The sequence below is a fragment of the Numida meleagris genome, chromosome 6, assembly GCF_002078875.1.
Source record: "Numida meleagris isolate 19003 breed g44 Domestic line chromosome 6, NumMel1.0, whole genome shotgun sequence".
Lineage (NCBI taxonomy): Eukaryota > Metazoa > Chordata > Aves > Galliformes > Numididae > Numida > Numida meleagris.
Window position 1 is genome coordinate 58,212,591 of NC_034414.1, and position 72,089 is coordinate 58,284,679.

At 45.4% G+C, this 72,089-nt stretch overlaps 1 protein-coding gene and 2 long non-coding RNA genes across 4 annotated transcripts in view; all 3 read right to left on the reverse strand.

Moving 5' to 3' along the window:
- Nucleotides 281-6,007, reverse strand: LOC110402162. 2 transcript variants are annotated; one of them, XR_002440947.1, is made up of 4 exons: nucleotides 5,926-6,007; nucleotides 4,881-4,980; nucleotides 4,131-4,237; nucleotides 281-2,697 (listed from the first exon to the last, which is right to left on the reverse strand). It is a non-coding gene; the product is annotated as an uncharacterized LOC110402162 (long non-coding RNA). The 2 variants fall into 2 exon arrangements; XR_002440946.1 differs by having other exon boundaries at nucleotides 281-4,237.
- On the reverse strand, nucleotides 9,843-28,474 carry LOC110401737. Its single transcript, XR_002440566.1, has 3 exons — nucleotides 28,389-28,474; nucleotides 12,108-12,226; nucleotides 9,843-10,179 (listed from the first exon to the last, which is right to left on the reverse strand). It is a non-coding gene; the product is annotated as an uncharacterized LOC110401737 (long non-coding RNA).
- MDGA2 (MAM domain containing glycosylphosphatidylinositol anchor 2) overlaps nucleotides 41,068-72,089 on the reverse strand; it is a 209,742-nt gene continuing 178,720 nt past the window's right edge. The window contains exons 11-17 of the mRNA XM_021403380.1: nucleotides 65,137-65,314; nucleotides 57,957-57,977; nucleotides 52,252-52,407; nucleotides 51,030-51,188; nucleotides 45,697-45,827; nucleotides 43,338-43,443; nucleotides 41,068-42,936 (exon numbers count right to left, since the gene is read on the reverse strand). Coding sequence (XP_021259055.1) covers nucleotides 42,848-42,936; nucleotides 43,338-43,443; nucleotides 45,697-45,827; nucleotides 51,030-51,188; nucleotides 52,252-52,407; nucleotides 57,957-57,977; nucleotides 65,137-65,314 — 840 coding nt within the window. The 3' untranslated portion in view covers nucleotides 41,068-42,847. The remainder of the gene's footprint in view (nucleotides 42,937-43,337; nucleotides 43,444-45,696; nucleotides 45,828-51,029; nucleotides 51,189-52,251; nucleotides 52,408-57,956; nucleotides 57,978-65,136; nucleotides 65,315-72,089) is intronic.

Genomic DNA, 72,089 nt, shown 5'->3' on the forward strand with positions numbered 1-72,089 from the left:
TAGAATCATACAATCACAGAATGGCTTGGGTTGGAAGGGACCCCAAGGATCATCAAGTTCCAACCCCCCTGCTGCAGGCAGGGCCACCAGCCTCCACATCTAATACCAGACCAGGCTGCCCAGGGCCCCATCCCACCTGGCCTTGAACACCTCCAGGGATGAAGCATCCTCAGCCTCTCTGGGCAGCCTGTGCCAGCACCTCAGCACTCTCTCTGTGAAGAACTTCCCCCTGACATCCAAACTAAACCTTCCTTCCTTGAGCTTAAAACCATTCCCCCTTGTCCTATCCCTGTCTACCTGAATAAAATTACATTCTTCTTTTCCTGAAGATATTTCCAGATTAAGATCTGTGCTAGGACATTGATTGGCAATCGTGGTTTCTCTAAATTCTGTCTACATCTCCATGCTTTATTTCCCTGACAGTTTTTAGTGTTCTTTCTGAATTCTAAATAGCACTGTCTGTCTTTGGGATAGAAACATCATTGATGGGAGGGGAAAATCTGGGTGACCAAGCACTCACACAGGTTGCCAGGAGGGTAACGAAATCTGCTTCTTGGTTGGACATAAGTGGTATCTGCAGTGGGAAACTGATAGGGAGGGGACAACAAGGTCAGAGCAAGAGAAGCGCTCCATGGCAGAGCAGGTGTGTGCCCAGAAGGACTGTGGTCCATAGATAACCCACCTAATAGCAGAAGTGAAAAAAATAAGGACAGGCAGTGGAAGAAGAGTGAGAAGAGTTTTACAGAGAAAATGCTATGCAGCTTTCCTTAATTTTCAAGGAACGATGATTTGAAAACTTCTCATAGTTATCCAGTTACACCTCTGAGTAAAGTTGTTATTAATAGCAAAAAATACCTCTGTGGTTTGGAGACAAGGGATAAGTATTACCTGTGCTTTTTTTTTTTTTTTCCTCTGAAATGGAAGGCATCTCTATCTGTACTAGGAATGGTTCGCTTGCCATTACAGAAACATGATAGATCAATGCCATCTCCACTTATCAACCAGGTTGATGCTCCAAGTTAACATGAAATAGAGAAAATCGCATTTGTTACAGACAAATTGTAAAGGTAAATAATGTGAAGAGCTGTCTAAAGATTATAGGAGCATATTTTTTTTTTCCCTATGAAGATCTGTAAATTCACTATGGTCGGCATCTTTTAGCTTGAGAAAACCACAGTAATCAGTGACCTACAGGGGGGAAGTTTTTTGTCTCTGTGTTCCAGGAGAGTTTGTATCTTCTTTCCTAAATTACCAGCTGCATTAAATGCACTGTGAGAAAAAAATACAATAATTTCTCCTGCTGCAGAGCATGATAAATTTCACTTAACGGTAACAAAGCCAAATCTTAGGTATCAATTCCCATTTTCTGTTCTGGACGATCCATCATATTCAGGAAAGGACAATCTTACTCACTCAAAAAAAGGAAAAATTTCCTATTCTTCGCACTGCCAAAGCTTTCAGATCCATTACACTGGCATTTTAATAGATGAATGCCTCCAGGGTGTGAATCAGATTCATCCTTTGACTGTTCAAACATAGAAAACAAGGTGTATTATACATAATAACTCTTCCAACTTCTCCTGAGCGTTAAAATGTAGAGAAGATTTATGCAAAAAATGTCACTGCTGATATTACTGGAACTGCTATGGAACAGTCAAATTCTTGGTTAAATTATATATTAATGTCATACAGTTTTAATACAAGAGACATGAAAACTCTCTCCTAAGTCTTAGGAGGTGTGAATTTTAAAATCTGGCAATGGAAAGAGTATGTAATGGAACTTTGGTCACTTTGAGGCCTTCGTACGAATTTCAGGTATGTTTGGATGGAGAGTTTTTTACATTCAAATAAAAATGCGTGTTGAACAGTGCTGGTAGCCAGATTTGTGCTAGCTGAAAAGCATCTGCCTCTGGAATTCAGTCCGGATGAGGCTGTAAGAAGCCAAATGAGGTTCTGAGGCCAAATTCAATGAATATATGGAATGGAGCAATGATATCCTAAGGAAATGTTTTCTATTGGATTGGTATAATGAAGTTATTTATTTTAATTAATTAATCCAGGAAAGAAAAGAGAGAAAGAGGGAAAAACAAATGCTAAGAACATTGTACAAAATCCTTTTCATTTAGAGGATTTACACAATCTTGCTATGTAAAATGTCCTGAGGAAATGAAGAAAATGAAACAAAAGTCTCTGTTTAATTTGCCAGTCAAATGACAGTTTCTTGACAAATTGGGCAAAGAGAATATCAGCAAGGAGTTTGATTTCAGTGCCCAGGAAAAACATAATTGCTACACCCAGGTCCCTGTTCTGAAGGAGCCTGCTCCCATGTGAAGGCTGATCCTGCCCTAGGTATGTCCTCTGGGAGAAGGTGGAGATGGATGCCCATGCTGAGTGAGACGTAGAACCATGCAATTATTCATGTTGGGAAAGCTATCTAAGATCCCCAGGCCCAACCCCAGCCCCAGCCCATCCCCACCATGCCCACTGCCCACGTCCCTCAGTGCCACATCTCCACAGCTCTGGAACACCCCCAGGAACGGTGACCCCACCACCTCCGTTAAGAGTTAGAGCTGTACTTACAACTTCTGCACTCCTAGAGACAGGCGGGTCCCTGGCCACGCTCTGAGCTCTGACTTCTCTGCACTTCAGGAGGTCTGGAAAATGTGCGGCTGTGCAAGCAGTCATCCAGCACCTCTCCTCCCCAGGGCAAGAAGAAAGCAATGGAAGAAAAACAAAAGGTGAAGAAATGGGAGGGATAAGGATCAAAACTAATTATAGCTGGAAGGAACACAAGAGAAAGTAGCGGTAAGACGCTAAGAATAATGACAGAAAAATGTAGTTTTGTTATTTCATGGGGAAGAAGAAAAAAACGAGAAGCCTTGAATGCTTGAAAGAGCTTTTTTCTCAGTCTTCATAGAAAAAAATACAAATGCTAGTAAGTTGTTCCTGAGAATTAATGTAGCAATCAGTTTCACCATTCAGGATTGGTGCAGCAATATTTATCTCAGTTCTATTTATTCAACTCCTCAAGACCCGGTGAAATCCACCTGAGTGCTTGGGGAATTGAAGATACCAATTTCAGAGCCATTAATGCCTACCATGGAAAGCTCAGGCAGGGAAGGTGAGGTCCCCAAAGTACAGAAAGGAACAAACACGCAACCTCTCTCTGAAAAGACAACAGATAAGGAGAGAGAACTGTAGACTTAGCTGCATAACCTCTGCAAAGAAGGACACTGAAACATTGTTTGGATATCTATTTATAAGTGCTAGGTGAAGAGCGAGATGATAGAACAGCCAGTGTGCTTTTCTCAGAGTGTCAAGCCAACACGTTTTCTGATATCAAAAGAGTAATTGGAGAGAGAAGGAATCACTGCTTTGGCTCTAGCAGCTCTTTTTACATACTCGCACCTGATATCCCCGTGAATGAAATCTGATGAATAAATGAATATTCATCAGACTATTGAAGGGCCTTCAGCTCACGCACTCAGAGACTGGTTATCAGCGGGCGTATGAAATGTGTCTCGCAAAGGACTGCCCAGGATTTAGTATTGTTAAATATTTTTCTTATCATACGGACAGTGAAACAATCTGAAGCGTTCTAATGTGTGGCTGTGAAATCATTTTTAGTGGTGGTACTAAAGAAGGAATTTCTTTATGTTTGACAAAAGTATCCTTAGGAGCTTTTGATCGTGTCTCAGAGCAGGGAGGTGGAAAAACGGACCTCCCTCCCGATGTCCTATGGAGATTCATTTTCCAATGACTGTAGCATTCTTACGCTATGATAATGTAGTAAAGCAGCTGGAAAAAAGTGTCTTATCATTACATTGATGGGGATTATCTGCTTTTGGGAAGTTTGTGTTTATAGAAATGATGATGTTAAGGAGACAGATACATTCCAATAGCCATGTTGCTCTGAGGTGGGAGCAGGATTATAAATACAGAGCCACCAGTTTGTGTGATTACCCTGATAGATGTGATAAGTAATGTACCACAAACCAGAAATTATTGCCTATTAAATGCAAGGGAGTGCGAATCACGGCAATACAGAACTGTTAAAATCAAAATTGAGTGGTTCTAAGAAGGAAACATCCACATTGCTTAAAGTCTCTCTGTTACGAATATTAACTTACCTGCTTTCTCATGCCACTTGTTAGTCAAATGGAAAGAGTTTCTTACTTCATTGTGAGCTGTCAGTGACTGCTCATGCTGTTGCTGTCTGGCTGTAGTAGAGCAGACACTATGGATATGAAGAAGTGGTCATAACAGAGGGGAAGCACAGCACCGCACTGCCCATGGGTGAGCTTTTTGGGATGACCGATGGATGGGAACACACACCCATGAGAGCACCAGCTCCCTCTGCTCCACTGCATTGGTGAGCCTGGGTCCATAAAACCACAGAATGGCTTGAGCTGGAAGAGACTCTTAAAGGCCATCTGGTCCCACTCCCCGCAATGCACAGGGACACCCACAGCTCCACCAGGTGCTCATAGCCCATCCCCTCAGACCTCAGGTGTCTGCAGGGATGGAGCACCACCACCTCTCTGGGCAGCCTGTGCAGTGCCTCACTGCCCTTAGTACAACAACTTCTTCCTTAGTAGCCCAGAGTATCCCTGGCTCCCAGTCAGCACTGCAAGAAAAGCCTGGGGAAGAGAAAAGACAGAGGGAGACAGGTGGGAAAAGTACTGGCAGGACAGAGGGAGAAGTGCTGCCTCTCATAGGTATCCGAGGGGTGAGGAGGCTGTGATTTACAGGTGAATAAAGGAACAAACTCCTTGACAGCCTCTCCTAGGGAACTCCTTCAGTCTTTCAATTACTTTCCTTCCTCCCATACCCCAAAGCTTTTCTCACTTGAGAAAGGGATGACAGACAGAATAGCTCACCTCGCTTTTGTTTTATTCAAGAGACACCTTCTCACAGGCAAATTTTAGTCCAAGCTTGTCACATCGAGGCACGAGGAGCTGGCTGCCTCGGCTAAGGCACCTGCCAAATGGCAATAAGAAGTATGAACATTAGGTATGCAAACAGTTGCGATGTTGTAACATCATCTTTGGGCTTGCTTTATCATCTTTTTTATTTTTTTTAAACGTATACACAAAGCATTTGGTGTCAATGGAGTAATTTACCAGGGACTAATAGGGTTCAGAGCCTTTTTATAAGTTAACTTTATGGAATATTACCTACTTCTTCCAGTTCTCAAACAGCAATCCTGATGATTTATGACACTTAATGACACTGGATGGCATAACACACTTATTTATTCTAAAATCTCTGCCATGCAAAGCACTGCACAATGAAAAATGTCATGTTTTCACAGTACCTAAGAGATTCAGAAAGAAAATGCAGAAAACCGAACTCTATTTCCATTCTAGCAGTCACATTCATTAAAGAAATTAAATTAAATTGAAATTAACTTCAGAAGATCCTCCACATGCTTAAAACAGCGTATCTCCCCACAGTCTTTCGTTGTTACTATTCTTTCGACTTTTCTGCCTGATCAGTTAAGAAATGACAATTAATGTCACTTAAGAAATGAGCTCGGTGTCTCTGAATGTGGGAGCCAGTTCCTTTCTGAAAATATTGGAACACTGAGCACGGGTATTGATTCTGTTCTACGATGCAGTGCACCTCACACCCGTTCCCATTCATTGCATTTGCAGCTTTGATGCTGTGATAAATACAATCCCTTTCCCATCGAGACTGTGCTATACCAGGGAGGTCAGTGGATCTCTTCACATTATTAAAGCATACTGAGGAAAACCAGGAGCGTTTGCACTCCACTCTTGCATCAGACCCGATAATGCAGCTCCAATGTAGTACTGCTCAGTGTCTGAGCAAAGTGGAAATCCCTATGTACACCGCATAGCCTCAGCACTGCCCTCTATGAGTCAAGAACGTTTACTGAGAAAACGTTGTTCTTTTGCTCACCGAAGGGCTGAAAAATGAACAGTTGTCAATGCATAACGTTCTGGAGTCACGGAAGTCAGTGGCGGAACACCTTCTGCCACCTGTGCAACACAGAGCACGGATTTAAACACCAAGGCGAGCGCCAATGAAAGTGAGCATGAGCAGCAAGAGGGTCCTCATGAGCCCTTTGGTTGCTGAAGTATTTTTGGTATGTGAGACAAATACTATCAGCATTTAAAGTAATGAAAGGGGACGGTAACAGCTGGCTAGATTTTAACAGTTCTCTCAGTACAAATATTAATTAAAGGCAGGATACTAATTTCCTTTTTTATTGCAAGCGGCTGCAGATTGCAGTTGTAGTTACACGAGCCTTCTGTGTGGCCATAAAGATGACGGTGTGCAAAGGTTCCAGGCACAGTGCTGTGTACCAGGGAGGAATGTTTGTGGATGAAAGAGCTGTCAGGCTGTTCACCACCAATCCAGAAGCAACAGAAAGGTGTCAAACATACACTGATAGTTCATCTCTGGTAAGTGTAGGAGTGTTTAAGTGTTGCTCCTCAGTGAGGGTATCTCTAAGATGGCTTTAACCTGGGAACGGGGAAGGCAGTTCTGGTTTGTGGTATGAAGGGCCAGGAGTGGGCAGAGGTTTCCACAGGGCTCTGCATGAATACAATTGCTATTAATTATTGCACAACCCGACCCGTTAGGGTGAACGGCCCGCTTCCAAAAGCCAGGTTTGGAAGTCAAGCAGAAGAAAGGTACGAGCTGCCTTTACCCTCTGTCAAAGCAATGGCCCATGCTTCCCTCCTGCACGTTTCCAAAGCAACAGTAAATAGTACCCCTGTTGAGACAACAGCATATTGCACTCCTGCTGAGAGGAATTTGCATTTCATTTGCAGATTATTATACCCCAGGCTTAGTCTAAACTGCTTTCAAATTTCCTTTGTTGCTATTGGGTATTCATGTTGGCGTCTAGATGGAATTTCGAACTTGAAATTATTCTCACTTCATGTACGTGACCATATGTTTCTCTATAACAAGTTTCAAATAAGAAATGTCTATCATTTTGCCCAGATAGCTAATGTAAAGTGGGCAGATTAATAAACCCTGCATCTCTTTCATCTACAGGAATATGCTTCCCACGGACCAAAACGAAGCTGCAGAATGTAACAAGCTACCAGATTTAAAAGCTGCGCAGGATAAACCCACTAACGTTTCTGGAAAAACAAAGTTTAGAGAATCATTACTGAAACATAAAATAGAAGCACTGAGTCTGGAGGCAGCTCTGGAGACCGTCTGGTCCAAACAGAGCAGGGCTGGCTGGAGCTGGAGCAAGTTGCCCAGTGCTTCCAACCTGGCGTTGGCCATCTCTGTGCAACTGCTCCCATGTTCAAACAAGGTGGTAATTTAGAAAAGGGTTTTCTTATGTTTAAATGGAAGTTCCTGATTGATCTTGCTTGTTTGTTTGTTGCAGGATTTTTTGGTCTCTTTTGTTTTATTTTCATCTTTGTCCATTGCCTCCTGTCCTCTTGCCCCATTGGGGCAACACTGAGAAGAGCCTGGCTCCATCTTACTGTATCAATACCCATCAGGTATTGATACATGTGGGTGGGATCCCCCTGAGCCTTCTCCAGGCTGAGCAGTGCGAGCTGCACTCAGCCTGTCCTTCTATGAGAGATCAAAGAATCACAGAATCATTCAGGTTGGAAAAGACCTCCGAGATCCCCAAGTCCAACCCCAGCCCACCATGCCCACTGCCCACGTCCCTCAGTGCCACATCCCATGGTTCTGGAACACCTCCAGGGACTGTGACCCCCCCCCCACACTCCTTGGGCAGCCTGTACCAGTGCATTACCAGCGCATTAGATGCCCCAATCCTTTCACAATCTTTGTGACAATGATGTATACCTATATATGCATACAAACTCTACGTATATCAGTAGAGGAAACGTGCTGGTTGTGTGTCACAGCAGGTCCCTCCAAGGCACGCAGGCATGGCCATGGTGCTGCTCCTCCAGCCTTCCCACAAATGAACTCGTGCTGCAGTTTTCTCTTTTCCCTAAGCTACGAACTGTTTGGACAGCGACATTAATAGCGGTCGTGTTATAAAACTGCAGCAGATTTAGCTGCAGGCTTTTTTCAAATTGAGAGCAGTCGGGGCTTTGCACAGAGGAGCTGTTGTCCCGTTAGCCTTGTATTCCTTAGGGGAAACAACCATGGTGGTATTTGCTCCTTAGGATGCCCAGGACTTACAGCAGGTTCAGTGACCAAATTACTTTCATGATGTTTCTAATTACCCTTTGGCCCTCAGCTCTGTACATTGGACGTGCACGCTGCTGTCCCTTGACACCACCCTCCTGGGAGCGAGGGACACCTGAGGAAGCAGAAAACATTTTTCTACCACGTGACCTATTTCACCTGTTTCACGATAACTACCATTTCTGGTCTGTTTTCTTTTTTCAACGCAGCTAAGAGCAAGCCTCTACTCTGAGAGGAGACACAGATTCACCGCTGTCATGTTTCTGAAACAGAAGGCTGCTCTGCGCTATCCAATTAAGGACCTTAATTTAAATTAAAACCACAACAAAATAAAATGCTGCTTACCTTCAAAATAACACGGAAGTTTGATAATTGCTGTATATTGGCTATTAGCCCTGGACATAGCTTGAATCATTTACTGAGGCAACCGGTCTCTTGGGTAAATTTAAGCAGGTTTTTGGCACAGCTTCTGTGAAAGGAACAACCAGTGCTCCTACGTTTTTCCAGAGCAGTCTGAGTGCTGGTGGTCATGGTAGGCCCTCCTGCCTCCCCCTGAAGTAGCAGTAAAGGCAGAGAGATGTCCCCACTGACCATGCGCAGGCGATCGTGTCTGGGGACCATTGGTGTGCTCTGAGTGTGGCAATCATAGAATCACAGAATCCTTCTGGTTGGAAAAGACCTCCAAGATCCCCAGCCCGCCCCCACCATGCCCACTGCCCATGTCCCTCAGTGCCACATCTCCACGGCTCTGGAACAGCTCCAGGGATGTTGACCAGTGCATCCCTGCTCTTTCAGAGAAGAAATGTTTCCTAATATCCAATCTGAACTCTGCTAGGGGACAGCAGGAGGGACCACAGCTTCTCCCTCCCAACCCCCATTTTTATCTTTTTCCCTTGCTTAAAGCTGGTCCTTGCCACCCCCCTCAGGAGAACCAGAGCTGCTGGACTCCAATCCAAGCTCAGAGCAGAGCTCTTGCACCACCACATTACAGCACGTGTACACATATTCAGCATGTAGGTACAGGCTGTGACTCGTGTCCTGGCTTCCCCTGTGCCCCCCATGCTCCCGGTGCCCATCTCACCTGCCCATGTCCTGTGGGATGCTGGTATAGCAGACGGATGCAGAGGGAACCCTGACCCTCCCAGCCTGGAGAAGAGCTGCAGCACGGGGGGGAAGTCCTGCAATAAATAAGTAGGGAATATAATAAGAAAGATATATCTTCTCATTCCTTTCCATCAGCTGTTGACTTTTTACCTAAGGAAGGTGGATTTAATTTCATCCTCAAAGTAACTGTAGACTGTATAAGCCCATTAGATCATTGAAGGACCATTGAAAATCTTTCAAAGGAAATACAGATATCTAAATAAATTTGGAAGCGCATTATTCTAGCGTCCTTCAGACTTGTGTCAAATACTCTGCCTTACTGCCTATTACATTATGGAGCCATTAAACATGTATTATCTTTTGAAGGAAAAGCAGAGATTAATGACCCGAACCAACATGATAAATACACTGTGCAGGATGAGCCAGACTTCCGCAGCAACCCAGCAAGCAGAGGGGAGAAACAATAAAACTAGATAAATAATGGAACAAGAAGGTCAAAGAAGGAGAAATTAAGAGGCCGTGATTGAAAATTATTTGAACTCCATTCTCTGCACTTCGGAAAAAAAAAAAAAAATTAACCAGCTACAAATATATTTATATTTTCTTCCCGCTGCCTTTCTGCTACCAGGAAACATCTCCCCAGCGCAGCATTATGTCGCAGTTACAAAGACCTATTGTGAAGTACAAACAGTGACTGCGTTTTGGATGAGACTAGGGAACGGAGCAGTTCTCCTATGGAACCTTCCAGTGGCTGAGGCCGTGCTGCTTCAGGCGTGTCAGGATCATCCAGTCCAGCATCGGTCCCACTGCTGTCCCAGTGGGAAATGCGGCAGAGTGGCTGCTGCTGAAAAGCCACACTTTGTTTTTCGTGCTTAATCATCTTCTTTGTATGCTGCGCAGGAATTACCATAGCTGAAATTGAAATTTGTTTCATAAAGGATATTAATGTGGTTAATAAGACAAGCAATCGCCCACCGGTGGCCCTAGACATATCCAATAAGATTTTAATGATTTTTTTATTGTTACGATTTGCTACTATGAAACCACTAGGCCAATTTATGTCTGTTTCATCTTGAACAGGAGAATTTCTGATGTGAGTAGCTTTAAATACGAGCACTTTCTTCCACCATTTGGCCGTGCTCTTTCCTCCGGCAGCACCGACCAGTCGCGGGGTCAGCTTGCCCCGGGAACCCATTTGCATTTATGGTGAGCAGTGAGCACTGGGTGGGCAGGAAGGCCACCAGGTGCACAAAGCCAAAGCAGTTAGCTCAGCTTCACATCAGAGCAGCAGCACCGGAGTGGCTCCTGCTGCAGGAACATGTGTTGCTTCAGGACAAATCACAGAGTCACAGAACCACAGCGCGGATGGGTGAGAAGGGACCTCACAGCCCCCAGCCCCACCCCTGCCATGAGCTGGGTGCCCCCCCCAGCTCAGGCTGCCCAGGGCCCATCCATGGCCTTGGGCATCTCCAGGGATGGGGCACCCACAGCTCTGGGCAGTGCCAAGGCCTCACTGCCTCTGGGTAGAGAGCTTCCTGCTCACATCCAAACAAAAGCAAGAGAGTTGCCTTTGCCCTGGCGCTGGTGGTTCACACAGCACAGAACACGTCACCGCTGGTTTTATCTCTTCAGCTCAAGGGTACAGTTTGCAGTAGAGAAAAGGAAAACATGATTTCTTTTCCCTATCAGCAATCCGTGCTGGGGACTGCATTGAGGAAGAACACACATCGCTATACAAACATCAGGAGAATGAAACGAAAGGGGTATAAACAAGGCATTTGTCAGTGCTGTGATGGAGAAAGGAACAAAAAGTCGCAGGGGATCGGAGGGGGTTACGGAAACAGGCACTGCTGCAGAAGGCTGCTGCTGTCCTATGGCTTTGAGAAGGGATCCCAGCACGAGAAGCCTTCAGGGCAGAGCAGCTGGAGCCCATGTGGAGAGCAAAGAGAACAGTGCTCGGCGCGCTCCCAGAAAGCAAAGCGATGGTTCAGGAGGAGAGAGGCAGCACTCAGCATGGATGCTGGTGGAGGCTGAACCCTCTGTATAAAGAAACTGAACAGAAAAATACCACTGCAAATCCAAAGGGAAAGTACATTCTGAAGGTCAGAGTGCTACGCACATGAATAATGCTAATTGACTGAGCTGCAGCAGCGTTCCTGGTGCTGCTTTTGGGGTATTTAAACTGTAAACTGGTTTTGTAAACCCACACTATTTGCAGGTGAGCTAGGCTGTGACATCCCAATCTTCCGGGCAGCATTTAGACATGCTAGTCTGTAAGAAGTGCACTTCTTCATTCCTCGAGAGCAATGCACTGTAGGAGCACACAGTGCCCTCTGTCACCTTCCCTCACCTTGCTCTGAGCCACCTCCCCTTAAGAGCACCCTCAAGATGCCCAGAAATGGACCTAAGGCTGTGGGTGCATTGGGGCATCCCATCCTCACAGCACCCAGCAGCTCCTGGCAGGTTGCTGCCTGCAGCACTGTGCATGCCAGGTTGTGCATGCAAGGGAGACAGAGATCCCAACACCGAGTGCAGCAAGGCAGAATACAGCACAGAGCAGTAGGGCTACAAACGTGGGACTTCTATCAAAGAAGAAAGCGTGACTGCAATTTCTGTGCTCATCCTTTGTGGGTGAAAAGACTATTTTGCTGCCTGCTGGGAATTAGGACATCTTCTGCTCAGCATGCGCTGCGCTGCGTACAGACACTGTGTGGTTTTAGAAGAGCTACTGTAAAATAGCATCAAAATGTGTAAAACTAGCAGTCTCTGAGGCCTTGAGCTACTGACACCGACCGTGATTTAAGCTCACACACAACACTGTGCAAACAAAAGATACGTACTGCAGAAAGTCCTTCAGAGCACCTCTGTGAGCCTCATGTTGTAGCTGAAAGGCTTGGCTTGAATGGCCACTTGTAGCAGAGTCGTGTTAACGGTGTTCATTCCTGGGGCTCCCCTCATCCTGTCAGACAAAATGGCAAAGTGATGGGACCTTGTTCTGCTTCTCCTCTCATCCGTAACTGTAACGCTCCCTCCTCTCTTCCTGATGTTTCTCCTCTATCTTCCCTCACGGTTCCTTCCACATCCATCCTCATCCCCTCACATCTCCTTACTCCCTTATCTCTCACCCTCCTCTGGCTATTTGTTTGCATGACTAAAGTATGCTTCAGTCATTCACTTCCTAAGGAAAACTGAAGGCTCTACTGATCTTTTCCACGCTAAACTCAAAGAACAGTTTTGTCCTTGTAAGCTTCCTTAACAACCACCCACAGTACAGTGTAAACCTTTTGGCTGTTGCATCCTCACTTGTCTCTGCTCTCAGTGGTCTTTCCCCATGGTCCTCATTCACAGCTCTCCCACTTTTCTGCATCGGTACAGCAGGACTGCAGGGCTCCTCTCCACCTTAACCACGATGATGTCCACTTCAAGCCTAAGTTTAACTGCTTCCAAGAACTGTTCAGATCGCAGTCCGTGTGTCCTTGTCCCAAATAAATCAGTGATCATCTCAGATCTTCTTGGCTGCTGAGCCATCAGCTCAAGTTCCATCTGACTTTGGTCCTGCCCAGGACAGCAAGTAAAGACACATCTGACAAAGAAGTGAATACATTCTTCACAGAAGTGAAGAAGTGACTACATCTCTTCAAATCTGTATCTGAGCAGGCTTTGGTCAGGGGAAGCTCACAGCATACTCCCCTCTGCCCCATAACTCCTGGGTTAAAGGTTCCCCAGCTGGCACTAACATTTCATCTTTCCTAACTCTCTCTTTAGCTGGAGGCAGATGCTTTCAGCACAGCAGATAGCATCAAAGAGCCTGGCAAGATTTTATGAATGGGCAGTGTGGACGCCTTTCAAATGAGTAATGACTGAGCATAGCTCACAGAATGGAAATAAGAAAAATCTGTTCATCTGAGAATCCACTCTCAGCTATGGCTCCAAACAGTTTTTGTTTGTTTGTTTTTTACCTTGGTTAAATTTTTGGCTTCAGTAAATCCAATCAGATAGTGATTTATTACAGCTTTCTATTTGGTGTCATTTCCTCTTCAATAATAATATTCAATGATTCATTTTCTTGTTGAGAAAGAAAGTCACTATTGCAGATCCATCTGACTTTCACTCAGCTCCTCTCAGACCTTCCATAGTCTAACGGACGTCATGCTTTCCCTGGTGTTCACACTACAGCTCCCTTTCATGGAACCATTCTGGTTAGAAATGACCTCTGAGACCCCCAAGTCCAACCCATCCCACCATGCCCAGTGCCCATGTCCCCCAGTACCACATCTCCATGGCTCTGGAACACCTCCATGGACAGTGATCTCACCACCTGAGTCCAGTGACATACAAAGTATTCAGCTACCTATGTTGCCTAACGTTCACAGCAGGCTCACTGCAGATGAGTATCTAGTTTGCTCTTTCCAGGTCTTTCACTCCAAATCTCTCCTTTAATCTCCTCAGCTGAACAAGTCAAGCTCAACACCTTATCATCTCTGATACAATTTCACTGGCTTGTATTCAGGAGAGAAAACTCACTGTATCTTTGTTTCCCTTCCCTCAATATTATTATTTTTTTTTTATGCCTGTTGTTTCTGACCTTTCCAATGCTAAAAACGGTCATCTTTGATGCCCACTGCAAAATCATTAATCTAAGTGGGCCCTGGAAACAAGAGAGAGACAGGCATCAGAGTCTCAGTGCTTACAAGTTTCTGATTGCATCTCTGAATCCTCCAGGAGACATGGAGATAGATATGCTTAAAGATGCTTACAGATGGTGCTAAATCTAGTGCCAAAATTCCAGTTCTTATACAGATAACCTCAGAGCTTGCCCTCACTCTCTTCCCTATCTTTATAGGCATTTACGGTAAAAAAAATCTTTCAGATTCCAGATTCTCTCCCTCTATGGATTTAAGAAGGTTGATAATGCTTTGATAATATTATTCTTTCTTACAAAATCATTAATTTCTGAATTTAGCCAGCCACATAACGCAGTTCATGCCATACCCAAATACCATCTCGTACTGACGGCTTGTTCCAAGCAGAAAGATTTCATAACCTTTAAATGCAGGGATCACAAGTGCAAATTAAGGACAATTGTTAAATACATGCTGATAGGAATATATTTTTCAGATACGGCAGCAACAATAACTATTTTTTCTCTGCTCTAACGAGCAGTCTGCTTCTTCAGGCTGCCCATGTATTGGGCAGGTTATCCTTCTGATGCTGATGAAACTAAGAGGAGCTGCAGGAAATGCAGTGCCCCATGGCTGCAGCTGCTGAGGTCTGCCCTGGGAGGCTGCTATCAGCACCATCCTGTGCAAGGCTGGGACATAAGTGCCTACAGTGGAAAAAAAATGTATGCCACAGGATAAGGAAAGGGCCAACTGAAAATGTGTACAGGACAGTTCAGTGCAAGTAAGGGAATCTTTCTGATACAGAAGTCTCAGACTTTATATAAGATACGTAAGTCTCAGGAGACATATCTGTTATAGCAGATATCTCTCCTTGGGATGAGCACCTGGTAAAGACCATAGTGAAGTGTACCCTGCACTCCTGATGAAGGTTACAAAGAGCAGGGAGCGGAAAGGGCGAAGCAGTGACGGCTGCACTGGGACTGTCAGGCAACAAGACAAGCTGTGCTGATGAACCGATGGCTCCTGCAGCAGTTTATCTCCTCAGAGCAGTTACTTTGATGACTTCTTTCAGCCCGTGACAAGATCTTCATCTTGAAGGAGCTGCCTGATAAAGACACGGATGCAGTGATTGCACCGGGGCTCTCCACAATATGTGCTTGAGCACTCACGCAGAAGAGTTCTCTCTGGTTAACAGAGGTGTGCTTGCACAGACTGCCCATCACGGGCAGAGCTGCTGCCAAAGAGACGAAGCAGAGGAGGTGGGTGCTCACAGCTCCTCCATGGAGCACAGCCTCCACACAACCAGCAGTCTGCATACAGCAGCCTCATGGCGATGAAGGCACAGCCCTCACCTGGGAACTGAAGGCTCTACATGCCCCGGAACAAAGGCCACATTAAGAGTCAAAATGGCATTTGAGAGCAAGTGGAGCACATCGGTTTTTATATGAACTCTTCCCGTCTCAGGTCTGCCGCTGCGGATCGTGCAGAACGCTATTAGTTCATTTATTCTCTGAATCGTTACTACCAACTGTGCTAACTAACATAAAAAAGACTAATGGATTCCTTGAGGGAAAATTTATGTGCAGGGTCAACTTTTTTTTTTTTTTTTAAAGAGAGGCAGGCAATTACCACTACTTTTATTTAATGATGCCTTCTCTGAATATACATCATATTTCTTGGAATTAAAGACTACAAACGCGAGCGCTTGCTCGAAATAGAATTATTGATTCATCCAGCATCAAATCTACTGTCTGATAATTACAGACAATGAAAAGCTCCTCTCTCTAACAGAGTCAAGCTGTTAATGCCAATCAGAAATGCTGAAGAGCATAGTAAAAATTGAGCGATGCAAGACAAGCGCCGAGCCTTTCTCTTCAGCCCAGTCCCACGAGAGCTGGATGTCGTCAGGGCACGTGGCAAAATGTCAGCGTTATTGCCTTGTAACGCGTAAAGAAGAATAGCACAGTTGTTGTGCTGTAAGATTAGCAGATATTTCGAGTATAATTACAGCGTAGACGATGTATTTCGAGCTAGCATGACAATTTCAGCCAAAGGATTTCTTGTAAGACACTTCTGAATGAGAATGTTCTACACCACGTGGCTTTAAGAAATTGCACAAAGTTTTCATTTCATTTAAAACGCCCTGTTTTGCACTGAAACGCACAAAAAAACCCTACAGATTTTGTAGCTTACCTTTAAAAATAATAGATTTGATTTTCTTGTTGGCTCAGAGGAAGACCTGGGACAGGCCACGCTTCCCTCTGAAGCATCAGTGATGGCGCAAGGCAACTATTGGGAACAGCTCACCTCTCTTGACTCACATCTCCCTAGGTCAACGTGACACAAGGCATGTGCCCCACAGGAGGATCAGGATTAAAGATGCAAGACTTGTTTGGTTTTTTTTTAAACTCTTGTGATACTTGAAGGAAGAGCAGATCTGCTAGAAGCTACGTATTGTGGGGTTGGTGGTGGTGGATTGACAGCTAGATGATCTTAGAGTCATTCAGGCTGGAGAATCCACCTACATAGCTGGGCACTCAAGGAATTACTATGCCTCACAGAGGGGTTAAACCCATGGATTCTCTCCGTGGTAGCAGGAATAACTCTGCTTCTCTGGAAACAGTGCACAGTTTTAAGACATGAGCCCTTGGTTTCACCCAAAACATTGGCAGTGAAGCGTGAAAAACCATGCAAAAAAACACAAGGACTCAAAGAAAGTTGTTTTGCCTGAGCAACCACTCATTACAGAAACAAAACCACCTTCTTCTGGATTAGCATTACTTATCTCTCCGAGCTCCAGCTGGTGTGACTGGTGTGGCAATGTGCAAGGTGATGGCCAGGTGCCCAGTTTCAAGCTGTCCCTTCTGAAGAGCTCATTCTTTGGAGACAAAATTGGAGCACACAGCTCAGGTACGAGGATGCTGAGGCACACAGCTTGCAGGAGAGGGCAGCAAGGAGCTCCAGCAGAGGATGGGAGAGCCCATCCCTCCTGAGCACGTACCCTCACCTAAAGCACCGAGTGCTTTCCTCTGTGCATTAACTTTCTGCATGCTTTTCACCATACAAACACAGCAGCGAGCCCAGCACCGCTATGCTCCCTGGCTGCGTAGAGTCCAAGCATCAAACTGCATTCCTCAAAAGGACGATGAGACCTGGAGAACCAGGTGATAGTTTGGGGCAGATATAGCCATCAATGAGTGTTTGTGTGAAGTTAAGAGTACGCTTAAGATTTGGGAACTTATCATTCAAGAAAAGAGTCCATCAGAACAGCAGGGACCCAGGAAGGGGCTTTGAGGCTGGCAGTTGTCACATCTCTCCTGTGCCAGGGTGCTGCAGCTAGCACCCGGAGGCAACAAGAAGCTGTACAGCCCTGCAAGGCTCCCAGTACAAACTGGAGCGTGACCTCCCACTTCCAGGCAGCATTTCCCACCCTCTTGATCACTGCTCAGGGGAAGACCGTAATGAGGACCTATGATCACCATTGACACCCAGCTTCAGCAGCTCTAGCTTGTACCCAGCCACACATCCTTTACCTCCACCCTCAGTCCTGCTGCTGTTTTCAGGAGCTCTGTTCCAACCCAGCCCCTGGCTCCTGCACTCAGCAGGGCTATTCCAGAGGGACTTTGATGCGTGGGTTGGAGGTTCCAGCCCATTCCACCCAGGATCTATATGACTCATAGTAAACTCCAACATAACCACAATCTCTCTCCGAGTGATTTTCAGCCGGTTTGTATTTTTTCCCCATGTGATGGATTGCTCATTTCCCTCCCTCCCCTGTAAAATCATCTATTGACTTTCAAGTAAGCTGCCCAGGCCCATGGAAATGGTCTGTGCTATTTGATCATAAAGTGAGTTCCAGGTTGTTGAGATCCGTTAATCACACATTCCCCCATGCTTTGCAGTGCTCTGTTACACCTTGCTTTGCAGCAGCATCCAGTAGCTCAGCCTTTTGCTTGCTGAATTACGTGATGTTGTGGGACGATTTTGCCTGTGCCAGCTTTCTTTGAAGTCCAGTGCTTATTGTGACAGGCACATTTTGGGATGAGTACACTGTAGGTTATTCCTAATATGCAGCTATTCATTTGTTTCCCATTAGTTGGAAAGAAATGAGGCACATCTACCTACCTGCTGGTCCCCAGAGAGAATACAGGAAGACTCCAAATTATGTGGGCATGTATAAATGCTAACTTGTAAGCACAAGAGGTTGAAGGAATGAAATTAAATGAAGGAAAGAGAAATAACTGCCAATCTGAAGGAGTTTATGGGGAAACATTTTTACCTCTACTCCTGCAGAGTTTGTCTCAAGCCTCCAAAGCAAAATGAAGTACAGAAGGAAATTGCTGCAAAAAGGAATAAGTGCATTGTGGATAGGACTGTCAGAAAAGCATTAAATACTGTTTTTCTCTGCACTCTCCAGAATACAAATTAAAACTCCCATTACCACTGTTAAGCACAAGCTACTAACCTCAGTACAAATAAACCATACATTGACTGCTCAGGGGTGATGTACACCCATGGGTGCCCAGGCAGGAGCTAGGAGCTACCTCTCCTACATCCCCCTCCTGCAGCACATCACCAGATCACTTGCCTAAGAGCATAGCTTGGCCCAGGGAACACCACAGCCCTCAGGAATTACTCAGAGCCTCAAGAGGCAATCAGGGCCCTGCATGAAGGCCCTAGACAGGCTGAGCAGTGGGCCCAGGAGAACCTCATGAGGTTCAACAAATCCAAGTGCGAGATCTTGCACCTGGGTCACAGCAACCCACACTGCCAATACAAGCTGGAGGAGGTTAGGATAGAAACACACCTGATGCCCATACCCCACTGTCATGTTGCTTTGAAGCCAGCTAGACATTTGATGGTATCATAAGGCACAGAGGAGTTTAGGGGCTGCTGCCTGAGGCAGAGTACTTCTTTAGGAGCTCAGATTAAAATACATTTATTGCATTAGAGAAAGCACAATTGCGCAACAGCCACCAGACTTCTGTTCCAAGGTAAACTGCTTTCTCAAGACTTCAGATTCAGTGCCTTTTTAAACACTAAGTATTATGCACTCACACTTCAAGAAACTCAGATATACAAGTACGTAGCATGGTACACACACAAGTTCTAGATGACAGCTACCTGGGTGTCACGGCCACCTGGGAGAAAAAGAAGCAAACAGCCCTGCTTCTCAAGGATGTGATCTTCAGGGGCTGAGTGCGCCTTACAGCCACCAAAGTGGTACACAGCAGTGGAGGACAGGAGGGAGAAGCAGCCATGGTTGTGCATTAGGATGGGGTGCCAGCAACCCATGGGGATGGGCTGTCCAGTTGTTAGTGGCTGGAGGCTGGGCTGCTGAAGTGTGACCAGCGATAGGAATAGTAACAAAAGACCTAACTACAATGAGGGTGACGTTCTCACTGCAGGACTCGTTGCTTTAACAAGGAAAATGAGCCCAAACACTGAAGTAAGAAAGGGGAGAAAGCAGAGTCTTTGCTCATTCAGCTGGTAAGAGATTGGTAGCTGGGTCACGAGAGACTACAACAGCCATTTGCTGAACGGTCTATAAATTACATCCATGAAGTTAGCATTGCACAAATATTTGTAAAACCTGTGACATAGAATGCTTCAGGTAATTAACGTAACACCAAAGCAAATTGATTCCCCCCCCTTCCCCATCTTTTTCAGTTTGGAAGGAAGAGAAGAGGAATAAGTTATGCACTTACTGTGCATGGGAAGGTGAAGAAAGCAGCAGGTGACCCGATAAAACAGGTAAGACAAGAATGTGAGTGCCAACCACATGACTGTGGGACAAACAGACTCGAAGCTGGGCAATGGGAAACCATCACCCACATTAAACAGTGGGTGTGCGATCACAAAAAGACTTTCCAATCCAAGAAGCTCAAAAAGAAGAACAAACACTGACAACACTGGGAAGAGACCTGGGCGTGGAAATGGTGAAAAGCTGCTTTGATGGAGCCAGAGGCAGCTCTGATGCAACCACCACCTCTCCAATCTCATGAAGAGCAGCCTTCCTGTTGGATGCCATGCGTGGGGTGCACTCGTACACATGCTGTGTGTACAGTTAAAACTTGCTCAGAGTGTACGTGTTGAGAAGTTCATAGTTTTATCACCATTTTGTGAGCTTCTTGCACTGTGGCTTTCCTGTAGCGTTGCTGATATTGATCTTGAATGTGCAGCTCACCGATTGCCAGTTAATTAAGTGTTGTTAATAAGTCAATAAACCACTTGAGCCCTGATTTGGTTTAAGCTAGGTGAGCCATGAAGATTTTTCCCTGCAGCAGATGGGGAGTGGCAGCAATTCCCCTGCAGGGAGCCAGTCATTTCAAGTGAGTACAGAAGTGGGTACTGAGGTGAAGCTGGGCTGCCTGCTGACATCTGCACTTGCTGGCCTATGAAGCCTCAGTTTAGCCAAATAATTATTCCGGTTGGAAAAGATGTCCAAGATCCCCAAGTCCAACCGCAGCCCAACCCCACCATGCCCACTGCCCATATCCCTCAGTGCCACATCTCCACGGCTCTGGAACACCCCCAGGGATGGTGACCCCTCGAACCCCTGGGCAGCCTTTGCCAGTGCCTGACCACTCTTTCTGAGAAGACAGTTTTCTTAATACCCAACCTGAAATCTGCTGGGGAACTGCAGGGATCCCCCTCTCAACTGTAGCTGTGACAGGGACTCCCAGGCTGCCCATTTTTCTTACTGCATAAGCAGAGCCAGGAAAGCGGTTGAACTTCCTACAGATTTCAGCATGGATGGGACCTTCCCCTTCTCCAGCCCTCATGGTGGTCCTGTGGGGGATGCTTTGTCCCCCAGCCCCAGCAGGGGACAGCCCTGCCTTCACCCTGGGGAGCTGCTCTGTGTCCCAGACACTTCTGGGACAGTCTGCTTATCAAACAAAGGATTAAAAAGCTGATGATAAACAATAGTGAATCCAAGCTAATATAAGGAGCATTATGTTACGAGAATGTCACAGAGTTATACATAAAAAAAATAAAATTATAAACCTGACCATGCTCTTTCCAATCACTTCATTGTTGCCATTTGTTTCTGTTTAAATGCACGTTTCTGCAAATCAGTTACATAAGCAGCACCTTCACTTCTGTCTTACTGCTTCTCTTTCTGATGTGACCCTATGATGTGGCTGGTGCCACACATGCCCATCACAGCCTGAACAGAAAGGGATTGGTGCAGCACACACGGAGAGCACATGGGGGTCCCTGGGAGACTGGGATCAGAAACCCAAGTGTTGTCCTATGCCATGTAGAAAGCTGCTACGTCTAACAATAGGGGCATTAACTAACCTTTTTTCCCCCCTCTCTTTTCTTTTGGAGGATGGAATGATGGGGAGTGAATCTAAGAGTTGGGCAAAGACACAGAGATGAGGATGGGCACAGGAGTGGAGATGAGGAAGGAGTTAGGGATGGAGATGATGGGAACTGGGAGTGGTCCATCCCATCTCCCTTCTGGCCCTGTGGCACAAGGTGCACATCAGGCAGCTGTCATAAGAAGCCACTGGTACCTACACATGGTGGAGGCCATCCATTAGTCTCACAAAGCTTGGAGAAAGCCTGGGAAATGCTCTGTGTAGTTTGCCCCTGGACACCTCTTACAACCCCTGCTTAATGCAAGGAGGCAGCTGGCGTGGGTGTGAGCAGGGGGAAGTCTGCAAATGGACCGACTGTTTCTTCCAGGAGGGAGGAGGAATGAGAGGGGGTGAAAAAAAAAATCCAAAACAAAGTAGAAAGCAGACGTTACCATAGCAACTAGCAGCACTTTTGCCAGAAAAAGTGAGGAAAGAATCAACGATAAGAAAGAAGTAATCAAACCAGCTTAAAGAACGTAAAAAATAGAAATTGTTTATGAAATATATATAAGTCTGCTAAAAAAAAACCTTATGAATCAATTTGAAATTAAATAGATATGTTGAATGAATTTAAAGAAAAGGAAAAGACGCCATTTGCATGCTAACACTGGGCAATAAATTATGGATCTTTTTGCTTGGAACTGCTGCTTTGCTTGGGAAACAACTCAGCAAGGCAAGGGAAATTGATGAAAATCCGAATATTGAAACATAACTCAGACTCCATGATGGAGCTGTCTCATTCCTTACAAGAGCAGAAGGTGAGCGACCACCAGATGCATAGTTATTCTAAGAACCTCATTGTAAAAAGGGACTTAGTGGAAAAAAATATATATACACGCACACGTGGATATGGTTGGAAAGAACAAGATTTCAGGCTGCAAGAACAAAGGCATGATCTGAGCACTACACTACAAAAGTTTGCAAGGCTTATGAAGTCATGCCAGCTATAGAAAGAACACTGAAATCCATAGTGAGCATAGGAAACAAAGTTGATTAACTGCATACCTAACTTCTCCTCGCACGTTCCTCCTCAGCGAGTGCTGTCACTGCCAGCAAGAGGACCAAGGAATCAGAACTGGGGGGCTAACAGGGCTGTGTTTTCAGATGAAGGTGTTTTTTGCTTGCTTTTCCTTCAGGAGCAAGTCCTGCCTGAGGGCAGTTCTTAAAAAGCAACTGCATGGAGAAGGTGGCTTATTAATACACATATTTATGTAGGTGCCACTTGCAGCAAGGACATATGGTTTTTAATACGTATATGACCAGTCAGTGCCAAACAGGAGAAGGGAGCAAACCCTGGTGCACAGAAGGCTTCAAAACCCACTGGTGGAGATGTGCAGGAGAATGGCAGAATCATAGAATGGATTGGGTTGACATGGACCTTAAAGCCCACCCAGTCCACCCCCCAGCCACGGGCAGGGACCCCTCTCACTAGATGCAATTGCTCTGAGCCCCAGTCTCCTCATCAGTCAATGGAAGCTCAGCAGCAGCAACAAGAGACATCTGCTCACATGGTTTTACCCTGCTGGCATGAAGAGTCCCACTGCACTTCAGCCATCTGAGCTCAGTGCAAGTGAATCCCATTACAGCAGGTTGGGCGCAGGCTTCTCCCATCCATGTTTCCTCTGTATTCTCATCATGAGCAACTACAAGAACAAGGACGAAGTTCCTCACATCCATATATGTTAGGAAACTTGGGCATGGAAAGGTATAGGCAGATCTGCCAGCATCCACAGAAGCTGGAGCTTTGTTTCATTAGGAATACTACAGAAATCATAGAATGGCCTGGGTTGAAAAGGACCTCAAAGATCATCCAGTTTCAACCCCACTGCTGTGTGCAGGGTTGCCAACGACTAGACCAGGCTGCCCAGAGCCACATCCAGCCTGGCCTTGCACCCAGTAAGGCCCTGAAGGCATTCAAGGGCTTGATCCAGTTGGATCTCCAAGTCTCAGTAAGCAGTAATGAAGGGAGATACTTTCCTGCCTATTGCAGACCCCTCATGCATCCTGAGACAGCACCTGTCTTTGAAATGAGGTGTTGGGGACTGAAAATAGAGACTGACATAAACAGACATGAGATGCCCAAGTACTCCATAAAACCTATTTCTGTGTTCCACAGTCTCTTTCAAAAACGTAGGCTTATATTACTGAAGATTATATTGTTTTATACTACATTACATTGATCTATGTTGCAGGCTCATAAGAAACATATGCATTACTAGCTATATTGATATCAACCCTATAAAGTATATTAGAACATAGCAAGTATACAGTGTGCTCAGATAAGTGTGAAACTTTTATAAATAGCAAAAGCATCCAGATGTGGAACACTCTTAGCAGAAATAAACCGTTGGAGAGAGCTGATATTTGGTGTTCCCTAGTTATGTACATTTTGTTACGAGTCTGTATTAGGTCTTCCCTAAACCTGTGAGACATGAACAGGTTTGTGCCCATCACATCCCAGTGCTGTCGCACTGCTGTTCTCACACATTGTATGAATTTATGCTTAACCTGAATAATTTAAAACAAAAAAAAACACCACGCATTTTCCACTGAGGTCAGCCACTGGGTAGATGCCCCCTTGATAAATATCAAAATATAAGCCTCTGTTCCAGAGATTTTCTTCCATGTATTGGAGAGCATGTGAGCAATGCTGCCACTCATGCAGTCTGTGAGACAAACCTCAACCCCCAGATTTCAGTCTGTGGATTGGGATGATGCAAGTGTTACTGTCCGGCTGGGAGGCACGTGGGAAGAGCTGGTAAAAGGTAGCAGCTTGCATCGTGCTGTTAAAATAGGATTTTGTTTAGATCATCAAGATGCAGAAGAGGAAAAGAAGCAAAAATCAAATCCATCTCCATCACTTTTATAAATACGAGATTTTGAGTCACAAAAATCCATTTTTTTTTTCTTAACTGGTCTGCTAAGATTCAAGTTGATTGAAGAACAGTCAGCTAATTAAATTGCCTAGTTGACTGAAAGCTCACATGGAAACAAGGTAAATACTTTTCCATTCACAAAGCAGAGGCAGTCGGGTCCTGAGCACTGAGAAGAATGGCTTTGAGCATAGGCTCAAAAATCCAAACACACGCAGAGGAAGATGGAATGCATCAGTCACTTCTGGTTAGGTCACAAAAGGGATAACCTTTTGGGGACATTTAACCCCATTTAATCTCAGATCAGTCCCATCTTTCTGTGGTTTCAATTCAGATGGAGCCCATTTTGCTATCACCTTGTCTACCTGTGCAGACTCACATGCACACCTTCATTTCAGGCCCACTTTCATCCGCCTCCATGGCAAAGGAGGAGGGAAGAATGCATAAAGAAAGTCACAAAGAAGATTTAGAGTATGAAGTCTTTCATATGAGGATGAATTAAACAGCCTCAACTCAGCCTGGAAGGAAGGGCATGACAGAAGCTTATATAATCAAGGATGCCCTGAAGATACTGTGCAGGGAATAATTGTTGCCACCACTTCCAACACAGCAGCAAAGCCGTGTCAGACAGGAGACAGCACAGCCAGCACAAGGGATTCTTCTTTGCACACCGTGTATGTAAACCGCGAAATCCATTCCCTGTAGATGCTAATAGTGACACGGGCTCAAAAGGCAATTGCATAGATGTATGAAAGAGCACTGAGAGCTGCAGTGCAGAGAGATACCTGACTCAAAGCTTCTTAGTGGCAGCTCTCCAGGGACTGCTGTAAGGCAGTAGGAGTACGTGTGATCCCTGTTTTCATTTCTTTCTTTGTTATTTCCTACTGACGCTGCCGGGGACAAGATGTTAGGCCCCCAAAAAAACTTTATTGTGGTCTTGTAAAGCAGTTCTCGTGGTTTTAGGTTTGAGGATCTGCTGCTGAGGGAACCTTTTTCTTCCCACAAAATCTATTAGGCGATGAGAATACGTATTTTCCCCTTGCTCATAATTTTCTGCCTTCTGCAGTCAAAGCAGAGCTGCTGCCTCTGAATGTCCCTGTGTCCCACTGCTGTACCCACAGGACACAGCAGCTGCTTTTCCACTGCCTGCCAAGAGGGCAAGACCAGAGAGACAACACTAAGCAGGAAAAGCATCCCTCTTGCTTCCGTGTATGAGCCAGGCTCTATTGAAAGTGACACTGGCCAAACCAACACAGCCACACCAGCAGGAGCCACCATGGACGCCAGTTCTTCCTGGAGGTGCTCTCTTCTGCACCACCAAAGTGCTCCTGTAACATCTCTGAAGGCACCACCAGCAACAAGAGAGGATGGCCTTCCTTAGGCTACCTGTGACAAACCCACAGGACAGATTTACTGCCCATTTGCTACTCCATCCCACAGAACAGAGAGGAGTTTAGAGAACAGTTTAACTCTGGAAGTCTCTGGCTGCCGGGAAGGGTAAAGCAGCTGTGACAAGCAAGAAATTAAAATCTGTTTAGTTCACGGCCAGTGTAAAGGTGTGTGCATGAAGCTAGTTCTTGGTTTAGTCATTTCCACTCACTCTTTTTCCTGCTCCTTTGCTGCAGATTATTAAATACATTACAAGGGAAGCAATTTGTACCCATTATTACAATATGAGTTCTCCAGCTGGCTCTTAAAAAGGAAAACAAAGCCATAAAAAGCAGAAGAGGAGACACAGATGTGATTCTGCCCTTGCACTGAGCAGTGGCTTGGAAACGGAGCTTCAGCCACTAACGTGGCATTACTTCAGATCTGCAGCAGTGCAGAGCTAAGCCTGAAGGTTTTTGTACAGCAGCATCTTGAAACTCCAGCTTCAAAACAAACTTTTACGCTCAGTGAACCTAATTCATGGCTAGAATGAATTGGTTCCCATGAATAAAGTTCTGCCTCTGAGCCGTGATGCCTGAATGCAAAATTTGTTGTCCCAGAGATGTGGCAAACAATCCCAGGATCCCGTTATTTCGGTACAGGAAAGCTCCATGTTGCGCAAAGGGTGGGTGTTGGAGAACACAGCCACCTCAAAGCACATCACTCGGGGGTTTCGCTTTGTTCTCATTCATTTAACGTTAGTTTTGCACCTTTCACATAGAGTCACTTCATTTCAAAGATACGTGGGGGGGGAGGAAGATTCCTCAAGTACACATCACGCTCCATAATGCCTTTGCAGGAAGGCTTGTTGCACTTCCACAAAGCCCCCAAAGCCCAGTAGACCCATGCACTCCCCTTTTTAAAGGATGCCAACAAAGATTAAAAACCCACAAAAACTGCTCTTTGTTCAACACAGCTATACATAAGGACTGCATCTAGGTCCAGCAGTCATGTGGGACATCATTTAATAGCAGAGAGGGAATTCAAAGTCCAGGGCAGGAGCAGGGCTGTGGTTTCCTGGTAAGCTGTTCCTAGGAAATATTACAGAATACCTAGATACTTCAAAAGCATTAATCCAACTTGCCAGGAAGACTGTCCATGACGACGTGATTTCAATCCAGAGCAATTTAAAGTAGTTATTTATAAATGACACATCCACCTTCCTGATTCAACCCATACTGAAAAGCAAGTAGGAAAACTGTTCATACAGCCACATAATTGGAAATTACAAGGAAGGATAACTTGACCTCTTCCAGTCAGGATGTTGCACCAACTGATCTCGTTCTTCCTGTTATCTATGCTTTAATTCTCCAACTGGGCTTTTCAAAGAAATACAGATTACTTTATTTTTAAACATACTTTGAACAGTGAAACATTCAGGTGCTGGGCAGACCATTCTCACAGGCACCAGTTTTATAACTTCACTGAGGTGTTAGTTCAATTTTAAAAAGTAAATGAAGTTAACTCAGTCTACACATATGATTTAGGCAGAAGGAGATAAAAATGTAAGTCATCACCTCTCCAAATCTGGAGAGTACTAGGCTACTAATTTCAAGCTCAATTCTTTTTTAGGTCAGCTTCACCTTGGATAGAAAGAAAAAAAAAACCAGATATCTTCTGTTCTTAAGCAATGCACCAGGAAACCTAGAACTAGGTACATTATTGAGGAGGAAACATCTGTGTAATAATTAGTTGTAACACCCAACTGCTTGTAAGTAAAGCAGAAGTTAGTGGCACACACTGAGTGCTCATGCAGATTTGCAAGAGATGGCCATGAACATTGGCTGTCACACCCCAGGGACAATCCAAAGCATCTCTACCACATTTCCAGCACTGTGCAAGGGAACAAGGAGCTCTCTGTCCTAAGGCACTTTTGGAGAATTGACCCTGTCACTCAAATGGATAGAAGAGACACATTTAAATGTTCTCAGTCCTGTGAGTTACTCTGACAAGCCTGTTTGTGCCACAGATGGAACCCACATCCACAGCACAATTTGAAAGAAAAAAAAAACAATCCAAGACTCACAAACATACAGATTCTCACTGGAGGAGCAGTAATTACATGGGGCCAGGTGCCTCAAAAATTTAAATGTGCAGCAGCACAGAGCTGGGATACAGCTGGGATGGCTGCCCCTGATTACAGACATACCATAGCTTCTACTTGCAGAGCTCAGAAAGAAGACAATGGGAACCATCCCAGATTATGTTTCTAAACACAGAATTGTGAATAATTTACATTCCTCTCATTCATAATACAGACAGGTAGAACTGCACTGGCTCTACCTGTAAGCAGATAGAGGTGGATAAACAACCTGCCTTGCTGGGAGGCAGCACACAAAGCTGTAAGCCCATTCTTTACTTATTCCTCAATATTTTATCACCACCAAATTATTTGCCTGCTTGGAGACCAGAAGAATTCCTCATTGTACCAAAGCTGCCTTAAAGTGATAGATTTAAGCATTATGGCTTACACGGTTTGTCCAGTAAATAAATTCATCTTGATATGGAAGAGACTCAAGTACAGTAAATGAGTAAAGAACAGTAATGAGCTTTTTAACATAACAGAGAAAAAAAGACAGAGAAATATTCCTTCCTGAACATAACAAAATAGAACCAGAATAAATCAGAATATTTTAATGGTCATAGTTGTTAACTCTAAAGATCAACTACCAAGGAAAATGTTTGTTATTAATCCCTTAAAACTTCCAAAACTAAATGCCCTTCTGAAAGATGTATCTTAATTAAGCATAAATTAGAAGGCAGACCCCAAAGGTAATGAGTCCTCTAATACACCCGTTAACCAAATTAGATTGCTTTGAATTTCTGCTTACCTTATTTCTTGATAGAAAGTATGCTTTGTTAAAGGATCACGCTCAGCGTACTTGCTCTTCATGAAACTCAACCCCAGTGAAACTGAAGCACACCCCCCGGGGAAGGCTGCCCTTATTTGCTGCTTAAATTAAAGCCAGGTGGTTCGAGACCAGATTTGGAACAGCTGGAAGCAATCAAAGGTCAGCTGAAGGAAATGGTAGCCCAGGAGTGGCTGCTCAGAGTATGGGGGGGTGTGAGCCAGGTTTCTAGGGAAAGAGACAAATTATGGAGGAACAAAAGGAAGAGCAGATCTTCAAGTTCTGTAAATAACTGTTGTTCAGCTGCTGGCTGGCTCCCAGTGTCTTTAGAACAGCACAAACATCGGGATGCCTTTTGTGAGGGGCTATGCTTACTTGACTCACTGAGTGGCTTACTGGCCCTGGGAACTTGTCCTACTGCTCCTTATTTGAATCTCAGAGATTTTTTTCATACAAGCAATAGATACATCGATATACCCTGCAGACTAAAAGTTTCCATTCACAGACCATTTATCCTCTAGCATACAGCCATTGAACTCTTCATTAAAAATCTGCACATCTGAAGATGTGTAACAAAACCTCCTAAAGAGCTCTAAGCTCTGGAAACAAGCACAGCAAAATCCACACAAAGGACCAGGGTGGGGAACCCAGATGGGCTACTTCATTAAGAACAATGGACGCTGGTACAGCCCAAGGAATGAGTCAGTGCTATTTACCAGCATTTCCCAACAACGTTCTCATAACTTCCCATCTCAATAGAAGGCTCCTAATTACATCTCGTGGTTCCAAAACCCTTTGGGAACAGTCCCACACCTCACTGTGCTAACACCAGCTAACATTCCCCCTGGGGTGGAGTGACTCGAGTTGCACGGCCCACACAGCAGCTCTTGTGCTGGTGCACAGCAAATTGGACTATGCCAGGTCTTATCTGCTCCTCCACAGAGGCGGTATCCTGTGGATTTTATCATCACAGCTGGGAATGGTTTCATGAAACACAGCTTCCCCTCTGGTGCTCACCTTAGCCCCACTGCCAGATGCTAACCCACCAGTTCAGACAGAGAAACTCAGGCTCATGGGAAGCACGAGCTAACCTCTGTTCTCTGGGGACCACAGATCACGATTACTGGGATCACCGTTCTCATCTGTGGTTCACACCAATGTCTGAGGATACCTCCTTATCAAAATCTTATCACATCTGTATTCTCTCCTCCAAGCAAGACAAAGCCAATTCTCACATCTTTCCAATGGAGAAAGGCCAACTTGATCAAAGACCTTTTCATTCTTGGCAGTGCCCTATAGGGTATCCAGATTGTAATGTCCTAAACTGGACACAATTTTCCAGGCTGCTGTTAACCAGTGCTCAGCAGCCCGCAGTAATTACATCCCTGGCCTTACGCACCGTACACTGATTCATCCATCTTGTGTTGACACCGCATTTCCTAACAATCCCAGAGCAGTTTTAGGAGATAAATCATGGTCTGTTTGTGCACTAACAAAGCCGATGCATTCTGTGCTGCTCTGCTTGGTTGGAAATATCATATTTTACTGTTAAGTGGAACAAGCACCTCTTCCTCTCCCAATTCCAGCGTCCCTTCTTACACCTCCAGCTCAGCAAAGGGCAACGTGGTGGTGGAGGCTGTACTGACTTCTCTCCTCTGAATCAAACCCACTGGTTTGGGGTTCTTTTTTATGGTCTTTGATTGATTGATGTTCCAAAGGAGAAGGGAATACATGAATTTTCAGTTAGATGCTGAGGCACAGCCTAAATCCAGCATGGCAGTCCAGGAATTCTGCTCACTGGAGTATTTGGAATGCTACCATTCCCCTCGTTGGGCTGCATCTTGCATGAGGAACTCCAGCTTGTAATGACTGTGGGGTTGGAGCCAGGTGTGATTTCCACTTAGAGCTGATCTTACTATTTCTTATGTGGGACATGAAAATCTCAGCTCTCAATTCTCAGCTCTCTATTATAATCCAGTTGAATGAATTTGTAAGTAACCAGGAAGAATTTTAAATAACTTTTGCCTTTATGAAAAGGAACATACAGTAACTTTGGACTTAAAGAGAGGGAAAAAAAGCCCACAACAAAGTGAAGCTGACCACTGGTCCCAAATATATGGAAAAGGAAAGCCAAGAAGATAGTGGATAGCCCATAGCATGGCTCGTGTTGTCTTTGGAAAAGGCAACGTAGCCAGGGCAGGCAGTCGTTACGGTATCTCTGGCAGGGGCTGATAGATGGAGATACCCCTAAGCTCTCATGTCCTAAAGATTGAGGAATGTGAGTTTTATGAACATGATCAGTTCCAGGGATTTATTCGCTTGGGCCAACCTGAGCATGTGCACGAATTGGTCAGGATTAGGAATAGTTGTATTTTTAAAGCTGGTTCAGAGCGGAGCACGCTGGGTGTAGCGAGACGCGGGAGATGGTTCAAATCTGGAATAGTCAGCACTGACATGATTAAAGGAACCAAGATGAAGAGAAGCCTGAACAGTACAGGTGAAACAAGGAGCTGAGCCCACAAAACTGGATATCATACACCAAAACAATACAGTTTCCAGAGGCGGTTACTTATGAGGTCTTGTCTCCTTTGAGGTTAATCAAAAGAACCAATAAATCTAATACATTCTCACTAATGTCTAAAATTCAAAGGGAAATGCAGGATTTAGTCTGGCTCTCAGTACAATCATGTTCCTTAAGGGACTGAAATTAAAGTTCATTAGAAAAATAAATATGACATTTAAAAAGTGAAATGGAACATGTACTCTTAGCAATGAAATTGAATTTCAATACTTACAGCAACTGTAGAAGCAGGAGGATCCGCTGTTCAATTAATTTTTCATCTTAAATAATAAAAAAAAAATCCATATAATAGAAGAAAACCATTTCACACGGTAGCTGGGCATATCATACACACCCCAGATGTGAGGAGGTTTTCATTAGTAATGGCAAAGCTGGAAAATACGGTCTTCTGCACGTCAGCAAAGGGAGGATTTGATTCAATTAATAAGTTGCTTCAAGGCCGACCAGTAGGGGTGAGAGCAGTGCTGGGGCAATGGGAGAGAAACAGAGCTCTTGCAAGGGGAAGAGCAGGAGGAGCACAGTGGTGGGGCTGGGGCCAACACAGCTGACAACCCCTGCCACGGTTATGAGGAATGCTAACACGTTTGGCTCAGACCATGCTGTGATTAGACACACAGATCATTCGATGACAGCAGCTCCTGGAAGCGGATGCATTTGCAATCGCAAATTTTCCACGCGAGAGCACTTCAGTGTTGTTATCTACAGAGACCAATCCTGCCAACTGCTCTGCAAACACCTGTCCTGTGTGCCTGTCCGTTCCCAGAGCACGGCGATGGATGTGTGAGATTTGCATTAGATACACAGGGAAGTTGTAAGTCAGTCCTCATTTCCCGTGTCTGCAGAAGGCAGGCTTCTGCCGGGAAGGGAGCACGCGTTCCCTGACATCCTTTCTGCCTTGGACCACATAACAAATGTAAAATCCTGCCTGATTACTCCTTTGGAGAACTGTATCTCTGCTGGTCTCTCCACGAAGAAAAAATTCATAAGCTTTTAAGAGCTTATTATATTCTTAGATCACCTGGATCGTAACCTGAATGTCACAGACCATTAAGCTGCATGGAAAGCCCCGACATCCACTCTCCTGGGAGAAAGTAAATGGAAATCTTTAGAAAATGGAAATCTTGCCCCTTAGCAGAGGGCAAGTTGTTCAGTGCCACAGGACACCGACGCACTGTGGATGCCTGGGCAGGGAATGGAATGGATGAAGGAGGAAGGCAGGAGATACTGAAACAATCTCTGTTAGTTCCACCTGGTCAAATACTCTGGCATGACCTGCAGCTGTGTCAGCTTATCCCATGCATGTGAACAAGATCTGGCCAGCCTCCAGACAGAGTGCTCACAGCCAACAGGACACACAGCCACCCTTTCTGTCCCATCTCCAGTTGTCCTGAGTCTCTATTGCTTTGAGTGAAAGCAAGAAAACACCGCTTGAATGAGCGTGAGAGGCTCTGTCTAGTGGTGAATTCCTTCCTGGCACCTGCAGGCAATTGCCTGAAGCCACAAGGCATGAGGATTGATTGCAGTCACAGTCTTAGTGTGTGGCGAGCACGTGCTGGGCGATGCAGGCTCTTCTCCTTCCTTTATGCCCCATGAAGGCTGTGTGGGTGGGAGGCAATGGTTGCAGACATCAGCGCCTGCCTTGTCTGGCTGCGATGGGCACACGTTGTGGGAAGGTCCCTCTCCCCTGGAACACCCCCACAGCAATGCTCCAACAGCATCCGTGTATTTGGGATGGTGTAAAAGAGCTGTAGCCAGAGGTTTGTGCATCCAGTGGCTGCCAAACTCTACTTTGCTTCCTGAGAACTCTCGTGAAGGAAGCCGGTCCCACTGCTGTCATGCACTTTTCCTCTTCTTACATTGAAAATAAATTGAATCCATTTCTTGTAACTTAGAAAAAAACCCATAAGAACTTCTGGAATATGTTCTCTTTTCTGCCAGAGGCAGTGTGACCTCGTAGGAGCTCGGGAGCTGCTGGATGTCCTGTGAAACATCTTAATTTCCTGATGAAATAGTAAGACTGTAGGATCGATCACTCGTATCAGTTTAATTTTAACAAGAGCTACATTAAGATAATATATGATTTCTTCTTGTTCTCCCCTTTTCTTCCTTAAGTCCCGTGAGCCTGAGCAGGAACATGGGCCACCTCTTTTATAGACACTGAATCCATGTATCCTAAACTTGGCACATCTCTATTTGTTTTGTATGGGTAAAGCTGACCCCATGAAGTCATAGAGTCAGAGAATTGTTTGTGAGTTGGAAGGGACCTCTAAAGCTCTTCTTGTCCAGCTCCCCTCAAGCTGGTCTGAATTTCCTCAAACTGGTCTGAATGAACTCATTATTCATGCACACACTTCCCAAATCAGGTCTCCATTGACACAAGACATCACCAAATTCTGACATGATGCAGGAGACAAAGATAGCCTGGGAACTGGCCCGTAAAGCAGAACATGGTGGAGTCACTGTCCCTGGGGGTGTCCCAGAACTGTGGGGATGTGGCACTGAGGGACGTGGGCAGTGGACATGGTGGGCTGGGCTGGGTTGGGCTTGGAGATCTCAGAGGTCTTTTCCAACCTGGTGGCTGAATGATTCTATGACTCGGTGGCAGGTAAAAATGACAATGCCTTCCTATTTTCCTTCCTTTTGTGAAAAGTGATTAAGGGCTTGTAGTCCAGAGACAATCCTAATGCAGACAGCAGCTGCCTCACCCCCTGACGGCTCCTGTGCCCCATAGAGCATCACTATCGTTGTTACAATGGTGCTGCTCCTGGTAGCAGTAACATCAGCTTCTCATCCAGAGCTCCTACCAGGCAGCCTCATTATACCCATATCATGCAAATACCCAGGGACTCACACTGCCCACCACATGAAGGGAAGATGTCCCAGATGTTCCCTACACTGAATCAAAGAGAAAATGTCAGACTGCGCTTTCAGACAGTTATCCTGTTGAATAAGTCTCTTTAATTAAAAAGAGCTCTTGATTTTTTTTTTTTAATCAAATCAAATACTTTCTTTTCTTTCAAGTGGTCAACCTCTCCTGCATTAGCTCTGCATTAGTGTTCACTTGTGTTCCTACCAGCAGGGAACGGGGCTTGCCCTGGGAAGCCCCTTGCTGAGTGTGCAGCTGGGCCCATGATGGCAATTATGGGGTGCTGGAGGCTATTTAAACCTCAGTCAGCCTCTCTCAGTGCCTTCACCCAGCATGCAATTACCACCTATTAGCAATGAAAGCAATTTATTACTAAGCTTTTGAACGTTTTTATCTTTTAAAGCAAAACAGAATATGTATTTGTCGTATTTCTCAGTTTCTGTAAGGAAAGGTGAGTCCTAGGGTGTTATTAACACCTTGGAACAGTCTCTCCAAAGCTACTGAGATGAGGCAAAGGCATGAGGGAGCACTGCTGACGTTTCGAGGGAATTGGAAAAATAGCATCAAAGGAGAGTTAGCAAAGATCAAATTGACCAGAGGAAATGAGGACGACAGTGGTAGATTAGCTGTAAAAACATCAGGTAGAGCCAAATACTTAAATCAGCTAGTGCCTGATCCTGTCCTCGGAGTGCAGTCTTCATCCCCACCCAACCCTCTCTTTCGAAGAAGTGACTCGTTGCTGCGAGCTCAGCTATCCTTCAGGCCTGTTTGAAGCAGGACTAGAAATGTCGAGACTCAAAATGGAAGTGTCACGATGCATGAAAGGACTCCCAGGAGGATGTGTGAGTCTCCTGTCCTAAGCTCGAGGCAGAGCTGCCAAGTGTTGGCAAATATGGTGAAATCGCGGATTGCTGGTGCGCCCAACATCAATTGGGATTCACACCCCTCATCAGAATATCGTGTTTTATGGATTAGTTATGACTAATTTTCACTTCACTGTGAAGGAATGTGAGAGAAGTATTGTGTTCTGGTGGGACTGGGGCAAATCATGGGGATTGTGAAAGGGCTACAACCAGCGCAGCAATACATGAATCCCTGCAAACACATCAAAATGGAGCCAAGTGGAACATGGACAGCAAGCGTGCAGACTCAGTCCCTGAGGCAGGATGGAGAAGGGGGGCATGGCAGGCAGGCATGCAGAAGACCCATGTTTGACAGTGGGCAACTCCCCCAGCTGTATTTAATGTAGACAATAACAACCGTGTTCATACTCCATGGTGAGTGCCTTTGGGTCATCTCTTGGCCCCGTGTGGATCTTCAGTCTAAGACACAGCTACCATGAGGGTAGGAGGGGCAGGTCGATGTGACTGGAATAATATGAAGGTGCTTCAGACTTCCAGAGCATGTACAGAATATCCTGAGACGGGATGAGGGCAGGCAGAAGAGTTCCAGGCCGTGAGGTCCAGTGGGAGAGTGAAAATTGTAGGATGAACAGTGAGACAGCAACGTGGTCTCTTCTGACTCTGAGATCGTCACTGTCGCTGTTACCACATGTGGTGGAAGCCACTGGAGAGTAAAGACTTGCCTGGTAACTCTGCATTTTATCTTCTGGATTGATGTGAGCATGTGCAGTCACAAAGGTGACAAAGAAACGATGGAGGCAACCACTGCACCTGGAAAGGCCAAAGAAATACCAGCGTTTTCAGGATGTAACAAGAAACAAAGCATGCTTTTATTTCTGTGGGTTGTGTGGGAATCCCAGCTACTCATTTCACCTACAATAAAAATAGGCTTTCCATTCTGAAGAGATGTAAAAAAAAAGCAACACCACAACAAAGCTGCAGAAGGAACTGCAAGTGAGGGCTCTTCTTAATAGCTCTTCTGGTTCTTCACCTTACAATCCACTGGAAAACTCTTGATTAGAAGCGTGTCTAATTGTGCTTTGCAAGCCCAGAGCTTTTGATATTTGCAAGCCCAGAGCTTTTGATAGCTCCTAGTGCTCATCTGCAGCCTCGCTATAAAAGATGAACGAGAAACAGAAGCAGTGAAGTCATGCCTGCAGCAGAGAATGGACATCAGCCCCATGATTGCAGAGGTCCACACTGGCATCCTTTGAAGTGTACTGCAGTGCCAATGTCCTCAACACGTGTGGGTTCATCACCCTGCAGTGGGATGCTGTGCCATACCACACTATTACACCAAGGCTGGGATGTTGCTTCCTATCACTGAGTCTTTACATGCACCATCCACATCTGTACCACATTGTCAATTCTGGGAGCAGTGTTCCTACAGTGGCTCAGCTCTGAGCAGTGTGGTCTGGCACAGCACCCACACACCTCTCCGTGCAGGTTTCTCTTGTTTGGCTTCCCAGAGATTGCATATGGATATCACCGAAAGTCAAAGAAATGAGCTCAACCCTCAGCTGTCCAAATGTCTGGACAAAACCTTGCAAGTGCTGGCTACAAGCAAGAAGGACCCCACTAGTGAAGAGGATGGCGTGTCCTTTTTGTGGTCTCTCCAAAGCCTTTCAGTGCTAAGCAGGGGTGGAGGGATGGGTTGGGGACAATTCTCTTTCAGGAAGGCTCTTTCAGGAAGGGACACACTGAGCAAAAAGCACTGCCCCCCAACCCCAGTCCCTCCCATCTGCCCTCCACCCTTCCCTGGGGTAGGGCTGGGGGCAGGAGCAAAGGGAGCACGCAGCCAGAAAGGCAAAGACAGAAAATACTGCTGGCAATTGAAGAGGTAACCAAACGTATGGAGTGATTTCTTTCTTTCTTTCTTTTTTTTTTTTTTCTTTATAAAATGTACATAAAGAACATATATCCCTTGAGGTAAAAGTAAGACCAGTTTGTAATTTAACCAGATACATTAACAACAATGACAAAAAATAAATCTACAGTGGGCGTTCTAGTAAAATAAGAGACCAAGTTTGGCTATATACAATACTTGAGATAGTTAAAATGTAATAATCATTATATATACATTAAATACATACAATTACAATTATTTATATACTATTTACACAAACACACCGATTTCAACCCCTTGCAGTTGGTAATGTGCAAGCAGAAGCGCATCTGATCGTTCCTGAGAAGGTGCTGAGGCTGTTCATCCCTACCCACAGAAATGTGTGTTTCTTCCATCCCTTTTGTGGTGACATCTGTCACAAACCACCCGATAAGTTTTACAGTCGTGATTTATTGTGGAGTTCCTGTTTCTTCCTCATGGGTGGAGGAGTGCAAACCTCCAGCTTGCAGAAGGTGAAGACTTGTGGCATGCAAAGATTCTGGGGCCCAAGGCATCAGCGGCGGCATTTCTCCACGTGTCGGCTGTGACCTTAACCGTGAGCAAAGCTGCATTAATATTCATTTGTCCAAGCACCTGCCAACATTCAAGTCTCTTTCTCAACGAAAAAAAAAAACAACAAACCAACTACACACGGAGCATAGAAATGGGAGGAAATCGGCTGCAATTCACCTGTCATAGGTCCTCTGCTGGATCCGATAAGGCCGTGCTCAACAGGGGTAAACCTGACCGTGTCACGGAGAGCCACTGGGAGAGACCGCGCTAGATGTGGCTACCGGGATGCACCAACACATCTATGAATAGGACCTTCCTATTGCTGTACCAGCCACTTGTCAGGCGTCCAACACCCATTTTAGAGTTAACACGCGGGGGTTGCTCTCGGGAAGTTGGGTCAAGAGCTCGCTGCTGAACTTGTACGCTTGTGGGTGGGAGGAGAAAGTATCCCCCCATGCATGGGGTCCCTTCTGTCTCTGATGACTCGATCCGTTTGCTCTCACCTGAGTAGTCTCATTACATCAATGAGATATTGGAATGGCCAGATTGATGGCCATTCCTCTGAGAAGTGTGAGTAAGATGCTATCTTATGAAAGCAAAATCTTTGTGTCGTCAGTGAAGCCTCTGGATGACTTTCGGTCCACAAACACCCATGGAAGTTGGATGCTATCTACACGGGCTGTAGATGTTGTGTTCTGGGGAAAAAAAATACAGCATCCTTCCCATAATATAAAACTCAGCATACAGACTCCCCAGTCTGACAGATACAGTGGTGAACTGTCATATTTTAGTACGTCACATAGGATGTACTATCCCAAGTGTCCTGTATTCGGGTTAATGATAGTTCCTGGTTATTATTACACATCTTTTCTAAACCAGAGATACTAGTCTTGTAGCTTGGCCAAGAACAGCCAAAAGGGGATCTGAAAATGGTCTGGGAGCCCAGAGCAGGAGGAGTTTAACACCAAAAACATAACGCTGCTGGCACAGAAGAAGTGACACCAAAGAGGCCATGAACACCTCCATGCCGGCAACAAGAGGTACAATCTCCCACCAGCGAGGCTTTGCAATGGCCTTACGAGCAGCACAGAAGGCAAAACACAAATGAATCATCCCCTTTCCACCTTTCAATTGGATTTAAGACCGATGAGGTGTGCCTTGCACGTCCTTCCCTACTCCAAGCCCTGTCCCAGCCCCTGTGCTCTGGGACGCGTTCCTGTGGGATCTATGGGGAGATGCTGGGGGCAGGGCTCAGGCAAAAAATGTCCCCAGACTTCCAAAGACCAAATGTCCCTCAACTGCATGACCACGTGAGCTGTGGGGCGATGAGCTCCTTGGCACAAAGGAACGCGATGGGTAGTGCTTGCTATATAGAGCCATTCTTCTGATGGACAGCAGTTCTTTTTGGGTAGGAAGAGCATTTCAATCATCCTCAGATACATGAAAAAGCAATACCAGTGAGTAAACCCTCCAAAAATGAAGCAGCATGGCCTCTTCCACCGGGGGTGAAGAAAATCCCATCGTTCTGACTACCCGGCTCACTGCAAAGGGATGTCACTGACCTTGCAGGCAGTGAAAAAGGAACCAAATTTGAACAAAGAGCTGATGCTGTCACTCCTCAGCTCTGTACAAAAGTTCGGGGCCTCTGACTGCCCCAAGAGCTGCTCACACTAAATGGTGCCATTTACACTGGTGAATGCAGTGGAGATTCAAGCGCTCGGTGTCAGGGAGGGAACTGCCTTGGCACCCTGGAGGTCAGCACTCTTTCAAAGCCTCTGATTTCAGCAAGAAATTTCACATTTCCAAGGATTTATGTGGGCCCGACAGCAGCATACACTTAGACAATCATTTCCAAAAACTGGCTGATACGATGCAAGCTCAGTGTAAACAACCTATCCTCTGCAATATCCAGGAGCGAATGCTTTTATTTTTATCACACGAGGCATCAGCACTTTGACAGGCTCTCCAGGAGCTGCTCCTTGCCTTCAAGTCTTAATGGTGCATTTGTAATGTGTTTTGTGATGTGTTTGCCCCCTTTAGGTCTCTGCTCTTTTATCCCCTCATGTCCCACCCGGGACCCACGCCTGGCTGGATGTGGCTGGGGAAGCAGTGGCTGGTAGTACAGTGAGATCAGAGTTCTTAGCAATTCAACGTGGGATTTCCCATTCAAACTCCATGCTTTGTGAATAAAAAGAACCAGCACTCCTTTGCTGAGAAAGGGGAATGCTCCTGTAACGTCCTTGCTTTCCCAGACCATCCTGAGAAGAATAAAAATCACTGGAAACTTCATTGTGGGGTCTATTTACCTCTGCCACGGGAACACCCAGCTGGCTCCCAGAGCTGGGTCCCTAAAAGGCCGGGCTGATCCCAGCAGCCAGCTGCTGTCACAGTCATACAGTCCCAGAATGGTTTGGCTTGGAAGGGACCTTTAAGATCATCTAGTCCCAACCCCCTGCTATGGACAGGGACACCTCCTACTAGACCAGGCTGCTCAAAGCCCTATCCAGCCTGGCCTTGATGGCCTGTCGCTGCTCTAAGTCCACTTTTGCACAATTATGTACTGAGGAACCATTTAAAAACAAGTCAGGAATGTTACTAGATGGGGTACCCAAGAAATGAACAGCAGCTGTCTGTCTGGTTGTCACTCAGAATTTTTAGAAATCATTCATTTTCACACTGAAAAAAAATATATATATATATATATAGACTAGGAAATACAAATCTGTTATCTACTTGCTCGTAGCCCAAGATAAAATCTCACTGCCTTTTCAGTGCCCTAGATTAGGAATGTAAAGGAAGACAACGCTACACTAAATCAATGTCTGAAAGAGAAAAAATGCCTCTCTTAGCAGCTGCTTCTGCACCCACATAAGCAGAACAGAAGTGAAATAGGCAGGGCACATAAGTTCCCTTCCACACAACTACCTGCCCTTCAGCTCATCCTGCCCCGAGAAAGACAACTTCAGTCTTTGGCCGTCAACTGAAAGCTTTCATTGAATATCCATCCCGGTCCTCCACCAAGGAAAGAAGACTCAAAATGTGAGGAGGGAATGGGGATTTCAGCTTTCAGCCTTAGCCTGTGGTCCCCACAAATGCACGACCTCCAGTTCAGCGACTGCAGCGCGCTTCCCAACCTGCCGCAGCAGCTGCTTTGGGGTCACTTGTCCTGGCCCAAGCTGACCAGTGGGTGTCCAAATCTCTGGACCTTGAGTCCGGTTTTGAAACGATCAATTCGAGGGACAGCATTTTCAAAGGAACGGGATGCTTCCCACGTTACATCAGAATGACTGGCAGCTGGCCACGATGGCCATACTGCCCGTTTCGCCAGACCTGCTCTGATGACCGGTGAGGGTGTAATAGGAAACGCAACAGGGAGCATGCTGCAAAGTCTGCTGTTCCCCCGGGCAGGGCTCCAGAGCCATGGCTGCGAGCAGAGTGGCACCCAGCAGTGCCCCGGGGGGGTTCCCTCGCATGTACCGCGGTCCTTGGGCTCTCAGGCGGATGCGCATGGAGGTCCCATTTCCACAGACCCCGAATTCTGAGGCACACCAACCTCCTAAGCAAAGCTCAGCGTCAGGGTCTCGCCGCACCCGACTCGCCTCTCCGGTCCACAATTAAAATCCAGTGCTTCCAGTGGAAAATTTCCTTTTATTTACAAACACTCACGGTGCCAAACCCCACAGTCCATCCATCCGAGCTCTGGGCTCCCGCTGTCCTCCGAGCAGCCTTTTTGCTGCAGCCCGGGCATCGGGCACCACAAAGCAACTCCAAACCAGCACCGACAGCATCCTCGGCCAGCTCCACCGGCACGGGCTGTGGATCCATCTGCAGACAGCAGCACCAGTGCATCATCCCAGCAGCACCCCTCGGGGTGCCCGTGCACAGCGCCCAACAAACACACGCACCACGTGGCATTCCTTACCTGGAAAGAGGCTTTATTGAACATAGCTGTAAAATTATCTCTTCAGTTGAATTACTGAATTTGCACAAACATTTCTCTACAGAATTTAAAAAAAAAAAAAAAAAAAAAATCAAGCCTTGTCATTGTTGTACTGCATCTCGTTGTGCTTTTTATACTCGTGTTTGCAAATACGATGCTGTTTGTTTGTTTGTTTTCACGTTGGTACTCCAATTCCTTGCATATCAGGTTTTTTAATCCTAGGGTGTTGAGAGAACAAGTAATAATAATAATAATAATTATAATAATAATACTCCTCTTTAGACAAAAGTCTTTTTTTTTTTTTTTTTAAATGAAGTTAAAAGCTGAGATAATTTAAGGAAAAAGGTCTTCAAATTGTCATAACCAACGGTCAGGGAAATTTACAATGCGGTGGAAAACCGGCTGGCTAACGGTACGTGTCGGGGCAGCTCCAAACCCACGTGTATTTTCTTGCACAAGTGGAACTTTGACTCCCCTGCTCCACCAGCAGCCCCGTGCCCGGCTGTGCCCGCAGAGCACGGCGCCGTGTTACCCCCGGGGCCGCCTGCGCTAAGTGCGTCTCCGCCACCTCTTCCTCTGGTTGACCCACCTGATCACCTGAAAGGAACAAAGAAAAAGCGCTGCTCCCATTTCCAGGACCAACGGAAGCTATTTTCTAATGGGTAATAAGCTGAAAGGCCATGGCTGTCTGGAAGGTTAAACAACAGATAGCTCGTCCGAGAGGGCTTACGCAGCAGCTCAGGTCCATCCACCTCCAGGAGCAACTTCGCTTCCTCGCCTGCAGTCTGCACACCCGGGCTCCGTAGTTTGTTTAGAAAATAGTTTGCACAAACCACATTTTAGCAGTGCAAGCTTCTGTGTTGAAATTATTATTATTCTACATATACTTTTAAATCAGGCTTGTTTCATTGAAGGCACTTGGTTTCCATGGCAATTTATAAAAGATGGTGGTTTGGTTTCTTCACTTCATTAGAACAGATGACTCAGTTGGGGAGGGGAGAGGGGTGTTCGAGTGGCCGCAAGCAAGCTCCGATAAGCCTGTGTCATATGTAAGCCCAGGTCGCACATCCTGGATCGTAATGCATGCAAAAGGAGACAGCATACAGTTATCGAGCATAGCCATGAGAAATGAAACAGAAATGTCTTAAAACAGCTCTGATTTGGGGTTACTCTCTAGGGGAGGTGACAGCCAAAGGCGAAAGGGCCTACATGTATTTAACTCTACACTAAAAACCTTCTCGAAGGGAAAATGAATGCCAGCTCTTCACATACCCTGTTTACAGTGAGGTGTTTCTCTCTCTGTTTTAATTTTATTATTTCCTCTCTCTCCTCTTTTTTTTTTTTTTTTTTTGGCAGGCCATTAGGTTTCCATGGTAACAAGCAAACTATTCATTTGAAACAAAACCAGCCATGACTTTGTGCTTTGACAAGGGTTTCTATCGCTCTGTTCCGAGAGTTCAACCAGATGATGCTGTATTCGTTATTGACCACAAAAGCACCTGAAGGTCTCTTCCTCACTTAGGCCAGATCTCGTTCTCAAGCGTGGTTCGTAGTGAGTTACACTCCCATGATGCCTTTTATGTCCCCAGTGCTTTTTAATTATTATTATTTTTTATTTATTTATGTATTTATTTAACTTTCGAGTCAGTCAGTGGAGGAATCTTTGGTAGTTTGTTTTTAAATGTCCATTTTACAAAGACTCTTTCTTCATGCCAGTGCCTGGTGAATCTTTTGTAGCCTCTGCCAGGATAAGGTCACCTCTGATGACTTAAGACAAACATGAGGATGGTAACTGGGATAAGTCGTATATGCGCTAATGTCCCAACAGCACCTGATCGTAAATCTACAAAAAGGGGGAAAAAGGCAGAATTAAAGCTCTGTGTCATAACGCCAACACGGGGACGGAGGGATGAAAAGAGGTCCACGGGCAACTGCGACGATTTCATTATTAATTTCACACTGTTCCGACCCCCAAAGCGATTTTTTTTCGCATTGCTTCCTCCGTCTGCCCCTCCTGAATCACCGAGCACGGCTGGGTGTAAGGGGTGCTGCTCACAGCCCCGTGGAACCCCACTGCTGCCAGCATCTGCTGCGCGGGCAGGAAGCAAAACTCTTCTCTTGCAGCCTCTCTGACTTAACCACGCAATACTCCGTTCTCTTGCAGAACACCCATTTCAGCAGCTGCCTCAATTTTACAGCACAAGAAGCAATTTGCTCTCCCCAGCACGTGGAAGAGCCACTTACTGTTGGCCGGCTGGTCGGATTTCATACACTCTCCTTCCACAATTGATACATCATCAATCGCAATGTCTCCTTCGATGCCTGGGCCCCGGATCCCTTCAAATATAAGCTGCAAAAAATAAAAGCAACAGCAGTTCATAGGACGGCAAATGGGAAACACACAGCAGTTAACTTTCCTGAGGGGCTTGGAATACCATGCGAACACTTGCTATGGGGCAGAATGCGGCCTCTGAGATCACACGTCAGGTGAGCATGCAGGATGTGAGCTTAGCTCAAGGAAAATGCTCCATTCTCTACGTTCGGTTTTAGGGCAGACCTTTGCAGACTGCAAGAAAAAGCAGCTTTTGAATTATCTTCTGCCTTCAGCTTCCAACACCAGGCTCACCATTCCACTGGCTTTAACCTTTGCCAAAAGGATATCGGTGCTCTCGGGGGACTGTCAGTCACACTCTGTCAGATATTCCTGTCTCAAACCCTACCTGCACACCCGAGAAGGGAACTAGTACCTGTACTAAAACCTAGTACTAGAACCCGGGCACAACTGCCTTGTAGCAAGGTGAGCAGTGTTATTTACTGTAAGGCTGGTTATCAGCTGGGCACGACTGTTGTACAGAAGAAACCAAGTTATCTGCTCTCCTCTCCCAACGCAACACGATGCTGTCCTGCGTTGCTGCTGCCTAATTAGCTCTGCAGAGGAGTGGACTCATTCTGTGTAGCAAGAAATGTATTCCCTAGCAAACTTCAAAGCCCTTCTAACGAGATGAAGGAATTACACGAGGAACACATTTCCCAAGCAGCACCATTTGCACAACTATCTCCCTTCTCCTTTTTTGCTACCCCCAACACAGTTCTTTGAAATACTTTTGGTTAACGCAGATGAAAAGTTTCTAACCTTTAATCTGTGACAATATTTGCATCGAATCCAATGAATTTTATGAGGGCGTGCTGTGGGACTAATGGAGAAATTAACTCTTGGAGGTAGAGCCAATTTGACAAAAAACATTAATACCATCTGGAGAAAAATGCTTAAATTACACCTCATAATGAGCTCGCTGCATTAGGGAGGTGGCTGGGGCACTCTCTCTGTATCCACTGATTTCAGCAGCACACAAGTCCAAGCCTCTTCTAGCAGCTTCCATCATTTCTTTGCTCATCACTATAGTTCAGAGATGCTCAGGTGAGATGAATAGCCTTCATTATAAACAATGAGGAAACACCGAGGGCAGTGGAAGATGCCCTTGCAAACCACAGAGGGCATGAGCATCACCCAAGGACCAGGTTGGATGGGGCGCTGGGCCACCTGATCTGGTGCTTGATTTAGTGGTTGGCGGGGGGGGGTTGGAACGAGATCATCTTTGAGGGGTCTCTCAAACCCTGACCAGCTTCCCCATTGTGCTTTTCAGCACTCTTGTTCTTCTTCCCAGCAGTCTTTTCACCCAGTTCCATCCCTCTCCGTTCATCTCAAGCATCACATCATGCTGCCCTTTGCACGTCCCTCTCCACTAATTCTCCTCTCACTTCCTCCCATGTGATGCTTCTTTGGCCTATGCCAAAGCATTTCTGTTCCGTCACTGCCTCTCATGCACGGGGATAAGACAAAAGGTTGGGATTGGCATCTACCCATGAAGTGAACCCAACCCACGTGTTCAGGATGGCCGTTTTGGATCATGCTCAATGACTGTTCTCAAAGCCACGGTCTCTTTAGGGGGCCCCAGGTATCCCAGAAACGGGAAAGGAACCAGCAGCTGACGTTTTGGGTCTGTTCCAGTTGCAAACAGCTCATGGCATGAACAAGAGTTGCCCCTATGAGTTTATCAGCATCTCACTGTCAAACCCAAACTGAAATGTGCGAAGCCCGACACAATGTGTGGTGAATGAAGTGAGCAGATTGCCATAGCTCTGAGCAGGCAGCACTGCTGCAAACACGGATCCCTTATTTTTTCATGGAAAACCCAAGTGTTCCCTGAGACATCCTTCAAAGACATTACACCACGGACCCTAAACGCTTTTTCATACAAAGTAATTTCATATTCCAGTTGGTAGTCTAAAATTATATATATATATATAATATCAGCTAACAGCATTGTCTGAGAACTGAAAGGCATTTCCTCTCGGAGGAAATAGCTGCTGTTCTGCCACTGACATGTGCATGATTAAGCTCTGTGGTGCTCACCTATTTGCAGCAAGGAAAGCAATTACGTGTCCATAAAGCAGCTTTCAGGGCTGAAATGATGCTGTGAAATCCTGTGTCAGAAGCAAGGGTCAGCGAACGCGTGCCCCACACCCGATGTCCCCATCTGCAGTGCCTGGTGCCTGCTGCTTGGGAACTGCAAAGCACGCTCAGCCCAGCACCATCCCTTACCTGGAATGAAGTCGGGGGGTTGATATTGACACGGGCTTGGTTCCAGTGCTGGCCCTTATTTCCACTTGAAGACCACAACGGGTTCTCTATCGCGGTCTGGCCTTTCAGCCGCAGGTAAACATTCAAGCTTCCTGGAAAAGAGGGCAAGAAGGTGAGCTGGGGAGCTGAGAACAGAGCTGGGGAGGTGAGGGCCTGGGCTGGTCAGGCTGTGCTGGGGCTGGGTGCTGGACCAGTGGCAGTGCTGGGACAATGCACTCTTGCACTGCACATCTGGAACAAATCTCTGCAACACACTGGAGGCAGCTATGAGGGTTTCTTAGCCCATATTGAAAAACTCGTACACATGGGAGAAGCATGCCTTGGTAAAGTGAACTCTCAGTGGATGGTGGCTCAGCAGCAAGCTGGGCCCTGAGGCAAGAAGCTGGGCCCTGAGGCAAGGAGCAGTGCCCCTTGCTCCCAGCAGCTTGGGAAGGACATGTGGCTTTCCGAGGGGACAGTAAGAAGGAGCTTTTTGTGCATTAGTGCAAATGGGGCATCTCCAGCCACCTTACCCAAAGGCAAACAAGCAATGCAGTTTCCTAGCTCTCACTTAAAAAGAATGCCCAACTTCTTGTTTACCCTGGACATGTTTTAACTAATAGAGTGCCACAAATCCTTGCAAATGCATCTGAGCTGGGTACGATGCCTTTAATCCTGATACGCATTTTGCAAGGACAAGACAATGCTCATTTGAACCTCAGTAAAACCTCACGAAAAAAAAACACCCTCAAACCACAACTCTGGGTGTCTCCCCACTGCTGGCCATGAGGTTGCTGGCTCCAGCACTGATGTTCTCTGCAGCAGGTATCAGACCCTGGGACTCAGCTCCCTTCTGCACAGAGCTCCCCTCTCTGTGATGGGCCGTGAGCAAAAACCAAGCTGTCCACGAGCACCAAGAGGCAGAACTGTCTTCACTGAGCAGAGTTCAGCAATTCACTGTTTGGAGATTTTGTTCCTCTTGCTCATTGTTCTGACTGCAGATGTGTGGGGCAGTGTTTCTGCACTATGGGAATCACTGCATCTGCCTTCATTTGACAATGTTCAGACAGTCAGGCTGACAGAAAACCACGCTTCTTAGGGAGATAGGAGTGGCATCTGGGAAGCTGACACAAATCACATTTGCAAGGAGACCTCTCCGATCTGAGGCAGCTGCAGAGTGACTCAGCTCCTGCTAATAAAAAGTTCTTATTTCAAGCAACAGCAAAACTCAGCGCCTTGAAAAACACGAGCTGAACAGGGAACGGAGCGGTGAGTATTCTCATCACGGCTGCTTCAGCAGGGTGCCTGTCCCCTGGGAAGGAGCAGGGAGGTGATGCCGCTGGAGCAGCTGGGCAGCACTGGTCCCTCCTTGCAGCATTTATTTTCAAATGCATGGGAGGTGAACAAGCTGCACAAAGGAGCAAGGGATTGCAGCAGTGACAGTCTATCTCTGCCTGCAGGCATGAGATGGGTACACCAAAAAGACCTCACCCTGATGTGTACAGAAGAGAAATGCTTGGTTCTCCTGTTCTCTCCTTCCCAAACAACCTGAGCACCTGATGGAACTGTGGGTGTCCCTGTTCATCGAGGGGGAGCGGGACCAGATGGCATTTTAGGGTCCCTTCCAACTCAAACCATTCTATGATTTTTTAATAACTGCGCTGAGTCCAAGGCAGGAGAAGAGGCAGAACCTTAGCACCACTTGAAGTTACAGCATTACACAGAAAGTTACTTTTCATAAAGACAAAAAGCAATGCCAATATCAAAGAAGGGAAGGAGAGCTGGTAATTATTTCACCCATTTGTGCAGGCTGCCATGCTGCAGGGCTGTGTGGAATCACTAAATAATTTAGCTAGGAAAAGCATGTAAATCCATCACTGCTGAGGTTACAGAGATTTTAGGTATCACTCTCAACCTCTCAGTGCCAGGGAATTTCTTGAAATCAATAGCAGGTGATGGCAGTCTTACTTAAAACACAAAATAACCATTCGTGTACCAGATCATAGGAGCACAGAATGGTTTGAGTTGGAAGGGACCCTTCAAGGCCATCTGGTCCCACTCCCTGCAATGCACAGGGACACCCCCAGCTCCACCAGGTGCTCAGAGCCCATCCCTTGACCTCAGTGTCTGCAGGATGGGGCACCACCACCTCTCTGGGCAGCCTGTGCAGTGCCTCACTGCCCTTACTGTAAAAAACTTCCTCCTTATCTCCAATCTAACTCTCCCCTCTTTTAGTTGAAAACCACTTCCCCTTATCCCGTCACAACAGCCCCTGCTAAAGAGTCTGTCCCCTTCCTTGTTACAGCCCTTTTAGGTATGGAAAGGCTGCTCTCAGCTCTCCCCAGAGCCTTCTCCATATGCACTCACCTGTTGCCCCTTACTTTGGCTGGTTTGTGTGCCTGCCCCTGTTCATCACGGCCACAAACCTGCCCAAAATGTGACATCTGCAACAAATGCCTAGCCTTGAAATGCAACATATCCTGCCAGGAAGGCTTTGGAAAAGTGCTCTGCCTTTGCAGCATTGGTGCTGGGTGGAGGATGAGTTGGCTACGTAGTTCTCACTGAGGTGTGCCCAGCAAGAATTTGCCTGTAGATACACACTTGTTCTGAACTCCAGACAAATGGGAGCTGGAGACCCAAACTGTGGCCAGGAGCAGCAGGTGTGAATGAAGGAAGTTCATTTCCTGATGGCATCCCACCGAGAGGGCCGGGAGCTGCAGGGTGCAGCACTTGGCAACACGGGCATGGGGAGCTCCCAGTGGCTCAAAGGATAAGAAAAATGGTTGCTCTCAGAAAGTCAATTAGCAACGCCCCACGTTGAGGTGCAGATGGGAAAATCAGAAACACTGATGGCTTAAAAAAACAGCGACAGCTATCATGGAGCTACGACCTCATTCTCTCTCAATACACAGGTATAATAAGGACAGCGACTCCTTGTTCTCTTGCTCCCCAACAATGGCTCACGGTTTGCTGCAAATCAAGTAATGGGATCTCCTATTTCCTTTCTGCTTAAGGTGATGTACCTGCTCCCTTTGAAGCACGTGGAGCATGGCGTGGGCACCTTCCTTGGCTGCCACCGGCCGTGAGACCCGCCAGGAATTACGCTCCGACTCATGAGCAAGAGCCATCTATTTCAGGCAGAGAACACTTCATCCACCTGGCACGGGATGTAGACTCCTGCTTATCTCGCCAGAGCTGTGCCACAGCATCAGTGCTAATCTCTGATCTGCGCTCTGCTCCCTGCAAAGGCTCCCAAGCACCACTCCTTATCGCTACTGACATTTTCAGGCTCTTCTCCAGGGACACGAAGACCTGAGCAGCAGGCGTGGATGTTGAGCAGGATAAACTAGGAGGCTGCTTTTTTCACCACAGTGCAACAGCCACGTTTTCAAGTTGTTGTCACGGGGGTCATTCATTTAAGAACAGAGGATGAAGCCTCTTTTCCCCTATGCCTCCATCCCAGTACCAGTGACAGAGCATCACTCCTACATTTTGATGAGCACAGAAACTGTTTTGGAAACAAAACTTTTCCCATGAGACAAGGGAGTAATAACCCTAATACTCTTTGGAACCTCTTACAGATAATTAGGGAAAACAGAAGCCCAGCAGAAATGCAGACTTGCAGCACTGAAGTCTGCTGAACAATGCTATGACAATACGGACAAAAAAATCAAGGGTTAATGGCCTTGTACCTTCTCTGAATAGTCCATAGGTATAAGGGAGGAACAGGGATTTGTTTAAGCCCCATTCCCCTGCAGGATGCTCCAGTTTTCATATTTGCTGATTTCATCATTGATTTCTTGGATGCGTTTTGCAGTCCCATGTGCTTCGTGACATTTTGTCAGACTATGACAGTGTTGAATTCAGTAAAGATGTAGGTGCCTGCATTCAAACACGTGGCTGACGCTATTAATTTATTATCTTTCTGCCTTTGGAGACAGAGCAATTTTGTATAAAGTTGTTCAAAACCAGATCACTTCCAACGGTCACTAAAATGATATCATCTATATTTTTTAACGACGTTAGAGAAGTGACACTGAGGGATTTCGTTTTTTGACATCCAAGTGTCCACATCACCATAAAAAAAAAACCTGCACGATCGTACACCCGATCGCTGTCACTGTCACCATCTTCACCTGTGGGTCAGCTCCTCTGCCAGGCAGCACTCTATGTGTCAGCTCAAGAAATGACACAAAAAAGGGCAATTTCAGCAAAAAGAGAGAAGGACGGAAGGGCAGCCCAGGAGAAAGATTGAAACTGTGAAAATTAGAGGTCACTGTTCTGTGGGCAGGTGTCAACCTCAATGGCTGCTTTTCTTATATTTATCCCAACTTTAAGGTATTCCAGCAGAACTCTTTGACCCTTAATGGTCATAACTCTGCTCCTTGCTGTCCTAGAGCAGAAGTAGGCTCACGGAGCGCTCTGTACTTGGTTTCATTCAGCATGGCAAGGCTCCAGTGCTTCCTTCCAACACACAGGCAAGTTCCTCCTGCAACACGGAGTGAGCAGAACTGACACCGGGGGCTGCGTTCGAGTGCTCAGCAGTGCAGACAGCTAACAGAACGGAGCGAGCTGTCTGCTCTATTTATAACCCCAGCTCAGCCTGCAGGCAGCTGAAAGCTTCCCAAAGCGACCACCAGAATGCACTATGAGGATGTGCTTGCCCTTGAAAATATCTACAAAAATACACCGAGTCAGGGCAGCGTGGCACTGGAAAGCCTCCCAGCGCACCAGTAAGCACCAAGAACCCACAGGGATTTACAGGATTTAGAAAAATTGGCTTGGGCTTATACTTTTATATTTTCCCACACTTTTTTTTTTACACTATGCAAAGTAATTAAATGTGTATCTTGAAAGAGCTACGACTAAAAATAGACCTAAAGATTCACCTTGGAATGATCTGCTCCCACAGCTTTTGAGCGAATTGTTCAAGGCTTTCCTTTAGGAACCGTGTGCTGCTGCATAGCACACGGGCTGTGCTGCTAATTGCTTCATCCCCAAACTTGCAAGGAGTGATTCAAAACACCGTGACCAGGCAAAACGCTCAAAACCAGGCAAAGCCCTTGCAAATCTTCACACTTCCAAGAGTCCCTGCTCAAAACCCCATGCGTACACAACATGCTCTTGTCAACTGTTAGAAGATTCCTGCTAGCATACTGATTGTGGGCAAGAGTTTTATGGCCAAAAGAAGGCTCTTAGGAGCCTCTCTCGCCAGCCTTGGTTGCAGCTGGTTTTAGAAGTGCTCCTGCATTCCCCTTCCATACAATGGACATTTCTCCCAAAGTGAAAAGACAAGGTCATTGGCTTTCTCCTACCTATGTGCTGTCCATACATGTGATAGTAGAAGCTAAAACAGTAGGCTGTGTTCGTAGCTCCATAGGGGTTTTTTGGAGCGACGCTGAAAACAGGACTGACGAGTCGGGCCTTCTCCCCTTCCAGCCTGGGGCGCGATGTCTCAATGTACATGTAGAAACCTGGGGAAAGGACAAATGAAAATTGTGACATTGCGGTCTCAAAAACCCAACACATACACACGCAGGAAGATACCAGGCTATCTTGGTTAATTTTTCATGCTCATCTGAGAACATCACGGTTTCTGGGTCATATTTGTTCTGCACTAAGCCCACATGTTTTCCACAGCTGCTTCAAAGATGTTGTCTACCAGGAGTAAAATCAGGGCTCGCAGGTCAGTACTCAGAAACAACTTCATATTGATATAACATTGTATATGCTCAAGAAGAGAAAAAATCTTTATGATGGGGTTCAGACTTCAGACTCAAGGTTGCAATTTGTTCCTATAAACAATGAGAGGGGAGAATTTTTAAAATAAGGTAAAAAAAAAGCCTCGATGGAAACCTTCCAATGAACATTTTAAACTACCCACGTCAATCCCAGTTCAACAGCTCGTGAGGAGAAAATATTCATTTCTTCAGGAGCGTGCCAACAACGGAGTATTTACTTAATCCAACCAAGCAAATATGATGCAGTACGATTTTTTCCCTCTTGGTAATAGAGGGCATGGGGCACACAATAAAACAGCACAAGTTACTGCAGTACTTGATAAATTCAGCACAATATGTCTGACTTTTCAAATGAAAATAAATACTGCAGTCAAGACGGCACACTTCTGTTAACAGGAGGAGCAGATTGAAAATTACATGTTTTAGCAACACCCCAAGTAAAAACAGGGCAAAAAACCCTCATTGTGATAGTCTGAGAGTCCAAGTTAGAATTTAAATGACACAAAACAGAAGAATAGTTCAAGATGTGCTAGAATATTTCCCCACCAGGCTGTAACGTGAAAGTGATCGCTTGGAAATGGCACGATAGAAATAACACAAGATGGTTAATGGCACCATTAGCAGGCTCTGCTTAGGGACTGGCCACATGCCTCAGCTCTGGCAGCTTCTTTCTGAAGTCCTTGAGGTGAGCTCATCTTGGTGTGATTAGGAAGGACACAGCTGGCTGAAGATCCCCAACCCCAGAGCAGATGCAGAGCTCCCAGTGCTGGAGGAATGGGCGCACCCTGGAGCTTACCTTCCTTGGAGCCCGTCCTGTCCGCGTTTGGCCCCGTGTTGGGGGTGTATTTTGTGTCTCTAGTGGCAGTGCTTTGCTTTGTCCAGTCAAAATTGTCCGTATCATCTTGAGTGAAAAGGCAAATGTTACCGTCCTCAAACCCGCAGTGGAACTCTCCTGCCAACACAGCAAATGAGAGGAGATTTAGTGCCTGAAAGCATTCAATGCTTGCTCACTTCTCCGTTAGAATGGATGTATTGTAGGATGGTGCTCATTAACAGCACTGGAAATAGACATACACTTATTTTACATCATTCTCTAGTGTTGATTGTATGTTCCCTTCTAAGTGACCTCGATGAAAAAAAGGAACCTTCATCAACGTGTGTTAACGCTACTCAAAATTAATTATATTCAAATCGTGCCTACATCCTCCTCACACATTCGGATATAAGTAACAGCCCTTACAGACACTCTCTCTTCTGACCCAGCTAAGAGCTGAGAAGAATGGATAGCATGTCTATACTGTGGGGAAAAAAAGGAAGAGGTAGGTTATTTTGGTTTAGGAATAAGAAGATTTAGGAGAAGTGTACAGCATCTCTTCAAAAGGAAAACAGGGTCTACACTGTGCTCTTATATTACTCCTGGTTTTCAATAGGGATGGGAAAGCAAATAATGGCTAGACTAAGAGGAAATATTATTTAGAGTAGACATGATGAAAATCTTTCTACAGAGAAGTAAAATGAGGCACGTGAGTGGAAGAACGTTGAATCCCTATCCCTGGATTAAAACAACCAATTAGAAAAATGTCTGGGAGGAAGGCTGAGGTCTATCTGAACCTATCTGGGCAGCACAGGTGACTGCATCATGTCCCGAGGACATCTCTTAGCATGTCCATGAAGATTTCTGCTGTCTTGAGGCCCAGAGCCAAAAGCTTCTAAGGAAGAAGAAACACCAAGAACCCCAGTCAGGATTACCGGGATCCTCTCTTTTGTGAAGCAGGTCTGTCAGACACCATCCCACTGCTCCCACCTGTGGGTGATGACGGGATGGGGAAGTCCTATAATCAGGTGTTGAGGAACCAAACAAATCAGAACTTCAAGGTTCAGTTTTCATCTCAGAACAGAATGAGGCCCCGTGTAGTAAAATGTGCAAAAGCTTAATTTTATACACATGAGCAGTTCCTGCTGAGTTTACTCTTCCAGCAAAGTCAATTGATTTATCTGAGAAAACAAGCAAATCTCTGTTCTCCAGGGAGAATGCAGCTGTCTGCATACTGTGTAAGCTACAGCATTCGTTATAGGGGTGCAATTTATATTCATTGTTAGGAGGAACTCTAACACCAGGCACCATGGGATTATTCATCTGTGTTAAATTGAGAAGGTGTATAAATGTTTGCAGGTTTGGGGCTTCAGTAAACTATAAATCCACTTCAGTCACTGGAGCTTCACTGCAAATCAGTAAAGACAGAGGGACCTGGAGCTTAGCTTGGATATGTACTGCTAAGCAAGGATGCTGCTCTGAAGCTTATTTAAAATCATATAATGCTGCAAACTGAAAACGCAGGCTTGACAATCCCTCCCAATCCACCAGGTGCATTAGGAGTGCTTTCCAAGCCTTCCTCGTTCTGCCTCTGCTCGTGCAGAGCAATGCAAATGTCCCCTTGCATAGCAGTCAGCACAAAGCACTGCTCCAAACACCAGGTTACCACAAAAACGCAGTTCCCAGAAAACCCCGTGCCCACTAGCACCTCAGGCAGGTTGACTCGATTTCTCGATCAATCTACTGCCTTTATTAGACCCTCCAGGAGAATTAACTCGGAAACGTGGCTGAAAGCCATCAAGGCGATGAGGAGCCCACTTCAGGACTTCAGTTTGACTCAGGAAGCGGTGCTTTTCGAATGCTGAATTTGGAATGATGGAGAAGAGGCAACACGCAAAACCATTCGGCACAGGAGCACCCCCGTAAGCAGCGCAGAGGAGAAATACAAACAGTGGCCTGACAGTGGTTCCCTCTGAGAGATGAGCACATGAAAGAAGGCCACGAGGAACACCTGGGCTGGGGACTCCATCCAAAGTCCTTCCAGAGAGAAACATGAGAATGGGTGCAGACCGACACCTTCATCGCTGACCCCAAGACCAGGAGGAGAAGGCAAAGACCCTGACAAAGCTCTTGAATGATGCAAGGACACAAACAATGCACTCTGAGCAAAATGCCAGCTGTGCCTCTCATCTCCCAGAATACCTTCTACATGACTTACACATACCCTTCCTATAGTACGCGAGGTGCTGCTTCTACACAATGAGACAAAATGAAAGGGCCAAACGGTGGTGAAAGGAGCAAAATTCTGCCTACCAGATCCAGTCCTGCAGCAAAGTGATTTAAGACAAAGCATTTCCAGCTATTCAGCAGTTCCTACCACTGCCCCTCCAGTGCCTTAAAAGCTGCATTTCCGTGCTCTCAGAGCTTCGTTAAGAAATTCCACCACATCAGCAGAACAAAATCCACATCAGCCTTTTCTTCAGGTGAAACAAATTAATACATTCAGGCTAGATGAAGAAAGGCAAGTAAAAGTTTGCCATTTACCTAATGTGAAAATACCAGTTTCACGTGGAACCCTGCCATTTGGAATGCATTGGAAAAGGTTAGTGCTAAATATTCTTGGCACTAAACACCTTGTGAAAAATAACAGATGAATACAAATGGAAAATAGTTCCCTGGGATTAGCTCTGTATTTTCCCTGTGCAGGAAGTGGGGCTGTAAGAAAGGAGACAGACTCTTCAGCAGTTGTCTCTTGTGTCAGGACAAGGAGAAATGGCTTCAAACTAAAAGAGGGGAGAGTTATACTGGATACAAGGAAGAAGGTTTTTACAGTAAGGGCAGTGAGGCACTGCACAGGTTGCCCAGAGAGGCGGTGGTGCCCTGTCCCTGCAGAAACCCAAGGGGACAGGGCTCTGAGCACCTGGTGGAGCTGTGGGTTCCAAAAATGGTCCCAAACACCATTAAGGACAGGGGTGAATTTTTGGTCCAAGCCCACACTAGCGCAAGTTATTAAATAAGTTTATTGCCAATCACGGCAAAATAGGAAACTCTTCTCAAGGTGAAAGGCTCTTCACTGTAATATGAATTCTTGTTCCATAAAACTCAAGTTGAATATGCCTTTTTCACATCTTATGCCTTCCATTATTCAAGTGTAACATACAATTGCACTCACTGATATGAAATTCTTAAATGTTTACATTAAACAGTCTATATGTCATACACACACACACACGAGCAGTTCTAAGGCAAAATCTCAAGAGTTTCAGTCATTTGATGCTGCTTCCTTATCTACTGCAGAAATCTCATGAGAACGCATGTTCTCTGCAACGCGATTATTCCAGAATTGGAGCAGGAAGGTGTGGCTTCAGTTTCCAGATGTTTTTTCCCAGTCGAAGATGGCACTTACTCTTCATTCACAGTGGTGTAAATAAAGTTAGAATTCAGCCCAATGGGTTCAGAAGGAATCAGAAGCTGGTTGGTGTTATATAACATACAGCATCACCATTCATTCTGCATTTTCAGTGAAATAGAATGAGACTGTAGAAAGCATGGATAAAGATGAGATTGAATTAGTTGTGGGAGCCAGAAGTTCTCTTTTCCAGCAGATTTCTCTCCTGTCAAAGGGTTTCACTCAAGAAGTCACTGGGGAAAAAGGCAAGCCTTCAAGATTTAACCATTTCTTTGGTCGTCTGAAAGAAATGCCACCGGGTGCCCTACAGCTCCCAGCGGGCAAACTCTCCCATTAGCAGACGTGCACAGCTAGGCAGACTCGGAAGCAGAGGAAGGTGGGCAGGCTGCCAGAAGCCTCTCTCCCTTGAGCCAGCAGGGTTTCTATCTGAAGGGCCATTCGGGTGCCACCTGCACTGCACCACGTGCCTGGTAGAGCTGCTGCTTTGAGCCGTGCAATTGAGACATTTTGAAAATGAGACAATTTCAGATCTTAAAATCATAGAAGATTATAGTGGGATGCACATGGGATTGCGATGCTGTTTTTTTCTTAACATCAGAGAGTGTATGTTTAATACACTAATTAGCAAGGGCCTCATCGACTGCTCGCTTAAGTCAATGAGATTGGTTCCTTCAGCTCCCACGAGCTTTCAGCTGAGCCCTGATTAATTATTAATGCATCTCACAAGACCTTCAGCAAATAAGTTTAAAATTTACAGAAAAGTTTGGCCATCCTCTGAGAGGCAGGCAGAGGCTGCTTGCACAGCCTGCTGCTGCTTCTCTGCCTGTCTCTGGCTGCACTACGGCAGCGATAATGAAAGAGCCCCTCTCCCTTTACAGGAGCATTTCTGCATATGTGATTAAAAGCAAGAATAACATCAGAGTATGCCCCACACACAAAATATGCTCTTGCTACGGAGTGGAAATCAGTCATGAAGTAGACAGATGGGGGATGAAGTTAGACATTAGTGTTAGAATGACGCTGTTTTTCCTAGCTCCAGCCCAGCCTCCTGCCTGCTGTTCTGGCTGGGGTTTGGTGCCCATGGGCGATGTGAGTGGGAAACAGCTGTACCAGGAGCCATTGCTCCCTGTGCTACAGAGCACTGCACATCAGCCAGGACACGGTCAGAGTTTGCATTTGCAGTCATGTGCAGCTGCCTCTGGTCAATTTGTCTCAGCAGTTTCACAGTCCAGTTACACCTCTGATCACCGCATTTCTCTGCGTAAATGAGGTCCATCATTCATGTATGCCCTGCATGAAAACACATTCTTTGTGCTTTAAAGCTGTTGATGAGCTTCTGACTGCAACTGGAAGTACTGCAATAACTCACTCAGAATCAGGGAATCACAGAACGACAGAATCACAGAAGGGGTAAGGTTGGAAGGGACCTCTGGAAGACACCTGGCCCAATCTCTGCTCATGTAGGTGGACCTCTAGAGATGCACATGTAGTTCTCACGCAAGGAGAAATTACTTTGGAAAACACTGTAAATGTACTTTTCCTCTGAGATGTTTACGGTGTCTGCTAAGGCTCAGACACAGATCCTACTCAGTCCTTAAACATTCAGGTCTTCAGCTTCTCCCATGAGGTTGTGGCAAGGTGGGGTTTGGCCTCTTCTCTTGCGTAACTACCAATAGGTCTAGAAAGAATGGCCTCAAGCTGAGCCAGAAGAGGTTCAGGTTGGATATTAGGAAACATTTCTTCTCTGAAAGAACGGTCAGGGGCTGGAACGGGCTGCCCAGGGAGTTGTGGGATCACTGTCCCTGGAGGTGTCTAAGAACTGTTCAGATGGGGTACTGAGGGACATGGGTTAGTGGGGAAATATTGGTGGCAGGTGGATGGTTGGAATGGATCTTGGTGATCTTTTCCAACCTTGGTGATTCTATGACTCTATGACTAAACTATAGCTTTGCCCATTCATACTGAGCTGCTATGACCCAGAAACTGCATTTATTTTTAGAGCATCAGGTTTTTCCTTTAGATGGACTGTTTGGGATAGGGAGAAGGAAAGATGGGCTGGACCTGTAATTTGTCCTTCCTCCATTGACTGTTGCTCTAGCACTTTGCAGAACAAGAGGAATGACACCATCAGGCACCAGCTCAGCTTGAACACAAAACTGAGGGGCGCGACAAGTGAAAGTGGAATAATTATCAGTCACTTTTTAACTGCAAAGGACAACAGGAGCAAGGACAGCTCTTCATTTGGATAAAAGATAAACAAAGATAAAGAAATACTTACGTAGGTGTGGATTTACTGGAGCTGAAAGACAGAGAAAAAATAATATTAGCACAAAGGGAAAAAGCCTTAATTAACCAATACACAGATGATCCTACATTGACCACTGATCATTCTTCCTCCTCCTCAGGATCCTGATTATGGGTCCCACACTAAGACAGCCATCAAAACCGATGCTGTCCTTTCTGAGCAAATTTTGCAGCTCCCTGACAAGCCAAACGCAATGGCTTCCATGAGAAAAGCCTCTTCCACTCATTGTACATGTGCTCCATCACTAGCACATGCAGCCTGGGGAATGAGATGCTGTAATTAAGCATCAAAGTTAGAGTATTGGCACAGACACTGTATGGAAGAGGAGAGCTGCACAGCAAAACTTCAGCGTGATGCCTTTGTGCAGAAATCCAACAAAAAACATAGGAAGGATGTATTCATTCAAAGCAGACGTTCTGCATCGTGCCTTACTCAATTGTTGACCTTATCAATGTTCATGGATATTGAATGCAACAAACTATTCTTCTATTAAATAAACAGTACTATTCTTCAGTTTGAGAATGGACAGCACTTGCATTCTTCCCAGAAATCCCCATTTTCTTTTTAAGCAGTAGGAAACAAAAGCACAAGTTCGAGAGAAGAGGTTTGATCCCATCAGGCCAAGAGACACAAGCAAGCAAAAAAAAAAACAACAAACCAACAAAACGTGCAAGCCTGCTGCATAAATCCTCTTCTAGGGGGAAATATTTTAAAGCCATCACAGAAAACAAAGGAAGGTGAGGCATGCTGTCCCCAAGGCTGCCAGCACTGCAGCATCCATGCCCACTGGATGCTGCATTCCAGGGCTGTGTTCCTGGAGATGGAGAAGCAGCAGAGCAGTTCTGCCCTCCCCCATGCATCCACTTCTGCCCATTCCAGTCCATGACCAGCCCTCCCCTTGGCAGGCATCAAAAACAAATTTCACCACTGCAAAGAGGTCCTGAGATAACCTTGCTGAAAAATATTATTTCTGTCTGTTCTTCTCTGCGTCTGTGCAATGCCCTTTGTGACTGAGCATGATGACTGGTGCTGGGCATCCTTGGCACAGCTGATAGAACATATACTCTTGTTTAACAGAACCTCAGCAGAATCACGAAAAGCTCTGAATTCCTCATTCTTTAATACTGAGATTCACCTATCAGCCAGAGGATGGAACAGGATGAAAGTCAAACTTTAGGCATGCTTACAGGAATCTTAATCATGGGATGGGCTACCCACATTTACACCTAGACCGACCTGAACAGTGCTAAACATTGGAAATTGGGTCTGAGGGAGAAATTTCTGTGCTGCCTGTTTGTAGAAGGGTGTATTTGAGGATGGGAGACTGAGGAAACAGGGCCCTTCTGCTATAAGCCCTTACGCATGTGAGAAACAGAAGGATGCTAAGCCCACGGTTAGAATTGTATGTTACCATTAGAATGTGTGAAATAAAACTTTATCTCCAGATGACATGTCCATCTGGTAACCCCTGATTTCCATGTAAGTATTGCTCCATGTCTTGCTGCCATTCCCAAGCTGTGTTCAGAGACAGAAACTCGTGGTTTCTGACCCCAGCCACGGCTTCTACTTAGCTCTAAACTCGACCTGAAGTTTTTAAAACAGGTCTAAATTAGTGACTCTGCCATCAGATCTTCCTTTGCTGAAACAAATGAACAGTGACTTGCCCCTGTGCAATTTTAAGAAACTTAGTCATTACATTATATTAGACAACCTCATAGCTTTTACCAACAAATTACCTTTCATTCTCCAAGAAACATTCATTTTGTGAGCTTCTTGAGTGATTGAACTTGGAATTAGCTGAAATTGCTGGAAACTACATTTAGTGGTGCTTGCTTTGTAACTAAACGCACAGGCTTTTATGGAAACTATCATTAGTGCGTAACCTTGAGTCATGCTACTCAGATTGTTCACAGCAGAGTGAAAAAGGCTTCTTGCCAAGCTAGCTGCAGTTCAAACTGATCGACAGAAGCGGAAAACAGAATTAAAGAAGTTAGGCCGAACTGAACTTATCTAACAAAATGAAGCAGACAAATAAAATAAAACTGAAAATAAAATGACCCAGAAAGCTCTCTCTCTCCTAAGTGGAGCACTAAGCTGCCCTGCAATGAAGTGTCTCACCGCTGAAAGGTGAGGTTGCTGTGTGCACAACGAGCGGGCAGCACGTTAAATGAGCCATAAAGATAAACCAATGGATGACTGATGGAGCAGTTCCCAAGGCTGAGCTGGGAACATCTGGAAAGGCTTTGTGCCTCCGAGGGCTCTCGCTGCTCTGCTCTGCTGGCCTGGCTCGTGCTGGGGAACCTCAGGAGGAGAAGCAAGCATCAGGAAAGATGTGAGCTCGGGTAGAGCCAAGGCGGATGATCCCTTCATCTCTCTGCCTTTTCTCCAGGGAATAAAACCCTCTCTGCAGGGAATAAAACCCACCGGAATTTCAGCTTGTTGGATGACTTCACTTTTCCGTGATCTATGTATGTGCAGGTGATGGTAGAAAAATGTGGGCAGTATGGTTTGTTCGTAATGCCTGCCCTTGTGTTGCGTGTAACTGCATTTATACAGTGATGTGTCCCAGAGATCCTTCCTGATACAGACACTTGTTCAGGACCTTGTACAGACACCGAGACACTGTGCCCCCCCTTTAAAAGCATAGCTGCAAACCATACTAACTATGAGAAACATAAAGCTAGAGATAAGTATGCTGGATATTCAGCTGCAGTGGAAACTGCTGTCTACTTACAGTAATTACAACCAGAATCTAAAAGCTTTAATGAAGATCAGGAGTCCATGCCTCTAAAAGCACTCGGTTTGCATAGAGGAAAGCAGTCTTCATTGTAAATATTGATTCTCTACGCGGTCAAGGCTTTCTTCATCCTATAACGCTAAGTAACTGCATACTACTCATAAAACAGCCCCATACTTACATCTGTGTATTCTTATAAATCCTATAATTTATGCCCTATTTGATGCTTTTTTTTTTCTTGGGGACCAGAAATACAATAATAAAAACAATAATAAATGGAACAATTACATACGCTTCTCCCATTCGGAATGTGGGAAGCTTCTAAACCTGTATAAGAATAGAAAGGCAGGGCCATGAAGTGATTGCCAGCCATGATCTACCTGCCATGTCATGGAGGGCTGATTCTACATACAATAGTAGCAATCCTAGGATTTGGGCTTCTTTCACAGAAATGAGATTAACTTGCTTGTTTACCACTGGTTAGAAACATTTAACCATAAGTGCGTATCTGAAATAGAGTTAATTGGAATAGCTGGAGGACTTTATTGCCTGTTTGCTTCATGGAGGCTGACACAGATTTATGTAAAGTGATGGAGGTTATATTGAACCTGTTACTGAAAGACTTATCTGTTTTGTACCAGCCTTCAAAACACTCATTAGTGCTACTTAAACTGCCCTGTTAGTGTTTACTTGCCAGACTGTGATCACTAGCAGAGTAACATATGCACCTACCAAAGAATTTGTCAAGTGATGTTTGGCTGTAATTATCAGTGTCACTCCTACTGTGATGATCGTTCTTTTCTCCCACTCCTCCTACGTGTGGAGGAGAAAATAACTCATGGCAGGCAAGGAATTTCCCTATGAAATGCTTCCACCATGCGTGAGGTTTTGATTCGTGGGCTTGGATAGCAGGGAGGTTTTATCTTGTATGTACAGCTCCAGCTTGGGATGGCAGGGCATACTGTAAAGAGCTCATTAGTAAGGCTAACTAATAAGTAACGTGACTTAACTTTAGCTACTCCTAAGTTAGACTCCTCATCTAAGAGTGCCCCTACAGTCACAGAGAGAGATGGGCACGTCTAAAGGGTCGTTCATCCACCGAGAGAAACCTGGAGAAATCTCCTCCCTGGTAAGGCAGCAAACACAACCCGTGCACCAGAAATGTCACGTTGATTCTTGCAGACTAGTTTGAAAAATCGTTCTTGGGCAGCACCAACCCAAGGTTGTCATACTACAAATGGCAAGTTTAAGCTGTCAAAATAACCCCTACAGGCCATGGTCTGTCTATTTCCTACTTGCACAGAGCTGAAACTCAAGTGTAAAGGGGAATGCATTCATTAAAGGCAAAAGACACTGCTACCATTTTTAGCACCTCTAATTATCATGTGTCTGATCTGCTTTTCACACTGGCTGCATTTCTTAAAAATGGGGTGAAATCTTACTAATCTGCTTACAATGAGGAAAAACATGCTTTCTTTGGGAAGTGGGAATCCTTACCAGCGATACAAACAACAGCATGCATTTTCAACACAAGAAAAAAACTTTTCTACACTAAAGGTGGTCAAACACTGGTGCAGGGCACACAGAGAGGTTGTGGAGTCTCCATCCTTAGAGACAGTTAGGACCCAGCTGCACATAGCACTGGGCAACCTGCTCTGAGTAGGCTGGACGAGATGATCTCCAGCAGTGCCTCCAAGCTCAGCAACCCAATGATACCGCAAGGTATTAAACTGTTGCATGTCCCCAGAAAAGTATTTCTGAAGCAGTGGGGTGAGAAATGTGGAGTGACATGGCTACAGTCCAGTCTGCCTGTAGGGTATTGATCAAAATTGCACACACGTACAGGATGAGACTATATTGAAAATATGAAGAATCCACTGTGCTTGGGCTATTTTTGTGTGTGTGTGTGTGTGTGTGCATAAGGTCTCAACAAATGTAATGGGGAGCAATCTGTCAAAAATTATCTTCAACCTCTAAGAAACATTCACATGATGTCTTTTATTTTCTGTGTAATGTTTATTATTATTTCTACTTCAGTTCTGGTCTGCTGCTGTGCATGCCGCTAGCCCATTAGCTGCTTTTCTAAGATTCTAGCATTTCAGACTATAACTACTGGATTTGCACCATAGTAATGTATGCAATATCATTATTTTATGGCTGGAGTTATAACATCCTTAAAATAAGCCTGGTAATAGCTAGCTGACACTACAGTGCAAGGACAAATGATGAGATAAAATGTGTATTTGAAGCACACAAAGCCTCAGCGATTCTGGAACCCCTCTTCAAAGAGAAGTCACTCTAGGTTTATCCTATTGATTAGCACCTGGCTCACAATTTCTTAAACTGCGTTTGTTGACGCCAGAGTGATGGCACTGAGCACCACTGCAGGAGCATCCCTCCACCTGGGGCACAACACGAGGGCTCCATCTCTCCTAGGCAGCTGGATTCTGCTTGGTGCCCAATCAGCACGTTTGAAATGGGATGTCATTCACATCTGTGCTAACGGCAGACTCTAGCAGAAGAAATTTGCTGTAGACCAAATATGTCTCTTGTGTTGCATGGGAATGTTCTTCTTGCCAGCCTGGGGCTAGGAATGCAAATCACACGGTGCTTCATTAACAGCTCAGTGTAGTTGTGAGCCACAGCCGAGACGTGAGTCCGCCTCCTGAGACCTGCCAGAACACAACCACCACTAAAGTGCAGCAGTTGTGACTGAGTGTGCTGAATGTGGCTGTTTTTTTCCCCTAGGAGAAGCTGGTCCAGTGGCTGGAGTACTGGTCAGTATTTACATCATGGGAGAAAATTCAGGGTAAACAGGAAGGGCAAGCGACACAAGCCTACCCATCACAACCAGCACAGAGACTGGGAGTGCTGCAGAGAAACCCCAACTGTCTGCACGAAGCTTCTGCTCTTGATCACCTGTCAGAAGATCCTGGGTCTTCTGGAAGCCCCAAGGAAATGGCTTCCCACCACTAACATAGGAACACAGACAATTCCTTGGTGGAGACCCAATGAGGAGCAAAGGTCCAACGTGAATTGCAGCAGAATTACTGATTTCTCCTCATTTGTATGTTCATAGATTCAGTAAATAATTTAATTGAGTGTTTGCCGAGATGGGCTCTGGGAAACATACACTTAGCAAACACTTTATTATAACAGGCAAAATTTAAGATTCATCCATCACCACAGACAGCAGATCTGGCATCGAGTGAAATGTGCAGCTATGTTACTCAGAATTTGTACTTGAGGTTGTTTAAAGTAATTTATTCCCTTGCCATTAATAGAGTGCTAAAAAAAAATTATGATGAGGTTGGGTAGGGCATTCTACAAATGATGTACAAGACATTTACTTTTTTTTCCACATTTGTTCACTATTTCAAATTATTTGATAATGATTTTGGAAAGCAACTCTTGGCCCGCAGGTTTCTTTTGGCCCTTCTGCTGTATGTGATTTCCAGCTTTGGGCTCTCTTAGCTATCAGTACTGCACTACTGACAGCTGGACCCAGCTGCTGGAACCACCTGAGCTATGTGTGGCTGGCTGTGACTTGACCCATGTGTCACAGGGTTTCTGTCCCATGGGATCAGCAAGGTTCCATGGAAAACTCACACTTCCATGGTTCCATGCTTAAAAATATCTTCCCCTGGCACACACTTCCCTTTTTCAATTATAGAAACTTCCTACTCAGCACATCTGCTTCCCATGGTAAACTGCACAGTGATGTCTTCAGTAGAGCTGCCTTCTCTCTAAGGTGTGTTGCGTCCACTCATTGCCATTTTCACAGACAAGAATCAAAAAAAGTAATTCAGTTATTCATGACGTTAATACCCTCAGGAAGGTGTTCTGAGTTATTTTCAGAGCTCTAGGAATTAATTCCTGGTAATGCTGTGAGACTGAATGGAAGGATGTGGAAATACACTCCCTTTCCTGGTCAAGTGGACAAATCCTTGTCATGGCAAACCTTTGAAGGAATATATAGAAACATCCTTTCCCACTTGCATAGGACTAGGAATAGTCAGGGTTATTTTAATCATTCATAATTAAACAGAAATTTCCCCAAACATGCTGATTCTGACAAAAAAACATGATGACATCAAAATACTGATTTGACACCTTCAGAATACTACTTGTTTTGTAAATTTTTCTTCAAAACTCGCTTCCCTGCCAAGTGTTTAAGATAAGAATAAACTCCTGAAAATGAAGGTAACATTGAGTTGTGAAGATTAATTCGTGAAGATAGCATGAATTTGTTGTATTTTTACCCTTTGCATCACAGACGTTGCTCTGATTCGAGGTTTGGGCAGCTCATTGCTGGACTGGTAGTTAGTTCACATCACGCAACATAACACAACCTGTACAGCAGACCCAACTGTGCAGAAGGAGCCACCATGCATGTCCCTTCTTTGAAGATCTTACCACTATACTTGATGACCCGAATAGTGGAGTCCCCTTCTCCAAATCTGGTGATGGGCGTCAGACGGACTTCGTACGCCTCCGGCTTGATCAGCTCAGTTAGATTGTAGGTAATTAATTCTCCCTTTTGAATATTTCCATTCACCGTAATTTCCTGTTCCCACCAACGCTGTTGTCCAGCCTAAAAGAAAAAGAAGAATGCAAATATCAGAGTTTTGGGGGCAGATGTCATCTTTGCCTTAGGAGTGAAGGAGAGCAGATGCAGACCTGTGTTGGCCCATGGGTCCCCTTAAAGAAAATGATATATTTCAGTTCATTTCATCACCTCCTGGTGGCTGGCATCCCTGGCTCAGAGCCTGTGCTATCCCCTCATATCTAACAATCCAGGTAAATTGGCTCCTCATGTCCAGCAGCCCTCTTCCCTCATTATTTTCCTTCCTACAGGTGCCCAACCCCTCCGTCTTGCAGGCAATGAGGTTTCACAGCTGTCATTTGGGGTGTCATTTGGAGCTAATGAGAGCATACCGGAGAACTGAGATGCAGTTTGGTTTCCAAGCACTTACTACCTTCCTTGATGAGTGAGAAAGAAATAGGCTGGCTGTTAATGGCCTTAGTGCACAATTAACAGCAGTCCTTGTAGTCTCCAAGATGGATGGATTTCAGAGCACAATGAAAGTCAATAGGAGCAAACAAGAGGGTGTTTTATTAAAAAACAAAAAAAAAAGCATAGATTTTTGTGCTTTATAGACTGCAGTGTTTTCAACATCAAAATCTATAGTTTCCGTTATTTATATGCTTTACCAAGAAAAGAAAAAAAAATCTAATTAAGAAGAAGGCATCACAAGTAGAGAGTGCCACATTGTCTCTACAATGTCTGATAGTTTACAGAGAAGCAGAAATTATACACATTTTGGGCAGCACAGTGACTTGACATTGCAATATGACTTGTAGGTACTTGGGCTTATTACAGACACTGTCTTCAGGAAACAAAGGAAAAATCATTAAATATTTACCACGCATCCCAAGGTAACAGTACAGGTGCAGTGCTGCTAAAATGAGATCTTCCACTAAGCACACCACAGTTGTGAGTGCACTGAAATTCTCAGTTATTCCACGCAGAGCTTCATGGTTATTAAAAATAGAAAATCTTTTATTCTAAAATTTTAATTCGTTGATGCAAAAAAAAAGAAGTCCACTGAAATCACTAAAATCTTGCACTAAATCCACCGCATTTCATTCGGCAAAATTAGGAGACCTCAAGCTTTCAGTGTGTAGCAGTGGGCAAGAGATGTCAGTTCCTGGATCATTAAACTACGTAACAGGACAACTTAAATGCCCATTAAATAAAACTCAGACCACGAAGCAAACAGCAAGAGCAATTCTTGAGCAAGTTGGAAATATGGAACACTGCTTCTTCACTTTGCTGCTGCTGAAATCAGTGTGTGCTTTCCTGCGTTTTGAGCCGCTGCAGAAAGGGGTTAGAGCAGTGCTGAGTGCACCAGAGAAATGAGCTCAGGGTTTCTGCTCTTGCATATGCTCCGTATGCTATAGGCTCAGGTGGCTCTTCAGGGCTGCCCCCACGGCGGTTATGCCATGCATAAGAGAAATGCGAGGGAACAGAATCTCAGATGAGGTTAAAAAGTGTGACAAAGTCACTGTATGGAAAAATACAGCAGAGTGCCCCATCCGCGTGCTGGGAGCGGAGGGCTGCTGAGCCCATGGCACTGGGGAGCACCTGCCAAGTGGCATCGCTGTGTGCCCCCCAAAGCAGGGCCACCTCTTCAAGCATGAAAAGACCCCTTTGGTAAGACATGAGAGTGATGCAATGGCCACCACAACTTTGTGAGCAGCCTGGAACCGCAGAGCCTTCTTCTGCCAACGGCTTCCCGTTGCTCAGAGGTATTTTTGACTCCTCACAGAGGTCTACTAAAAAAAATGCTCCCCTTACACCCATCCTTCGGGTAAGGGAATACTGAAACACTTACTTCAGCAAATATTTTTCGTAATTAATCATTCAGGTTTACAGTTTCGATTCCTACAACTAGTCGTGAATGTCTATCACATTCAGCCGCTGCTTTGGATTATCACCTTTTCCTTCAACAACCCACGAAAGCAAATAAAGCAACTCCAGTATTTTGCTCATTCTGAAAGAAATACAGTTTCATTTTTCATTTCGGTATTACGCATCCGAAGCTAGTCCTTGATATTGGTGTTTCTCCACAGGAAGCAACACGCACCTTTTTGCCTTGCAATGAACACCAGCTCTGTTTTAATTCTTGCTTTTACCACAGAAACCATAAAGAACAATCCGCAAACCTCTCAAATTTGTCGCTAGGTTTGACACAAAACATCCCCTCGCCCGATTTTTCAGCTCAGCTGCTGAACAAATAAAGCACACTGGTACCTGCATGGCCTGCACAGTGCTCAGCTTGCAGCCTGCCCTTCCTCTGGGCACAGGGAGCTGCCAGGGAGGCTGCAGCCCCTTCCCAAGTCCCAAGGGAAAGTGCAACAGTGCCCAGGGCTGGGCAATAATCAAATAGTAACACCCAACGCTGTTGAAAATGAGCGTGGAGCTCATCAGCTTGCCAATGTGAGCATACAACTAGGTAGAACCATAGAATCATAGAATCAGCTAGGTTGGAAAAGACCTACAAGGTCATCCAGTTCAACTATCCCCCTACCACCAATAATCCCACTAAACCATGTCAACAATGTAGTTTTTGCACATTCATTCACACCCATTCAAACTCTTTGCATGACAATGGGCAGCTCTGCAAAGCCAGGCCCCTGCAGGAGGAACCCAAGCTCTTGGTCTCACAGAGTTTGGCCATAAAACACCAGGAACACCCGCGTTCTGCACCCCATCCTGCAGCCCAGTCCGGGCATCTCCTCCGGCTACTAAAGGCAGGAGCCAACTGGGCATCGCCCAGGTCATCGAAGCCATCTACCCAGCACTCACTGACTGACACTGAGTCTCCATAATCTCCAGACTGTGCCTTTTTCTACTCAAAAACAGGATCACGGCACAGTTGGGTGGAAGGGTCCCCGAAGCCCTCCATAGCCATGGGCTGGGTGCCCCCCACCTGCTTGGGCAGCCCAGGGCCCCTGCCAGCCTGGCCTCAAGCATCTCCAAAATCAAGATTCATGCTTCAAAGGGAGAATGCAGAAGTAAATGTCACCGTAAAGCTTCAGCCCACATGCCAATTTGTGTGTCCGGAGCTTTAAATTTAGGGAGAACTGGGGTTTGGTGGAAAGGAATTCCTGAAGGACAGAAATTCTTACGACCAAAGCTGTTTTCTTACAAAGACCAGGATGGCATGTGCACTTGGAAATCTGCTTTGACCAGAATGAAAGAAAAACCTTCTAACAGTCCGTGAATGCTTGTGAAAGAACTGAGGAAAATACACTTTGGCTCCAAGTGCATTTATTAACAACCTGCAATTAATTCAGCAGAGCATACCCACGTTCAGTCAATCTGGAGCACAGCGGGCTTCACAGGGACTCTTCATTTGTCTCTGTTACCTTAGAATATTTGGAAATCTTTGTTCCCTAACGCTAACAGAAAAGCAAAATGCCTTTCCCTGACATCAGAGGAAGGGGGCTGTGAAAGTGTGACAGCGCTTTATTGCAACAGGCTGAAACCATCTCCTGTGAGCTGTCAGTGAAAGCGCATTTATTCCTCGTCCCCTGTTGTGCAATCAGCCAACACGATGCGAGCTACGAGACTCGAATGTATAGATTTCCTGAGAAATTAATCCAATGGGATGATTAAATATTGATTGCCCATATGCACAGTTATGTTTATAAAAAATAAACACATTTGTAGTCCATTGTACTTGGCCTATTGATTTCAGCCCTAAATTTCCTCATTGACTCAAAAAGTCAGACAAGAATCTCTTTAATTAATGACAACAGAATGCCATGTATATTAATCTACTGTATTATTAATCTACTGTATACTCCTACAAAAAAAACGCGGCAGTCTTTAAAGTGATTTCCTCACAATTCATAACAATGATGACAATTGATTTTCCTTAAGAAAAAAAAATGAGTATTCTTTAGCAATTCCATCTATAAAACAGCCTCGGGAAATAGTTGGGCCATGGGCAAATCCTTCTCCTGTCTGCACAGTGCAGAGGGAGCGCGTCCGTGCAGCGCCCGCCTCATCGCTGCTCTTCTCTAACAAGTTTACCCAGCAACATGATCAGAGCTCTCTCATTTTCAACACAAGCCTTATCAGGTAGGTGGCAACTGTGTCAGCTTCATTTCAAAGGCTAGTTATGGCCCTGAAATGACTCGCAGTGACAAATACCTGTAATTCAGGCAAAAATAACAAGGCCAGCTGCAATGCATGCTCTGCCACGCTCATCATCGGTTTATTTTGCACGGTGCATCATGTAATATTGCTATTGATGGCATCTCTTTTCTTCTTTCGTATTTTCCCACGCAATTGCTGGAAGTGTCAAGGCACCACGTTTGTTTCCATGCTCAGCCTGGGCCTGCTCCCTGCTCCCTGCACACACGGACACAGCAAGGGCAGCACCACGGGCTCCAAGGAGCTGGCTGCCACCCCACAGGAACCACCCAGAAGAAGCTTTCTTTGCATGACCTTCCGTTACCACTCCGTATACCTCCTGCCATTCATTTTATTTACTTGGTGTTAACAGCTTTGTGTAATTGCTTTTATGAGGTACATGGAAAATTATCGCCCTCCTTTTCCTTCTTTTAAGAAACTGAAAGTCTCTGAGTTGCCATTAATTAGGAACTCGGCGTCCAAAGATGCAGAACGCTTTTATGGGCTACAAAACTGATGGATGAGTGGTTGGGATGCCAGAAACAGCTGTCCACAATCCAAAACTATAGGCTGATATTCGCAGGAGAAACAAATGGGAACAATTTAAGGAGAGATGGTACAAGAGATCTGGAAGCTACATGAAGCAACAATTAAGTTCTCTTTAATTATGTACCATATTTGAAGCTTCAAAGACAAGGTAACCTGGGAAATGGGAGATGTCGTTTTGTCAGAGTAAGAGCAAAACATGGCACAAATACCTATGAAACCTATGTTAACTACACTGCCTTGTAATATTTTTTTTCCATACAATGAAATGATAATAAAAATATCTTTTAAAATCTGAATTAGGACACCTCAGTCCACTGGCTATGTAAACTGCAATGTAGGCTATTCATTGCTGGAAGGTCTTTCTCAGCGTTTCTTTGCTTTTGATAACCTTACACGGACGGTATAGGAACTTACTACGGCACGGACACAAAATTATATGCTCCATTTTGCAGCCATTGCCAATGCAGCCTTCAGCAGAATTCTAAGCACATAATCTTAGAATCATAGAATGGCCTGGGTTGAAAAGGACCTCAAAGATCATCGAGTTTCAGCCTCCCTGCTGAGTGCAGGGTCACCAACCACGAGACCAGGCTGCCCAGAGCCACGTCCAGCCTGGCCTTGAATGCCTCCAGGGACGGGGCATCCACAACCTCCTTGGGCAACCTGTTCCAGTGCGTCACCACCCTCTGTGTGAAAAACTTCCTCCTAATATCTAACCTAAATCTCCTCTGTCTTAGTTTAAAACCATTCCCCCTTGTCCTATTGCTATCTACCCTCACAAAGAATCGATCCCCCTCCTGTTTGTACGCTCCCTTCAAGTATTGGAAGGCCACAATGAGGTCTCTCCGGAGCCTTCTCTTCTCCGAACTAAACAAGCCGAATTCCCTCAACCTTTCTTCATAATGTTTGTTCCAGGCTAATACTCTGGTGTGCCGAAACTGAGCGGTTTTCAGAGTTATTTTTGTATCCACTTCAAAAACATACAAAAAAAAAAACCATACAGGAAATTCAACATGTAGGGCTTCATGGCCTTTTAGCACAAAACTCTGAATCTTTCTCTGCTCCTAACAAGACATGAGCAGAGCTCTATGATAGCTGATTTATTCCATGACCTTCAGATTTGCCATGTTACTGAACTCCACGTTTAATGGAGGCAACTACCAGAGTGCTAGCCACCTCCAAAGACTGACTGGAGACAGGCACCAGGTGCCCTGAGATAGAAACACCAAAATCTAGGTCACTAATTCCGAAGCCAAATCCAAAACGGGAATACACGAATGTCACAATATTCTCTGAAGAGCTATTAATGAGGTGGGAAAATACTCCTTATGTGCAGACAATGTCTTGGCAGTCCTCAGCACCTTCAGCAGCAAGTGGAACATGACCGAAACCGTACAGTCACCGTGGTAAAAGACACCCAAGGTTATACTCGTCCTTTGGTTCCAGTGCTGAATGGCACAGTTACAAATGATGGGCTGTGTACAACAGCGACTGAGAAATGGAAATGCCTTCTACTCTGCACTGACTTTCTGTAAGGATTTATGGATTCCTGAGTTACCTAGAAACACGAAGTAGCTATTCTGACAGCAGCACATATTTCAGTATTACCGTTCCTAAATCTGAATGCATCCTCACTCCATGAGTTAAAACAAAAAGGAAACCACCTTTTGAATTCATGAATGTGTTAATTGCATGCATCCAGTCACAGTGACAAAAGGGCCTCGTGGGCTGCACCTGACAGTGGCTGTATTCTCCACTGATGCTGCAGGACTAGAAATGGTTGGCTCTCAGACCACAGCACTCCAGTGCCACCCTTCCTTCTCTGCAGCTGGGCAGGATCAAAGCTCAGCTGAGCAGTACAGTAAATCTGATGTGTTCTGGTGGTGCCTAATAAGGCAGCAAAGCTGGTAACAGGGCTAGAAGGCATGCCGACACTGAGTTGTCCAGTCTGGAGAAAAGGAGGCCAAGAGGCAACTCTTTTTCTCTTTCTCTCTCTTCCCCTCTCTCTTCCTCTTCCTCTTTCTCTCTTTCTCTTTCTCCCCTCCCTTCCCCTCCCTTCCTCTCCATCTCTGTCTCCGTCTCCGTCTCCGTCTCTGTCTCCGTCTCCCCTCCC